The 72,089-nt window shown below is 39.7% G+C and overlaps 1 protein-coding gene and 2 pseudogenes across 1 annotated transcript; all 3 read left to right on the forward strand.

Moving 5' to 3' along the window:
- The first annotated feature begins 25,108 nt into the window (after nt 1-25,108).
- C5H12orf54 (chromosome 5 C12orf54 homolog) lies at nt 25,109-49,512 on the forward strand. Its single transcript, XM_027543624.1, has 9 exons — nt 25,109-25,182; nt 25,819-25,938; nt 33,345-33,375; nt 34,463-34,501; nt 40,066-40,098; nt 44,044-44,068; nt 46,486-46,528; nt 47,995-48,164; nt 49,305-49,512. The coding sequence occupies exons 2-8, from the start codon at nt 25,874-25,876 to the stop codon at nt 48,131-48,133; spliced, it is 375 nt and encodes a 124-aa protein (XP_027399425.1). The 5' UTR covers nt 25,109-25,182; nt 25,819-25,873; the 3' UTR covers nt 48,134-48,164; nt 49,305-49,512.
- On the forward strand, nt 49,381-53,490 carry LOC113893557 (annotated as a pseudogene).
- A 13,425-nt stretch (nt 53,491-66,915) lies between these two features.
- On the forward strand, nt 66,916-67,841 carry LOC113893558 (annotated as a pseudogene).
- Nucleotides 67,842-72,089: the final 4,248 nt, after the last annotated feature.

Here is a 72,089-nt window from a genome sequence, read left to right on the forward strand (position 1 = left end):
CAGAGAAGATCTTAAAATTATGCTGTTCAGCTTTGTAAACATTTTAAAAATGTGTACTGGTCCAAGTTACTTAGTAGTGACCAAAAGTGGAAGTCTCTGATAATTTTAGTCCATTCCTACTCTACTATTACTATTTGCTATTGCTAATTTCATACTTTATTCTTCTGCCTGCCTTTTCCCTTAATCTCATGTTTTTGTCATTTTTCTTTGATCCCTACATTTTTTTAAAGAAATTTTGGTTCTTATTACATACTTCTATCAAAAGAGGCATATGCAAAGAATTTGAATTTTTTTTAGTTTATTTTTTCCAAGATTGGTTTCTTCCTCTATCTCTGCATTGCACAGCAGTTAGGATGCATGGGATGAAAATAAGCAAAAACTTAAAAGTTTCTTATCATTCAAGAAGTCTGGGAATGGAGGGGGTAATGAAATTTGGGTTTTATTCAGTATTTCAACAAGTAGTTATTGCTTCAACGTGACTATGATATTTTCCCCTACCCCTCATAGTCTCACTGCAGCTTCTGTAGCTCCTAGCATCACATTTTATACATACTGGCCAAACTAGAGAGGAGGACAAAGAATATTCTGCCAGAGGGTGCCCCTTAGACTCACTGGTTAATACCATATCACAGGAATACCCTTAGCTGCCAGGAAGACTGAGAAGCTGATTATCTAGGAAATGCGAGTGGAATTTCATGAATGGTTTAGATAATAGCAAAGTATCCCCTACTGTTGGGTATCTATTAATAAATAAAATGAGAATTTTAAGTGAAAATGCAAAATAATAAAATAGGCAAGCAATGGTCTCCACTCCCATATGGCATGTTTCATTTCTTCTTAATCTTGAATATCTTTACTTTAGTATGCTAGAATTCTCACTAATACACTTACCTTTGTTCATCTTTTCTTTTTGCTATAGATTAAGAACTTGAGTACTTCATTGTATTTTGGGGTACCTAATATATAAGAACATATTCACTTCTTTTCCTACTTGTGACTAGATGCCTCTATATACAACTATTTTCACTCCTTGCTTAAATTTATAGATGCTATGGACTGAATGGTATCTCCACAAAATTCATACATGCAGCCCTAAACCCCAATGTGATGCTATTTGGAGATGTCACCTTTGGGAGATAACTAAGTTTAGGTGAGGCCATGAGGATGGAAACCTCACTCATGGGATTAGGGCCCTTACAAGAAAAGACACAGAAGAGCTTGCTCTCTCTGAATCTCTACCACTCAGACTATGGCATTTTGCTATGAAACTTGAGCTAACAGTCCTTCTCAATCCAAGACAAATCCCTCTACTTATGCTTTAGTTATTATTTCATTTGGTTTCCTCTGGGACTAAGCTCCCTCAAACTTGCTATTTTTTTCTAGTTGGCATTAAATTCTTCCTCCCCATTTGTCTTTACATTTAACACTCAGCACATTCAAACTATTTCCTTTATTTGCATGTGTGTTTCTATAACATGGGCTTCCCTGGTGGCTCAGATGGTAAAGAATCTGCCTGCAATGTGGAAGACCTGGGTTTGACCCCTGGATTGGGAAGATCCTCTGGAGGAGGGCATGGCCACCCACTCCAGCATTCTTGCCTGGAGAATCCCCATGGACAGAGGAGACTGGCAGGCTACAGTCCATGGGGTCACAAACAGTTGGAGATGACTAAGTGACTAAGCACAGCACATACAGTGTCTATATGTTAGATTTCAGATTTCCATAACATACATTATTTTGTAAAACTACTCTCCCTGTTCCATACACCCTACAGCTTCTGACTTAATTCTTGCATTTCTTAATATCCAAGTACACTGATGTAAACTATATTATCTGGCAACCATTTCTACACCAACCATTCTTCTGAAGCTTTTCTGTGTGTGTGTGTTTTTTTTTTTTTATAATCTCTGAAGCCATTATGAACTTGTTCTAAAACACCAAGATGCATAAAACACCATTTTCTATATTTTTAAATGTTTTTGTTTTTCATTTATTTAAAAATTTTTTTGTTTTTATTATGTACTATTTCAAACATACATAAAGACTTGAAAAATATAAATAATATCCATGATACACCATACATATTTAACAAATCTTAACTTTTACCAGATTTACTTCAGATTATTTTTTTTAAATAGAACATTACAGATTTGAAGTCTTTTTTTAATACCATTTCCCAATGCCTTCCTTCCAATGCATAGATAATCACCATCCTAAAGTCAGAGTGTAGCCTCCTGTGGTAGGAAGAATGGCTCCCAAAGATATTCACTCTCTAACTTCTGGAAACTGTGAATACCTTACATGGCAAAAGGTATGCTTTGTACAGACTTTAAAATAAGGAGTTATCATGGATTATCCAGGTGAGCCCAATCTAATAACATAAGCTTTTAAAAGCAGAAAACTTTCTCCCACTGGCATGAGAATGCTGAGGTAGAAATGGAAATCAAAGAGATTGGAACCATGAAAAGACTCAGTTCATCTTCTCTTGAGGAGGAATATGAAGAAAGGATGAGAAGTAATGTGACCAGCCTCTAGAAGCAGAGCCTAGCCCCAAGCTGAGAGACAGCATAGAAACAGGGGCCTTAGTCCTACAATGTCAAGAAACTGAACTCAGCCATCAGTGTGAGCCTGGATATGGATTCATCCCTGGAACTTCTAGAAAGGAAAGTAGCCCTGCTGACATTGTGATTTCTACCTGCTGAGAATCCATCCAGAGGACCCAGTTGAGAGCGCTGTAAATGAACTTCTGAGCTATAGGACCTTGAGATAATAAACAGGCATTACTTTAAGCTGTGAATGTGTGGTAATTTGTCATAGCAGCAACAGAAAACTAATACAACTTCTTTATGCATGCTTTTCTATTTTTTATTAAATATATGTCTGTGTATTTAAATTCTATATAAATGTCTCCCACTATATGAAACTTCCTGAAATTAGCTTTTATTCTGTAAGTCTGTTGTAGAAATTCATATAGGTTAATATGTAGAAATAATTTATCCATTTAATTGATAGATATTACTCTGTTGTAAAGATGTACCACATTCTAGGTACTTTCCCAAAGATTAGAGCAATGTGATAACTTTGGGTATGTTCTGGTTTATCTGTAGACTCTATAGGATTTTCTATGAAGAAAAGCACATCCTCTTCAAATAACCTTTTTCCTTTCCAATTCTTAAATTTTAATTTCTTTCATTTTCTTATTGTATCAATTGGGAATTTCAATATAGTATTAAATTGCAGAAGTGAAAGTAGCTGTCCTTTTCTCAACTGAACACAAATTTCCAAAATGTATTATTTAAGCAAAAGTTTATTGTACGCTTTGTAATTACTCTATTATATTAAGAAAGATCTCTACGATTCCCAGTTTGCAAAGACCTTTATAATGAATAAGTGCTGAATTTTATCGAATTCCTTTTTGCACTATTGAGAGAACATACAAAGCCAGAATAAGAGAAAAATACTGCCTTTTAATCATTTACATTATTCCTTTTTAACATTAATTCCAAATATCACATTTTTAAAACAGTGTTTGAGTAACCATTGTAAAAGAGATTTACACTTTTTTTTTCTTTGTAACTGAATTATATGAAGCTCAAGGTTATAAACCTGGGGAGGAATAGAGTAAATGGAATTCTCAGGTGGCACAGTGGTGAAGAATCTGCCAGCCAATGCAGGAGATGCAAGAGACATAGGTTTGATTCCTGGCTGGGGAAGGTCCTCTGGAGCAGGAATGGCAACCCACTTCAGTATTCTTGCCTGGAAAATTCCATGGACAGAGGAGCCTAGCAGGCTGCAGTCCATGGGGTCACAAAGAGTGAGCTATGATTGAGCACACAGGCACATAACAGTAAATATGCCAGCTGGTTTGGATCTAATGCCAAGACACCACTTCCTCTTCATGGTAAAATTCCAGAATGGCAAGTTTTGACTGAACTTCCCTGCTGGCTCAGATAGTAAAGAATCAGACTGCAGTGTAGGAGACCTGGGTTCTGATTACTGGGGGTTTAGTTTTCAAACCATGGTTTTGACAACAAATGTAACAGAAGCAATTACTGGGGTAAAGAGAATGCTGTTACAGATCTCAGAGAGACATGAGAAAAATAGAAATTTTGGACAGAGAGTTATCCAGGTTTTTCTTTAAGGAGTTCCAGGTATGGGGACAGAGAAACTGAAGAAAATATTTGAGTTGGCAGAGGATCAAGATGGTGGAGTAGAAGGACTGGGCTCACCTCCTCTCATGAGCAAATCAAAACAACTACATATAGAGCAACTTTAGCTAAAATCAACTTGGGAACTAGCAAAACAGCTCTTCTACAGCCAAGTTGTAAAGAAATGTCCACATGTAGTCTGGCAAGAAGAAAAGAAAGTGACCTGATCAAGACACACAAGTACAATGGGGGACAAAAAGAAGAGAGGGATATCACATGCTAGGGGATCCTCCCTGGGAAACGAGAGGTTCGAGCTTACATATTAGGAACCTCAGCCCTGGTGTCCAACACCAGGAAGACAAGCCCCTTGGCTGGATTGAAAACCAGTGGGGTTTACCAGAAGGGTGTAAAAAACCAAGGCTCTGCTCTTGAAGAATGAATACAAAGATTTGCCTACTTCTGGTCACATCATAAAGGCAACAGACTGAAATCTGCCTGGGATCTAGCCAAGACCATCCCAGCATGCACCCAGCCCACACTGGGATACTGCTTCAGCCACTCTTGCTCGGGCACTGCTCCCCACTAAAGGGGAGCCCTCTACTGTCAACAAGAGTGTGCACACTTGGAGGGAACAGAGCCAGTGCAGACCACGACCCTGCCTCTGACCAAGGCAGAGGCAGCCATCACCAGCTCATGCATCCCTGCACACAATCTGAAGGGAGTAAATCTAGCTTCCCTGTGGAGACCACCATCACTGGAACACATGTCCTTATGTACACCTGGGGGCAGGGCTAGCTTGTAGTGCCCCATCTTCCCCTCCAGCCTCTACCCATCCTCTAACCAAGGTGTGCACACCAGAGTGGGGGAGAAAGTGAAACCAGCAGAGAAATAACTCAGTCCCAAGCCCTCAGGTACTGACCATGTCCCAAACATAAGTGACTGCCATTCCACCCAGGAGAAACCCAGTGACCTCAGGGTGCCTGCTCCAGAACAAATCTAATGAAGCAGATAAATAATTAACCTGGTAAAAGTTCAGAGCAATATAGTAAAAAAGAATTCTAACTGAATTGGCTAAAAGAATAGATGAACACAGTGAGAATTTTAACATAAGAAATGAAAAATATAAAAGGAACCAATGAGAGCTAAAGAATTAAATACTTGAAATTAGAAAAAAAAAAAAACTAAAAGGAATTAATATCAGATTAGGTAATATAGAAGAACACATAACAATCTGGAAAACAGAATAACGAAAATCACTGGATCAGAACAGGAAAAAGAAAAACAAACTTTTAAAAAATGAGGACAGTTGAAGGAAACTCTGGGACAACATCAAGTGTACTAACATTCACATTACATGGGTCCCAAAGGAAAAGAGATAAAGAGGTAGAAAATGTATTTGATGAAATTATGACTGAGTATTCACTGAACCTAAAGAAGGAAATAAATATCCAGGTATAGGAATCACAGAGAGTCTGAAACAAGGTAAACCAGAACAGACCCACAACAAGACATATCATAATTAAAATGGTAAAAAGTTAAAAGATGAAGAGAAGATTCTATAGGGAACAAGAGAAAAAGAAAAAGTCACATACCAGGGAATCTCCATAATGTTAAATTTTTCTGCAGAAACTTTGCAGGACAGAAGAGAGTGATGTGATATATTTAAAGTGTTGAAGGAAAAAATCTGCAACCTAGGCTACTCTACCCACAAGGTCAAGATCCAAAATTGAAGGAAGAGCTTTTTAGACAAGAAAAATCTAAGAGTTTGTCAATACTAAATGGACCTTACAAGAAGAGTTAAAGGGAAGGTCTTCTTTAAGTGAAAACCAAAAGGCTACAACAAGAAATAAGAAATTATAGGAAGGGACAAATTTCACAGGTAAAGGCAAATATATACTAAAGGTTATGATCACTTAAATAAGTTGATACAAAGGTTCAAAGATAAAAATTGTAAAATTAACTATATCTACAACATACAACTGAGGGATAGGAAGATGTAAAAAATAACATCAAAAACACAAAATGTGGTAAGAGGAGTAAAAAAAAAAGAGCCATTAGAATGTGTCTGAACTTAAATAACTATCAGTTTAAAACAAGTATATATAGATAGATAAACATATATGAACCCTATGGTAACCACAACTAAAAAACCTGTTAATACAATAGGTACACAAACACTAAATATAGAGGAGGATACGCATTTCATTAAAAAAAATCATCAAATCATAAGGGAAGAAATTAAAAGAAGAAAAAAGGAATAGTTAGGAATTACAAAAACAAGCAGAAAACAAGCAAAATGGCAAGAAGCACATACCAACTAACAATCACTTTAAGTATCAATGAACTAAATACTCCAACTGAAAGACACAGGGTGGCTAACTGGATTTAAGAAAATACCCATCTATGTACTTCTTACAAGAGAGTCACTTTAGAGCTAAAGACACAGATGGAAAGTGAGGGGATGGAAAAAGATACTCCAGGCAAATGGAAACAACAAGAAAATTGGGGTAGCAATACTCATCAGACAAAGTAGACTTTAACACAAAGTCTATAACATGATACAAAGGAAGACATATAATAATAAACAGATGAATACAAAAAGAGGATACATTAACAATATTCATAAACATATATGCACCTAATATTAGAGCACCTAAATACATAAAGTAAGTATTAATAGATATAAAAGGGGAAATTGACAATAATGTACTAATACTGAGAGACTTTAACATCCCACTTACATCAATGGACAGATCATTCAGACAGAAAAGCAATATGGAAACACTGAAATTAAATGATTCATTAGGCCAGGTGCACTTAACAGATATTTATATGACATTATAATCAAAAATAACAAACACACATTCTTTTCAATTACACATTGAATGTTCTCCAGGATAGAGCACATACTAGACCATAAAACAAGTCCCATCAAATTTAAGAGGATATAAAATATATCAAGCATCCTTTCCTATCACAATGTATGCTACTATAAGTCAAATGCATGAAGAATAACGGGAAACAAACACAAACATGTGAAGACCAAACAACATATTAGTAAAAAACTGATTGGTCAATGAATACATCAAAGAAAATATCAGAAAATACTTTAAGGCAAATGAAAATAAAAAGCACAACTTTCCCAAATTTATGGGATGCAGCAAAAGAAGTTCTAAGAGGGAAGTTTATAGTGATACAGGTGTACCTCAAGAAAACAAGAAAAATTTCAAATAAACAACCTACCTGACCATCTAAAGGAAGTAGAAAAAGAATAACAAAGCCCAAAATCATAAGAAGGAAAGATATATTAAAGATCAGAGAGGCAAAAAATAAAATAGAGACCCCAAAATAACAGAAAAGATCAGTGAAACCAAGAGCTGGTTTTTTGAAAAGATAAAATTAGTAAGGCTTTATCTAGGCTCATTAAGAAATAAAGACAGAGGACCAAAATAAACAAAATAAGATATAAAAGAGGAGATATAACAACTGATATCACAGAGATATAATCATAAGAGAATCTATGAACAGCTATATGTCAGCAAATTGGACAATCTCAAAAAATGGATAAATTACTAGAAACACACAATCTTCCAAGACTGAATCAGGAATAAATAATGTGAACAGAACAATCACTGGTACTGAAATTGAATCATTAATCGAAAAACTTCTGACAAACAAAAAACCAGGACCAGACGCCTTCACAGGAGAACTGTACCTAAATATGAAGAAGTTAATACCTAAAATATGAAGAAGTTAATACCTATTTTTCTCAAACTATTCCAAAAAACTGAAGAGGAGGAACACTTCCAAATTCATTTTATTAGGCCACCATAACACTGATACCAAAAGCACATAAAGACTACATAAAAAGAATACTACAGGCCAATACACCTAATGACTATAGAAGCAACAATCCTCAATAAAATACTACCAAACCCAATTCAACAATATGTAAAAAGGATTATATCATGGTCAAGTGGGTTTCATTCCAAGGATGGAAGGATGAAACACCACATTAACAAAACAAAGATAGAAATCAGATGATCATGTCAATAGATACAAAAAAGGCATTTGACAAAATCCAACACTCATTCATGATAAAAACTCTCAACAAAGAGTATATTGGGAACATATTTCAGCAAAATAAAAACCATTTATGACAAACCCACAACTAACAGACTACTCAATGGTGAAAAACTCAATGGTGAAAGATTTTCCTCTAAAGGAAGGATCAAGGATGCTCACTCTGTTTCTATTTAACATAGTATTAGAAGTTCTAGCTACAGCAACCAGATAAGAAGAAACAAAAGGCATTCATATTTGAAGGGAAGAAGCAAAAGTGTCACAATTTATACCCCAAAATACTATCATATACATATAAAACTCTTAAAGTCTTCTTCACCCCAAAACTATTAGAACTGACAAATGAATTCTGTAAAGTTGCAGGATGTAAGACTAATATACAGAAGCCTGTTACTTTTCTATACAGTAATAATGAACTATCAGAAACAAAAAGAAACAAGAAAACAATCCCATTTACAACTTCATCCCAAAGAATGAAATAGGGAACTTCCTGGTGGTACAGTGGTTAGAATTCACCTGTTAATGCAGGGGACACAGGTTCAGTCCCACACACAAAAGGGCAACCATGGCCATGCACCACAACTACCAAGCCTGCACTCAAGCCTCTGAGCCACACTACTGAGTCTGCATGCCACCACTGCTGAAGACCAGAGGCCCTAGGGCACATCCTCCACGACAAGGGAAGCCACTGAAATGAGAAGCCCATATACTACAGCTAGAGAGTAGCCCCTGCACTCTACAACTAGAGAAAGCCCACCTTCAGCAACAAAGAGTGTTCATTTCCACAAAAAACAAGCACAGCCAATAAATAAATATGTAAAATCTAATTTTTAAAAACAGAATTAAACTTAACCAAGGAATACACTAAATCAAGGAAGGAAAAGACCTATACTCTGAAAGCTAGAAGATACTGATGAAGGAAACTGAACATGATACAAATAAATGGAAGGATACTCCACATTCATGAACTGAAAGAATTAGTGTTGTTCAACTGTCCACAGTACTCAAAGCAATCTGCAGAATTCATGCAAGCCCTATCAAAACACTCATGACAATTTTCACAGAACTAGAACAAATAATCCTGAAATTTGTATGGAATCACAACAGACCTTGATAGCAATTCCTGGAGAAAAATGAACAAAGCTTAAGGTACCAGGTTTCCTGAATACAGACTATATTACAAAGCTATATTAATTAAAAAAACAGTATAGTCTTGGCAAAGAGACATATGGATCAATGGAACAGAATATAGGGCCCAGAAATAAACACATATATGTATGGTCAGTTAATTTACAACAAATGAGGCCAAAATATACAATAGGGAAAAGACAAGCTTCTTCAGTAAGTGGTGTTAGGAAAACTGGACAGCTACATGCAAGAATATGAAATTAGAACATTTTCTCATACCACATAAAAAATAAACACCTATATACCTATGATTGACTCATGTTGATGTATGGCAGTTGTTCAGTCACTCAGTCATGTCCAACTCTTTGAGACCCCATGAACTGCAGCATGCCAGGCTTCCCTGTCCTTCACTATCTCCTGGAGTTTGCTCAAACTCATGTCCTTTGAGTCAATGATGCCATCCAACCATCTCATCCTCTGTCATTCCCTTCTTCTCCTGCCCTCAATCTTTCCCAAATATCAGGGTCTTTTCCAGTGAGTCGGATCTTCACATCAGGTGGCCAAACTATTGGAGCCTTAGCATCAGTCCTTCCAATATGTATTCAGACTTTATTTCCTTTAGGACTCATTGTCCAAGGGACTCTCAAGAGTCTTCTCCAGCACCACAGTTTGAAAGCATCAATTCTTAAGCACTCAGCCTTCTTTATGGTCCAACTCTCACATCCATACATGAAGTAGAAAAACCATAGTTCTGACTATACAGACCTTTCTATAGAACTTCCAAGGTGGCTCAGTAGTAAAGAATCCACCTGCCAATACAGGAGATGCAAAAGACATGAGTTCGATCCCTGGGTTGGGAAGATCTCCTGGAGAAGGAAATGGCAACCCACTCCAATATTCTTTCCTGGAAAATCCCATGAACAGATGAGCCTGGCAGGCTATAGTCCATGGGGTCACAAAGAGTTGGACACGACTGAGTGACTAACACACACATATGGACCTTTATAGGCAAACCAATGTCTCTGCTTTTGAATACACTGCTTGGTTTATCATGGGTTTCCCAGGCAGTGCAAGTAGTAAACAACTTGCCTGACAATGCAGGAGATGAAAGAGACACTGGTTCGATCCCTGGGTCAGGAGGACCCCAGGAGAAGGGCCTTGCAATCCACTCCAGTATTCTTGCCTGGAGAATTCCACAGACAGAGAAGCCCTGGGTGGGCTACAGTCCATAGGGTCTTAAAGAGTTGACTGAAGGGACTTTTTCCAGTGGTCATGTATGGATGTGAGAGCTGGACTGTGAAGAAAGATGAGCGCCAAAGAATTGATGCTTTTGAACAGTGGTATTGGAGAAGACTCTTGAGAGTCCCTTGGACTGCAAGGAGACCCAACCAGTCCATTCTGAAGGAGATCAGCCCTGGGATTTCTTTGGAAGGAATGATGCTAAAGCTGAAATTCCAGTACTTTGGCCACCTCATGCGAAGAGTTGACTCATTGGAAAAGACTCTGATGCTGGGAAGGATTGGGGGCAGGAGGAGAAGGGGACAACAGAGGATGAGATGGCTGGATGGCATCACCGACTCGATGGAAGTGAGTCTAGGTGAACTCCGGGAGTTGGTGATGGACAGGGAGGCCTGGCGTGCTGCGATTCATGGGGTCGCAAAGAGTCGGACACGACTGAGCGACTGAACTGAACTGAACTGAGGGGACTTAACACACACACACGCACACGCACACTAGGTTTGTCATAGTTTTTCTTCCAAGCAGAAAGCATCTTTTAATTTCATGGCTGCAGTCACCATCTACAATGATTTTGGAGCCCAAGAAAATAAAGTCTGTCACTGTTTCCATTTTTGCCCATCTATTTACCATAAAATGATGGGACAAGATGCCATGATCTTAATATTTTGAATGTTGAGCTTGAAGCCAGCTTTTTCACTCTCCTCTTTCACTTTCATCAAGAGGCTCTTTAGTTCTTCTTCCCTTTCTGCCATTAGGGTGATGTCATCTGCATATCTGAGGTTACTGATATTTCTCCCAGCAATCTTGATTCCAGCGAGTGCTTCATCCAGCCCAACATTTAGCAAGTTGTACTCTGCATAGAAATTAAATAAGCAGGGTGACAATATACAGCCTTGACGTACTTCTTTACCAATTTGGAACCAGTCCATTGTTCCATGTCCTGTTCTAACTGTTGTTTCTTGACCTGCATATAGGTTTCTCAGGAGGCAGGTAAGGCAGTCTGGTATTCCCATCACTTTAAGAATTTTCCACAGTTTGCTGTGATCCACACAAAGGTTTTAGCACAGTCAGTGAGTCTGACTTTGAAAGTCAGCAGGATTTAACTACAGAATTTCCACAGAACTGGGGAAATAGAGACTCTTGGCAGGCATAAAGAAAACCTTGTGCACATCAGGACCCAGGAGAAATGAGCAACCCCACAAGAGACTGAATCAGACTTGCCTGTGAGTGTTTGAGAGTCTCTAGTGTAGGCATGGGTTAACAGTGGCCTGCTGTGGGGTCAAGGGCACTGACAGCAACCCTGGGAGGTGCAGCATGCTGGCATAAGTTCTTTTGGAGGAGGTCACCATTACTGCCATTACCCCCTATCATTTTGCCTGAGGCCAAAGGGAACACATCCCCACCCATCAACAGAAAACTGGATTAAAGACTGACAGAAAAGTGGATTAAAGATTGACTGACCTTGGTCCTGCCCACCAGAGCAAGACCCAGTTCTCCCCACAGCCAGTCCTTCCCATCAGGAAGCTTGCAAAAACCTCTTATCCTCATCCATCAGAGGGCAGACAGAATGAAAACCACAATCACAGAAAATTAACCAAAATGATTACACGGATCACACCTTTGTGTAACTTAATGAAACCATGAGCCATGCCATGTAGGGCCACCCAAGACATATGGGTCACGGTGGAGAGTTCTGACAAAATGTGGCCCACTGGAGAAGGGAATGGCAAACCACTTCAGCATCCATGCATTGATGTATGGCAGAGGCCAACACAATATTGTGAAGTGATTTTCCTTCAATTAAAAATAAGTAAGTTTGGAAAAAAAAAATAAACTAAAAATGGATTAAAGACCTAAATGTAAGACCAAAGATCATAAAAATTCTAGAAGAAAATACATGCAGTAAGCTCGTTTACATAAAAACTAGCAGCAGATTCTAATAAAGAGTCTGTCTCCTCAGGGAGGCTAAACAAAAGCAAGTACAAACAAATGGAATAAATAGGCCTAATTAAATCAAAAGCTTTTGCACATCAAAGGAAACCATCAACAAAATGAGAAAACAACCTACTGAATGGGAGAAAATATTTGCAAATGATATGTTTGATAAGAGGTTAATATCTGAAATAAAGAGCTCATACAAATCAAAATCAAAAAAGAAAACCCAATTAAAAATAGGCAGAAGATCTGAATAGACATTTTTTCAAAGAAGATATACATGAAACAATGAAACAATGCTCAATGTGCTATCCTTCAGGGAAATGCAAATCAAAACAAAATGAGGTATCACCTCACAACTGTCAGAATGGCTATCATCAAAAAGACAACAAAAAATAAATTCTGGCAAGGATGTGGAGAATAGGGAATCCTCATTTACTGCTGGTGGGGATGGAAATTGATAGAGCTACTATGGAAAAAAAGCATGAAGGTTCCTAATAACATCTAAACTAAACTAAAAACTATCACATGATCCACCAATTCTACTCCTGGGTATACACCCAAAGAAAATGAAAACACTAATTTGAAAAGATACTTACACCCCAATGTTCACAGCAGCATTATTTACAATAGCAAAATACGAAAGCAATCAAAGTGTTCATCAACCAATGAATGGATAAAGAAAATGTGGTAGTGAGATACACCCACACACACACACACACTAGAATACTACTCAGTCATAAAAAGGCATGAAATTTGCCATTTGACACATGAATAAACCTGGAGGGTACTAAGCTTAGTGAAGCAAATTAGAGAGACAGACAAACACTGTATGCTTTTACTTATATGTGAAATCTAAAAAAAAAAAAAAAGACAGAAACAGACTCATAGATACAAAGAACAGGTTAGTTATCAGTGGGGAGAGGAGTGAGGGGAGGGGCAATATGGAAGGGGATTAAGAAGCACAAACAGTTCAGTTCAGTTGCTCAGTTGTGTCCAACACTTTTCAACCCCATGGAATGCAGCATGCCAGGCTTCCCTGTCCATCACCAACTTCCGGAGCTTGCTCAAACTCATGTCCATCGAGTCGGTGATATCATACAACCATCATATCCTCTGTCGTCCCCTTCTCCTCCTGCCTTCAATCTTTCCCAGCATCAGGGTCTTTTCAAATGAGTCATTTCTTCACATCCAGTAGCCAAAGTATGGGAGCTTCAGCTTCAGCATCAGTTCTTCCAATGAATATTCAGGACTGATTTCCTTTAGGAATAACTGCTTTGATCTCCTTGCAGTCCAAGAGACTCTCAAGAGTCTTCTCCAACACCACAGTTCAAAAGCATCAATTCAGTATCAAAATCATCAAGAAGCACAAACTGCTGCCGTTGCTGCTGCTAAGTCGCTTCAGTCTTGTCCGACTCTGTGCGACCCCATAGATGGCCTCCTACCAGGCTCCTCTGTCCCTGGGACTCTCCAGGCAAGAACACTGGAGTGGGTTTCCATTTCCTTCTCCAATGCATGAAAGTGAAAAGCGAAAGTGAAGTCGCTCAGTCGTGTCCAACTCCTAGCGACCCCCATGGACTGCAGCCTTCCAGGCTCCTCCGTCCATGGGATTTTCCAGGCAAGAGTACTGGAGTGGGGTGCCATTGCCTTCTCTGGAAGCACAAACTACTACCTATTAAATAAATAAGATACAAGGGTGTAATGTACAGCACATGGAATATAGCCAATTTTTTATAGTAACTTTAGATGGCATATAATTTATAAAACTATCAAATTACTACATTGTACACCTGAAACTTCCTTCAGACTTCCCTGGTGGCTCAGATGGTAAAGTGTCTGTCTACAATGTGGGAGACCTGGGTTCAATCCCTGGGTTGGGAAGATCCCCTGGAGAAGGAAATGGCAATCCACTCCAGTACTATTGCCTGTAAAATCCCATGGTCAGAGGAGCCTGGTAGGCTACAGTCCATGGGGTTGCCAAGAGTTGGACACAACTGAGCTACTTCACTTCACACCTGAAACTAACATTGTAAATCAACTATACTTTAGTTAAAAATAAAGAAGAAAATCTGGAGTTGAGCAGCAGCAGAAGCACATGAACATCCAGAGCACAATTATACAGAAAGAAAATGAACAGCCATGAAATTGTGTGTAGATTATAGACAATACTCTTTCATAAAAAGTATGAAAAAATACACACACACACACACACACACACATGCATGCATGCACACAAAAGAAGCCTGGTTCTTTTTCTCAGGTTTAAAATATTTTATTTCTGGTCTATTTGAATAAGTTGCTTGCCTTTCTACTACTCAATTTTCCTATATATAGAATACTTAACAATGCTCAAACTACCGCACAACTGCACTCATCTCATACGCTAGTAAAGTAATGCTCAAAATTCTCCAAGCCAGGCTTCAGCAATATGTGAACTGTGAACTTCCAGATGTTCAATCTGGTTTTCTAAAAGGCAGAGGAACCAGAGACCAAATTGCCAACATCTTCTGGATCATCGAAAAAGCAAGAGAGTTCCAGAAAAACATCTATTTCTGCTTTATTGACTATGCCAAAGCCTTTGACTGTGTGGATCACAATCAACTGTGGAAAATTCTGAAAGAGATGGGAATACCAGACCACCTGACCTACCTCTTGAGAAACCTATATGCAGGTCAGGAAGCAACAGTTAGAACTGGACATGGAACAATAGACTGGTTCCAAACAGGAAAAGGAGTACGTCAAGGCTATCTATTGTCACCCTGCTTATTTAACTTATATGCAGAATACATCATGAGAAACGCTGGACTGGAAGAAGCACAAGCTGGAACCAAGATTGCTGGGAGAAATATCAATAGCCTCAGATATGCAGATAACACCATCCTTATGGCAGAAAGTGAAGAGGAACTAAAACTAAAAAGCCTCTTGATGAAGGTGAAAGAGGAGAGTAAAAAAGTTGGCTTAAAACTCAACATTCAGAAAACGAAGATCATGGCATCTGGACCCATCACTTCATGGGAAATAGATGGGGAAATAGTGAAACAGTGTCAGACTTTATTTTCTTGGGCTCCAAAATCACTGCAGATGGTGACTGCAGCCATGAAATTAAAAGACGCTTACTCCTTGGAAGAAAAGTTATGACCAACCTAGATAGCATATTCAAAAGCAGAGACATTACTTTGCCAACAAAGGTCCGTCTAGTCAAGGCTATGGTTTTTCCAGCGGTCATGTATGGATGTGAGAGTTGGACTGTGAAGAAGGCTGAGCGCCAAAGAATTGATGCTTTTGAACTGTGGTGTTGGAGAAGACTCTTGAGAGTCCCTTGGACTGCAAGGAGACCCAACCAGTCCATTCTGAAGGAGATCAGCCCTGGGATTTCTTTGGAAGGAATGATGCTAAAGCTGAAACTCCAGTACTTTGGCCACCTCATGCGAAGAGTTGACTCATTGGAAAAGACTCTGATGCTGGGAGGAATTGGGGGCAGGAGGAGAAGGGGATGACAGAGGATGAGATGGCTGGATGGCATCACTGACTCGATGGACATAAGTCTGAGTGAACTCCGGGAGTTGGTGATGGACAGGGAGGCCTGGCATGCTGGGATTCATGGGGTCACAAAGAGTCAGACACGACTGAGCAACTCAACTGAACTAACAATCATAGTAACTACTTAGTGCATTTTTGCAACTCAGTTTAGTAATTTTTCACATAATGATAATAACAAAAATAACTAATATTTTTGCATCTTTTGGAGAAGGCAATGGCAACCCACTCCAGTACTCTTGCCTGGAAAATCCCATGATCGGAGAGCCTGGAAGGCTGCAATCCATGGGGTCGCTGAGGGTTGGACACGACTGAGCGACTTCACTTTCACTTTTCACTTTCATGCACTGGAGAAGGAAATGGCAACCGACTCCAGTGTTCTTTCCTGGAGAATCCCAGGGATGGGGGAGCCTAGTGGGCTGCCGTCTACGGGGTCATACAGAGTCAGACATGACTGAAGTGACTTAGCAGCAGCATTGCATCTTTACAATGTGTCACATGCTATTTTAAGTCTGTTTACGTTATCTTACTTCTTCTCAAGACATTTATAAAGCATGTAAAGCTCTGAGTTTGAACTGAGGTGTTGAAGAAGACTCTTGAGAGTCCTTTGGACTGCAAGAAGATCTAACCAGTCAATCCTAAAGGAAATCAGTCCTGAATATTCACTGGAAGAACTGATGCTGAAGCTGAAGCTCCAATACTTTGGCCACCTGATGTGAAGAACTGATTCATTGGAAAAGACCCTGATGGTGGGAAGGGTTGAAGGAAGGAGGAGAAGGGGATGACAGAGGATGAGATGGTTGGATGGCATTAATGACTTGATGTGCATGAGTTTGAGCAAGCTCCAGGAGTTGGTGATTGACAGGGAAGCCTGGTGCACTGCAGTCCATGGAGTCGCAAAGAGTCGACATGACTGAGCAACTGAACTGAACTGAAAGTTCTTAGTTAATACTATGTCAGGAGTTATACTCAATAAGGTCTGGAAAGTTTTCTGCTTATCTCAACCAAGTAGGAGAAATACATTTACCTAAGCAGTTCAGTCAACAAAGACTGTTGTCCAGAAACACTGTAACAAGGTATAAACTTATGTTAGCAGCTATAATAGAATACAAAAGTTTATATTCTAACAGTGTGGCAAGACTGTGGGAGTTATAAGGAGGGAAAAATATCAGTTCTATCAGAATCACTAAGGAAAGATACTATTTGACTCTGCTTTATCTAAATAAGCAAGTCTTAGGAAAAGTAAAAGAAAAAAATCATCCAGGCAAAAGGTAAACAGAGAGAACATATAATGTTTAGATGAAGACGATGGACTTTGAAGTTAAACACAGTTGAACTCCTCACCTGCCTTGTGACCTTGGGCATGCTGTCTCTTTCTGCTGTTTTCTTGCCTAGAAAATGGATTTGGTGATTACAACCTATCATAGATTGGTTGTGAGGATTAAATGAGTTGTGCATCGAGCACATCGTAGCCCATAGTGTTAACATATATCCCTTTAAATTGCCATTCACTGTAAACAGTAAGGGATTCCCAGGTGGCACTAGTGGCAAAGAACCCGCCTGGCAATACAGGAGACATAAGAGACGGGGGTTCAATCAGTGGGTCAGGAAGAACCCCTGGAAAAGGGCATGGCAACCCACTACAGTATTCTGGCCTGGAGAATCCCATGGACAGAGGAGTCTGGCAGGCTAAAGTCCACAGGGTCGCAAAGAGTCAGACACAACTAAAGCAAATTAAAATGCACGCATGCAAACAGTAAAGTGAAAGTAGTTCAGTCCCATCCGACTCTTTGTGACCCCATGGACTATACAGTCTGCAGGCCAGAATACTGGGGTGGGTAGCCTTTCCCTTCTCCAGGGGATCTTCTCAACCCAGGGATGGAACCGGGGTCCTCCTGCATTGCAGGCAGATTCTTTACCAACTGAGCGATTAATTGCTAGATTAAAAAAATATATATTATCAAGCAGAACTAACCACATTAAACACATATATTAATTATAAGATGTGTCTTAATTTCAGAAATACTAAAATATGAAAAATGTGCATCTCAAAATCAAGGAAAGTATATTATCATCATTATGAGGACCATCATGCAATAAATCTTTAATGTAATTCTGTGTATTTAGATATGATCCTATTGCTAAAATCATTCCATTCTTAGTGGTTTCGGGACATTTTATAGTTCTTAAATCACAAATTATGGTTAATGTTTAGTTTTCTCATTCACGTGGTCTCTCTGTAAATGTTCTCAGCACACAGTGGACACTCCAAAGATCATGGAGTTAGTATCTGACCAACTTGGGGGTGGTTGAGGGTGAGAGGTGCTCATTACAGTCCCATCCTAGAGCTCAAAGGAATAAGCATTTGGCTCAATGCCAAATGAATGCCAAAAAAGCATTTTTGCCTGAACTTTATAGCTGATAGCTCACTTCCTCTGTGTATCTGGCAGTCCTATAGAAGTAACCAGTACAGCAGTGGTTACTAAACTTTTGTGAGCATCTGAGTCACGTTAAAACCAATTGCTGAATCCCACCCCCAGAGTTTCTAATTCAGTAGGTCCAGGGGCAGAGCCCAAGAACTTGACTTTCTAACAACTTCCTCGGCAGTACCAACGCATCTGGTCTGAAGACTACTCTTTGAAAACTACTGATGTGGAGAAAGTTGAGCCTCCAGAGCCTCAGCCAGGGGCAATCTTTCTTTTGGGGGCCCTTGGCTCACTCTAGTGGGATGGATAAGTCGGCCTCAAGGCCCAGAAGACTTGTGAGTCTCTCCAGCCCACTGCTTGCTCTGATTTTACCTCCGTTTTGTTTGGCATTCTCTGCATCCAAAATGACACTGATATATTGTCCTGGGAAGAAGTGACTGTGATCCCACTGAGCATTATTAACCAGGGAAGAGATGGCTGGGGAGGGAGACTGCCACGTGTCCCAGCTGTTGTCACTACAAACTGCCCTTATTGTCCCTGCAGGCTCCGGCAGCTTCTGCTGAGGAAAGCTGTTGAGCGAAGTCTGTGGAAACAGCTTATATCCCACATATGACAGGAAGCTGCTGAGGGAAGTCTATGGAAACAGCTCCCCAGCATCTGAACCCAGGAATTACAGCTTGAGGGTGAGAATGTAGTCTCCCTCATCGAGAGACTTCTGAAGAATTTGGCCAGATGCCCACTTTGTCTTCAGCTTCCTCTCAGCAAAAGTACCAAAATCAAAAAAAAAAAAAAAAGAGGGAATGCTCCTGAGGCTTTCCTAAGGAGCTTCAGCCTGACCTGCCATAGCCAATTACATGCACAAATTGCCTTCAGCCACACTCGCTGCAATTGTTCAGAAGCTAGCTGGGAGAATATTCTGGATTTAGAAAATATCTGTTGACTGATACACAGAGGAATTAGAACTGTCAAGACCCTGAACCATAAACATGTAAAACATATAACTTAAATAATTAAACGTATATGGCATTTTATTGGGGGGTGTTTGGTCAGAATAGACTTCTCTTTCTCATAATTGTTCACATACACCTTCTCCTGCTTTGCTGTTGTAACAGTCACTGCTTTGATGACCTTCATCCCTGATTAACTTTGTCATTTACTGCATGGTTCATCCAAGCATTACTGCTTCACTGCAGAACAGCAAGGGGCTTCCCAGGGGGCTCAGTGGTGAAAAATCTGCCTGCCAAAGCAGGAGATGCAGGTTCAATCCCTGGGACAGGAAGATCCCCTAGAGACAGAAATGGCAACCCACTCCAGTATTCTTGCCTGGGAAATCCCATGGACAGAGGAGTCTGGTTCATGAGGTTGAAAAGAGTCAGACACAACTTAGTGACTAATAACAACAGAACAGCTACTCAAGGACTGGGACCATTCTCATCCAGTTATTCACTCCCAGTTTCCAACCTAGTGCTCAAAACACATGAGGTACTTAATGAACATTTAAAAAATAATGAACTAATAATGTTAACATCAACTTCCTGATCTCTAGTCATTATCGTTTTATCCCTGATACCCTTTCCACAAGTTTACCTCAGTTGCTTTCTAAATTTTATGCCACATGTAAAATAGATAGCCAAAGGGAATTTGCTGTATGACTCAGGGACTCAAACCGGGACTCTGTAACAACCTAGATGGGTGGGATGGGGAGCGAGGTTCAAGAGGGAGGGGATATATGTAAACCTATGGTTGATTCATGTGAGCGTTGGCAGAAACCAACACAAATTCTGTAAAGCATTTATCCTTCAATTAAAAAATACATACTTTAGAAAGCTTAAAAAAGGTCTCTATCCTGGTGATAACTGCTCTTTGTATTTCAGAAAGCAGACTGAGATGGCTCAGCATGGACGAACATACTCATATACTTCTAGTGTTCACCAAAACATGTAAATCTCTAATTAGGTTTAATTAGGTTTTTAAACAGATTCTAAGCACTTATTAGAGTCTTTCATATCTTTTGTCTTATTTCTACTGCTGTGCTTTTCAAAGCATGTCCAAGTATACTGACATTTCCTACCCAGCAATTCTTTTCTTAAACCCTAATTCCTCTGTAAGCTGGCTTTCATCTACCCTTTTCTTCAAGAACTGCATACTGTTCATTCACCAAAATCTTATTCTTAGCAAATTTTAACTACCTCTTTGTTAAAAGAGGGGTTGAATGGTGCCCGCCCCCCACCAAGAGATAAGTCCACTCAAAACGTGTAAATGTGAAAAAGGCTCTTTGCAAACATGATTATGTTAAGTATCTCAAAATTAGCTCACACTAGATTAGGGTGGGTTTTAAATGCAATGACAATTGTCCTTAGGAAAGAAGGGGAGAGCCAGACATATCAGAGGAGAGAGTCATGTGAAGATGAAGGCAGAGATTGGAGTGATGCATCTACAAGCCAAGGAACTCCAGTGGTTGCTGGCAGCTGCTAAAAACTAAGAGAAAAGCATGGAACTGATTCTCCCATTAAGCCTCCGGAAGGAAGGAACTTTGCCAACACCTTGACTTCAGACTTCTGGGCTCCAGAACTTTGAGAAAATATCTGTTGTTTTATGCCATCAAGTTTGTGACAATTTATTACAGTAGCCCTAAGAAACTAATACATCATACAATGGAATACTAATTAGCAATTAAAATAAATGAAATATTTTTCCAGCTCGAAATAAAATTCACATATAACACTGTGTACATATAACACTGTGTAAGGTGTATAAAATGAGGATTATATATATATATATATATATATACACACACATGCACATTTTTATATATACACATACATACACACATATAAAATGAAGGGCTTGCCAAAATAAACCTAGGTAACATGTCTTTCACCTTACATAGTCACCTTTTTTGTGTGTCTGGTGACAACATGCAAGATTCTTTTAGCAATTTTTAAGTATACAATACAGTACTATTGACTATAGCCATCATGCTATACATTAGATCTCCAGAATTTATTCATCTTGTAACTAGAAGTTTGTATCTTTTGACCAGTATGACTGCAGCCCCTCACCCCCAGCCCCTGACAACCACCATTCTTCTCTGTAACTTTGATTTTCGAATTTTAGATTCCACATATAAGTGAAACCATACAGTGTCTTTCTCTGTTTGACTTAATTTCCTTTAGCATAATGCTCTTAAGGGTTATCCATGTGACCACAAAAGGTAAGATTCCTTTCTTTTTTATGGCTGAATAAGAAAGAATGAACTACTGAAATAATAATATTGAATGAAGTTCAAAATAAAATACTGAATAAGAGTTCATGCAAAAAAAGTGTATGTTGTATAATTTTATTTACATAAAATTCTAGAAAATCCATACTATAATGAGAGAAAGCATATCAATGGTTGCTTGAGGATGGAAAAGGTGAAGATGACAGACAGGAGCATGAATAAGCATTACAAAGGGGCATAAGGAAACTTTTTGAGTCATGGACATGTTCACTACCTGGATTTTTTTTAAATTTATTTTTAATTGGAGGATAATTGCTTTACAGTGTTGCACTGGTTTCTGGAGTACAACAATGTGAATCAGTCATAAGTGTACATATATCCCCTCCCTCTGAAGCCTCCCTCCCACCTTCCCACAATCCATCCCTATCCAACCCCTCTAGGTCATCACAGGTGGCTTTTAATAATGATTTCATGGGTGTACAAATACGCCCAAATTTGCCAAATATGTGCTTTTATTGTGTGTCAATTATAATTCAATAAATTTATTTGAGAACTAAACTTTTTAATTTAATCTGAATTTAATCTTTGTGTGTGTGTATGGGAAAGATCACATGTATTAAGTACTGCCAACTTACTTTTCTCCTTCTCACTCTTGGTGATCTCAGTTTGTAGGAGAAGGCAATATCATGGCAGAAGAAGGGTTCCTCTCCTCTGTGGGGTACCCCTTGTATCCTTACCAATGGTTTCTATCCATTTCTTTGGGAGAAGTCTCTGTATTGTTGATTGGCTAATCATTCAACACACATTTGAGTTGTTTCTATATTCCAGACATGGTTCTTGGCATGGTAGATATAATCAATATTGAATAAGACAAAAGCTTTCGTGGCGCTTATGTTCTATGAGATGAAACATGCAGACAAACAAAACTAATAAGAATTTATATTAATATGGCAAGTGATGATTAAAATAAATGTAAATCAAAATAAAGGGCTAGTCAGTGGCAGCAACTGCTGCCTTAGACAGGAGACACAGAAAGACCTCTCTGAGAAAACATCATTTGCACATAGACCCGAAGTAACCAAGGTCACCGAACCCACGTTTAGGAGAAGAATGTTCCGGGAAGAAGGGACAGCAAGAATGGAAACCATTAGCCAGATGCTCATGTGTGCTGGGCACACTTGAGGAAAAGCAAGGAAGCCAGTGTGACTGGAGCAGAATGAGCAAGATGGCAGCGTGCAGGAAATGATGTCTAAGGGGTAGGCCTGACTTGGAAGCTCTGTGTACTTTGTTCAAAGCGTGATGCAAAGGGAATACGGGGTTTTGAGAAGAAAGTTATGTGATTTGTATGCCTTTAAAGATGATCATTTTGGCTGCTGCAGGAAAATAATGGACAGATTAAAAGGTTTCAGCAATAGTCTGAAAGAGAAATGATATGGCTTGACCTGGATGAGAAGTGACCAGATTCAAGATACAGCCAATGAGATTTTCTGAACTGAGACAGAAAAAGAGGCAACTTGATGATTCCAGGGTTTTTTAATTAAGCAACTGGATGAATGGTGGCACCATATAATGTGGCGGAGAGGAACAAGTTTTCAAGGTGGGAAGAATCAAGAATTCAGTTTTAAATGGTAAAAGATTTGGAGTGGTTAGAGAGAACTAGGAACTTGAGCTAGGCTATGGCATGTATCTGGCCATAAAAGACTAAAAGTTCCTGTATGTGGAGTCATGGAGGGAGGAGCTTAGACTTTTTGTGAAAACTGACGCAAACAAGGAGTCAGGTCATGATGGGAATGGCCCCAGTGGCCTCTGAGAGGGAGGAAGAGAGTAATCTCTAATCAGAGCTTCTTCTGGTGACCAATCTTTTAAGTAGTTCATAATAGTAAGAAGGTGATATTCAGGGAGAGCCTATGGTGGTCTTGGTGTGTCTCATTAGTAGCACTTAAAGCTCTAAAATCTCTCTTCAAAGCTAGGGGTGGGCAGTATAATAGATCTTCCCTAAATACTGCTGAAGACAAGTAGGGGCAAGCAATGTCCATGCTTTTATCCATGAACCTACAATGGTCTTTTGCTACAGGGCTCACACACTGTGAGTCCTCGTCATATGTCAGACCTCTCCTCCTTCACTCTGTAATTTCTGCCTGAGGGATAGTCTGGATCTTTTCTGCCTGATGGATAGCCTGGGCAGGCTGTGGGGAACTGGAAGGTACCATGTTAGTCCCTGTCTGCCTAAGTACACACCACACCACAAGTCCCATTTTATCACAATCTCCTCCTGTTGGTGCAGCACACTCTCTGAGTCTGTTCTTCCAGGGTTCCAGTTGCAGGGAAGAAGTAGGTCCTTGGTCCGTTCTCTTCTAAGATTTCTATACATATTGGGAGATTTCACATGTGTCTGTATGTATGCTCAGTTGTATCTGCCTCTTTGTGACCCCATGGACTGTAACCCACCAGGTTCCTCTGTCCATGGAATTTTCCAGGCAAAAATACTAGAGTGGATTGCCATTTCCTATTTCAGGGGATCTTCCCAACCCACAGATCGAACCCATGTCTCTTGCATCTCCTGCACTGACAGGCAGATTCTCTACCACTGTGCCACCTGGGAAGCCCCAATTTACATACACGATCACCAAATAGTAACAGGTTCCTCTCAGAGCTGCACATCTACATCTAACTTTTCTCTGATACTCATTTCCTGCCTTCTTTTTAGCACTATTACACCTATTTTTAATATCTATAGATAAAAACTATCTTTTTTTCTGCAGAGAACTGTTTTCATCCCTTCTAAAACTTTACAGCCACAACAATTCACCAATCTTTGCTGCTCTTTCAAATCAAAGACTTTTGGAATTCAAAACAAAACCATTTTTCTCAAGGTGCTGTGCTATGCTCAGTTGTATCCAACTCTTTGCGACCCTATGGACTGAAGCCCACCAGGTTTCTCTGTCCATGGGATTCTCCAGGGAAGAATACTGGAATAGATTGCCTTGTCCTACTTCACAGGATCTCTTTGACCCAGGGATCAAAGCCAGGTCTCCTGCATTGCAGGCGTGTGAGTCACCAGGACCTAACTTCTGAAATCAAAAGACCTAACTCTTTAAACCCTATTTTGAAATTCAAAATAAAACACGGATTCTTCTGGGCTCATTCCTATCATCTCTCAGAAGTACAGAATGTCTAAGGCAATGGGTGGAGGTCAATGATGTAACAAAAATTCCCAGAAATTAAAATTTCACAGTATTATCTCACTATTGTATCATTTGTATGAAATGAAGCCTGGGTTGAGGGTGGGAGGGGACAGTCAGTTGTCTCAGATCTATGAGGTCACAGCTGAGGTCACAGAAGAGTTGAAAAGGGCTAGGTTGATAGGCGAGATGATAGGAAGCTGTTGTGAGATGCGGCTCAAGGAGGAGAAATTCTAGGAGGTTAGGGGTAGGGAGAAGAGCTATTTGGGGTGCCCAGTTGGGTAAGTTTCTGGACATAATTTTCTTATTAGTTTCTGACTCAGGTTTGGAGATGGGAAGGATGGGAGGAGGGGTTCTGGGAAGCAACTTCTCAGAGGAGGATTTAACTCTGAGTCACTGATTTGACCTGTCAGCCCCACATGTTTTTGACAGTATCAGCTTTGGGGTTTCCCTCATGCCTCCAAGACACTTGAAGGCTGGAGCTCACAGACCTACAGCCTGTGGTGCTACCCTTAGGTGCCTGACGAGGATGGAGGATGGGATGGGAAATTGTCCATTCTTGAATTTATTATATTACTACTTCCTAACTTTGTCTTAGAGCCACCGTTACCTCAAGCAGCCACTGGCCACTCCCTACCCCAATCCCAGCCAGCTATTATTTTTTCACTGAGTTTCTCTTTTCTCTATCTACCTTCTCACTGGAATTTCTTTATCTGGTGCAAACACTTCTTCCCTCACACCCTTATCTTTACACATATGTGTACACGCACATACACACACATTCACACAAACACACTGACCCATTCAAAATACAAGTGCTTCCTGAACTACTGAGACATCTGTTCTGGTAGTTCTCCAACAGGGAAGTCTCTCATCATTTACCTGCCTTCTTCCCCTATTCATTTACTCCTCTCCAGGACGTGGAGCTATCTCCATCTTCAGCTCCAGAGCATCTAGTTTCCGTTCAGACTAATGGCACAGCATGCCTTCCAAGATCAAGAACAAGAGGAAGGAAGGAACTCCAGGCAGCAGAAAAGGTAAATGGGGTTCATGATGACCTTCAAATGTCCTTAGATTGGATATTTTCTGTGGGAGAAGAATCAAGGTCCCCTGTCTCCCATACCTGCCACAGCTGCACCTATTTCCTAGTTGGGGAAAGTTGGGACTTTCACGTATCTTTTCTCCTCTCCTTAATGGAAGGAACGAAAGCAAGTCATTCTCATTCTACTTAGAAGTTGGGCATCAATCTGAAATTCCTATAGGAGGAGTTAGTTGAGAATACCACCAAGGGGCATTTATTTATCCCAAGACCAACTTTCTCTAAGAAGTTCTTATGTCCTCTACAATGTAAATCAAGGCCAGATGCCCGAAACTTTGCTTTCCTTGTCCTAGGGTACAGAGAATGGCCAGAATCTGCTGCTTTAGGCTGAATATGAGACCCAGGCAATATTATCCATAAAATCTGAAGAAAAAAAAACAACAACTAGGTTTTCTGTGCACTTATAGGTCAAGAAAGATTCAGAAAGGAACTGGAGCCTTGGTTTGAGCTTTTAAAGTATGCAGGAGATGTTATAAGAATTTATAGGAAGCAAAAACTGACAATATTGTAAAGAAGTTATACTCCAATTTTAAAAAAGCTACCTAATGTATGATTATATTTATAGGACATTCTGAAAATGGTACAACTACACTGAGAAGAAATAGATCAGTGCTTAGTTAACAAAGTCTGGGAGTAATGGAAAGAGACTGATTCCAAAGAGATAAGAGAGAATTTTGGAGAGTGAAGGGGGTATTCTATACCTTTACTGTGATGGTGATTACATGATGTTTGCATATGTCAATGAGCAAAATTGTACATGATAAAGAATAATATTTACTGTATATAAACTATTCCTCATAAACCCGGCTTTATAAATTGTGATTCTAATTACTCAATGTCTTCAGCACCATTTTAGCCAACTTCCATGAAATGCACAGTACCACTATTTCCAAATGTATTGAGATGTCTCTCATCATCAAAACTAAGAATGCAGGAATAAAAAAAAAATCACAGGATTTTGTGTAGTAAAGACTTTAAAGACCAAAAAAGAAAAAGAAATGAGTTTAAAGAAATTCAGGAAGAAAAAGAGTTAAAAGTGTCTTCTAAGGTTTCTAGGTGGCATATCTGATTAAGGTGCTCATAATGATTAACTGAGCCTCAAGTCTGAGAGCCATTGAGAAATTGCAAAGCCTGACACTTGGAGGAAGATAGAAGCAAGTTCTAAGAATATGAGGAATAGTTATGTAGTTCCACTACAGAACTATGAGAAGAAAATAGTCGGTAGGTATGGAGTCAGAGAGTTCTGTTTGGGAAAGTGCATTCTTGTTGTTCCTGTTCAGTTGCTAAGTCGTATCCACTCTTCGCCACCCCACGAACTGCAGCACGCCAGGCTTCTCTGTCCATCACTATCTCCGTGAGTTTCCTCAAACTCATGGATGCCTTTTAATCCTTATTGTTGCCTAATTGCTCTGGTTAGGATTCCCAATATCCTGTTGAATAGGAAGGTGAGAGTGAGGTTCCCTGTCTTTCCCTAACCTTGTAGGAAAAGCATTTAGCTTTTTACCATTAAGTCTGACATTGGTTATGGGTTTGTCATATACAGCCTTTATTATAGTGAGGTGAATTTCTTCTATAACTAGTTGTTGAGAGTTTTACCTTGAATGGATATTGAATTTTATCAAATTATTTTTATGCATCTATTTAGAACATTATATGATTTTTATCCTTCATTCTGTTGATTTTGGGCTTCCCTGGTGGCTCAGCTGGTAAAGAATCTGCCTGCAATGTGGGAGACCTGGGTTAGATCCCTGGGTTGGGAAGATCCCCTGGAGAAGGGAATGGCTACCCACTCCAGTATTCTGGTCTGGAGAATTTTGTGGACTGTATACTCCATGGGGTTGCAAAGAGTTAGACATGACAGTGACTTTCACATTCTGTTGATGTGGTGGTGTATCACAATTGATATCCATTTGTAGAATCATTCTTATAGCCCAGGGTACATCTCATCTGATCATAGTGTATGAGCCTTTTAATGCATTGCTGAATTCAGTTTGTTAGTATGAAGTTGAGGATTTTTGCATCTACATTCATCAGGAATATTGGTGTGTAGTTTCCTTCTTGTTGTATCCTTATCTGGATTTTGTATGAGAGAAATGTGGGCCTCATAGAGTGAGTCTGAGCATGTGCCTTCCTCTTCAATTTTTTGGAAGAGTTTGAGGAGGACTAGTGTCAATTCTTTGGTAGAAATCACCTGCAAAGCCATCTGGTTCTCAGCTTTTCTTCATAGGGAGGAGTTCGATTGCTAACTTAATCTTCTTACTCATTATTGGTTTGTTCAGATTTTTGTATTTCATCATGATTTGGTCTTAGTAGGTTGTATGTGTGCGTGCTAAGATGCTTCAGTTGTGTCTGACTCTTTGCGACCCAATGGACAGTAGCCTGACAGGCTCCTCTGCCTATGGGATTCTCCAGATAAGAATACTGGAGTGGTGCCGGGAGCCGGCATATTGCATATTGAGTGCATATTGCATATTGCATATTGAGTGCAGCACTTTCCACAGCATCATCTTTCAGGATCTGGAATAGCTCAACTGGAATTCTACCACTGCCAGGAGCCAGTGTGAGGAACTCTGCCCGTGGCAAAGGTCATGAGGAAGGAGGCTCGGCATACGCAAAGGCGGGATCGAGCCTCAGGAGTCCCCCTGGAAATTCTCGAGCATCTACCCCCCAAACCAGAGTCTGCCTACTTTCTGCTTTGTGCTTTCACCTACACCCTGACTTTAAGGAGGGGCTGTCCCCCACTACCTCTCTCTGAAAAAAGAGTTAGCTTACAGCTCCAGTTAAATAATTCCTAGGTGTGACAGTGTTTCAACCTACAAACTCCTTTGGAAATCCTCTAGCCTGCCTGAATAGGTTTTTCGGGCCACATGTGATTGTTCAGAGCCTCCCACCTGTGAGAGGCAGGAGATGTTCTAAACTGTCTAAACACAGATTCCTTTGAGTAGTTAAAAGATTGATTAGAAATTGTATTGGTGAAGGGTTTTTCACTTATTGGGCCAATGTTTGCTGCTAAGTCTCCATATCCCTTACCTACTGTGTCCTTGGCAGTGTATTGATTAATATAATTGATGTTAGTAGTAGCTTTAATGTTTGTAACCTTGGACCCTTGAGTTAATTCTTTTTCTTGTTGTAGCCCACCACACCTTTGCCCTATAGGAATGCAACTTTAATGCTTTTGGAGGGTGGCGCCTGACTAATCACCTTTAGAGAACAGTAAGTTTTCTGAAGAAAGGGTCTTAAAATGTTAACAGGCCTCCGGGCCAGAAGATGATGCAAATCACCTAAATTTTTGCATATGATAAGTTTGCAGGAAGAAAGCCTGGCTTACTGCATGGCTCTACCCCTTCCCCTATTATCCTCTATGCATAACTTAAGGTATAAAAACTACTTCGGAAAATAAAGTGCGGGCCTTGTTCACCGAAACTTGGTCTCCCCACGTCGTTCTTTCTCTCACCTTCTGGCTGAATTATTCAGCCTCTTTTCTCCACTGAATTTCCTCACTGAGCTATCCTCATTCTATTACTCTTTATATCTTTGATGAATATTTAACTAAATAGGTCGCTGATGCCATCTCTCCTTCGAATACCCTGGATCAGCCGGGGCTGGACCCCGGCAGAGTGGGTTGCCATGCCCTTCTCCAGGGGAACTTCCTGATCCAGGAATCGAACCTGTGTCTCCTGCAACTCCTGCACTGCAAACAGATTCTTTTACTGCTGAGCCACCAGAGAAGCCTGAGTAGGTTGTATATTTCTAGGAATTTATCCATTTCTTCTAAGATATCTACTTTTTTTGGTATATAGTTTTTCATAATAGTCTCTTTGGTATTAGCTGTGATATCTTTTTATATTTTTATTTAAGTCTTTCTTTTTCTTCAACATATTTGTTGTTTGAGTGCTCTTTAATTTCCACATGTTGTTAAATTTTAAGAATGTCCTTTTGTTATTGATTTCCAGTTTAATATCATTGTGGTAGGAAAAAATACATGAGATGTTATCAATATTAAGTTTGTTAAGCTTGCTTTGTGGCCCAGCATATGACCTTGCCTGGAGAATGTTCTGTGTGTGCTTGAGAAGAATGTGTATTTTGTTGTTATTGGATGCAGTGTTTTGTATAGATCCATTTTGTCTATAATGCCATATGTTTGTTATTTCCTTCATAACTCTGCCTGTATGATCTATTCACTATTGAAAATGGGGTATTGAGTTCTGCTCTTATTATTTTTGTCAGTTTTTCCCTTTGGTTCTGCTTATATTTGCTATATATATATTTAGGTGCTTCAAAATTGGGTATATATATATTTACAACTGTCATATCATCTTGATGAGCTAACTCTTTATTATATAATGACCTTCTTTGTCTCATATGACAAAGTGTACAGTTTTTGACTAAAAATCTGTTTTGTCTGATCTAAATATAGCCAGTCCTGCTCTCATTTGTGTACCATTTGCCTGAAATATCTTTTCTCATTCCTTTACTTTCAGCCTATGTGTGTGTGTGATAGCATATAGCTGGATAGTTTTAATCCATTTAACTCATCTGTTTGGAGAATTTAATCCATTTATGTTTAAATAATTATTAATATGTAACTATCAGTAATTACCATTATTACCATGTTGTTGTATTCTATTCTGTAGTTCCTTTGTTTCTTCCTTCCCTTCTTGCTATCTTGTTTTGTGATTTATTGAAATTCTGCAACAGTTTGCTCTGATTCCTTTTTTTAAATATAAATTAATTTATTTTAATTGGAGGCTAATTACTTTACAATGTTGTATTGGTTTTGCCATACATCAACATGAATCCACCACGGGTGTACATGTGTTCCGCATCTTTCGTGTATCTTCTAGAGGTTTACATTACCATGAGACATATCCTACAGTATGTCTTTTTAAGCTGGTAACAGCAACTGAATACAAAAACTCTACATTTTTTCATTTCCCTTCACATTTTATGTCATTGATATCACTATTTAGACCTCTTTATAATATGTATCCATTAAAAAATTATTGTATTGATAGCTATAGCTACTTTTAATACTTTTAACTTTCACATTAGCATTACAAGTGATTTAATAAGCACCACCCTTACAGTATTTAAGTCTTCAAATTTGACTATATATATCCCATTTCCAGTGAGATTCATACTTATGTTTTCCTCCTGCTGTTTAATATCCTTTCAACTTGAAGAACTCCCTTTAGCGTTTGCTGTATGCCAAGTCTGGTCATGATCAAGCTTTTGTTTGTCTGGGAAAGTCTTTATCTCCACTTTATTTCTGAAGAGTAGCTTTGCCAGGTAAAGTATTCTTGGTTAGCAAGTTTGTTTGTTTGTTTTTGACACTTAGATTGTATCATCTTACTCCCTCGTGGCATACAAGGCATCTGCCGAAAAGTACTCTTTTGGGACTTCCCTTGTATGTGGTAATTCACTTTTCCTTTCTGCTTTCCAAATTCTATTTGTCTTTGACCTTAGACAATTTGATTATAATGTCTCAATGAAGATTTCCTAATGTTCAGCCTCCTTGGAATTTTTAAGCATTGTGGATCTAGATGTTAACTTCCCTACCAGATTTGGGAATTTTTTCTGTCATTATTTCATTAAATAAGCTTTCTACAATTTTCACTTTCCCTGTTCCTTCTGTGGCTTTCAAAGAGCCCATATTATATCATTTGATGGTGTCCCATAGTCATATAGGCATTCTTTACTCTTCTCAGTTCTTTTCTTTTTATTCTTCTGAATTTCAAATTATTTGTCTTCAAGTTCAATCATTCTCTTTTCTTCTTGATCAAGTCTGCTGTTGAAGACCTCTATTGAATTTTTCATCACAGCCATTGTATTCTTCAGTCCCAAGAGTTTGTCTGGTTCTTTTTTATAGTTTTCATTTCCTTGTTGAACTTCTCATTTTGCTGTTTTCTTGATTTCCATTCACTGGTCATCTTCTCTTCTGGCTTAAAGATTCTTTAATATAACTGTTTAGAATTGCAATTGATCTCCATTCCTTTGAGATCCATCACTGGATCTTTTTGTCCTTTTGGTGGTGTTATGTTTCCTTGATTCTTCATGTTCCTTGAATTCTTGCATTTGTCTCTTTATTTGAAGAAGCAGTCCTCTTCCAGTCTTTACTGACTGGCTTCAAAAGTGAAAGATCTTCACCAGTCAGCCCAGCCAAAGATTTTGGGAGTCTTTCAGGTCTTTCCTATGGGTGCACTCTTCTCTGTTTTCTTGTTACCTATTTAGGAGAGGCCTTCTCTTAATCCCCAAAAGTCAGTCTGGGTACTGAGAGCCTCCTGTTTATTTTCCCCAGAGTATTCAAGATTCTTTCAAATGTTCCTTCTCTCATTCTCACATAGTTTTGCCAGCTGCTGATATCTTCATACCATCTGAAGAGGCTTTTACTTGCCATCTGCAGAGGCTAACATGTTACCATCTCAAGGTTATGTGAAATACTAGGAGCATTTGTGGAGAAGGCAATGGCAACCCACTCCAGTACTCTTGCCTGGAAAATCCCATGGATGGAGGAACCTGGTAGGCTGCAGTCCATGGGGTTGCTAAGAGTCGGACACGACTGAGCGACTTCACTTTCACTTTTCACTTTCATGCATTGGAGGAGGAAATGGCAACCCACTCCAGTGTTCTTGCCTGGAGAATCCCAGGGACAGCGGGGCCTGGTGGGCTGCTGTCTATGGGGTCACACAGAGTTGGACACGACTGACGCAACTTAGCAGCAGGAGCATTTGTCAGTCAGTTGAGGGATGTTACTGACAGGTGAGAAGTCAAAAGGTGTTCTGGATAACCCTCTTGGTGGAGTTCACCTAGATCTAATAGGTGATCTGCAGCTGGTTCTGGAGATCCATGTAGTGAATGCCATGAGTGCCCGCCCCTTTCTTCTGTTCCCAACTCCCCCAATACTATTCAGCTGTGCCAATCACCTTAGCCATCTGGGTGGGATGAGACAGAAGTGGGCCTTCTAGTCAATGTCTTATAAGCCTGGGAAATCAGAGAGCTAATTCCACTCTCACTTCCCTCATAGGAGAAATCACAGGTTGAGAGGGTCCCTACTGGCACTAAGCTATACTGCCTTTGGGGAGGAGTGTCTTGGGTGAGGAGGGGGAGTGAAACTGTCTTTCTTATCCTCTTCAATGCATCTATTCATGGATTTCTTTTGCTTAAATGAGGTTTTGGAAGCTCTCCCCTGGACTCCTGATTTCCCAAAAGGTATTTCCATCCATGGATGGTTGTCAAAATTAATGTTTATCCTGAAGATATGAGGGCTGTAACCTCCTATTCTGACACTGTTTTTATGTCACCTATCTAGTGACTCATCAGATTTTTATCACCCTTTCTTTCCAGAAAATCCTTTGAAGACACAATGAAACCAAAGGTGGGTAAGACTTCCAAATATACTAGTTCCTTTGGGTTTCCCTGGTAGCTCAGACAGTAAAGTGTCTGACTGCAATGAGGGAGACCTGGGTTTGATCCCCAGGTCAGGAAGATCCCCTGGAGAAGGAAATGGGAACCCACTCCAGTACTCTTGCCTGGAAAATTCCATGGATGGAGGAGCCTGGTAGGCTACAGTCCATGGGGATTGCAGAGAGTCAGATATGACTAAGCAGCTTCACTGGTTGGGAGTCAAGGTTCCTGGGGAAAGCAGAGGTGAACAGGATGTGTCCAGGAGGCAGGAAAACTGTCTAACAAGAACCATATCTTGGAAGACTTGGGCACTATAGCTCAGAATGCTCTTGATCAAGTGGTGGGTCATTGTGCACCAAGACTAAGTAACATCTTCAATGCCACAACTACACTCAGTTCAGTTCAGTTCATTCGCTCAGTCATGTCCGACTCTTTGCGACCCCATGAATTGCAGCATGCCAGGCCTCCCTGTCTACCACCAACTCCTGGAGTTCACTCAAACCCACGTCCATCGAGTCAGTGATGCCATCCAGCCATCACATCCTCTGTCGTCCCCTTTTCCTCCTGCCCACAATCCTTCCCAGCATCGGAGTCTTTTCCAATGAGTCAATTCTTCACATGAGGTGGCCAAAGTACTAGAGTTTCAGCTTTAGCATCATTCCTTCCAAAGAACACCCAGGGCTGATCTCCTTTAGAATGGACTCCTTTAGAATGGAGAGTCCAAGGGACTCTCAAGAGTCTTCTCCAATACCACAACTACACTAGATGACTTCAAAAGCAGGCAGGCTATATATATGGGTATTAATAAGGTGAGTCATCATAGGAGTCTGCTTATATCTGTTACCGACTAGTTATATTAAGAGATGACAAGGCATATGGGCTGAAAAATGACTCAGTAGGGCTGAAGAAGACTTAGGGCTGCCTGACAAATGGCATGCCTTTGAGTGTCCATCTCAACTCCAAAAAATGCGTCATATTCTATCTGTTTCATGATGTGTCAGTTCAGATTCTGGGAGAGTTAAGGTAATGTTCCCAATATGTGTATCTTATTTCAACAGGCAGTAGAATTAACGATCACTGAAACCCTGTGGGATCAGGTGAGTACAGAGGGGTCCTCTTTGACAGCATGGTGAGAGATGAGAGAAGGGAGAGAAGCTTAAAAAAGGAGCACATTTCCTTCTCCATTAGTAATTTACTGATTGATGGTAAGGAATTCCCATGCTCCCTCCCATCTTGTTCTACTACTCATCTAGTCCCAAATCCTCAGACACTCCTTGTGTCTGTGCATCTCAGTGACCATTCTCAACATCCACTCTCTGTTAGATAAGCCCTTTCAAGTATATTTTCTCTACCAGCATTGTATAAGCACTGTAAAATTAATTTAAATCTTATCCACTAGCAAGTACCTTAGGGCAAGTACTGAAAAACCCATATATTTTAACTCTCATATGAGAGGAAGACAATTTACCATTTTGATACAAAAATTAAAGATCCTAACTCCATTTCTTATTAGAAAGAAATATTTTACCTCCAGAGCCACTCAGATATGACAAATTGTCTGCCAATAGCCCTTGATTCCTATGTCATAAAAAATAAAGATTTGGCCCTTCCAGAATAAGGTACCTTCAAAATTAACCTCTCAAAAATAAATACGTCAACCTAAAGAGTAGACACATTTAATTGCATTCATTTGAATGAAAAGTTAACCATAAAATGACTAATTTCTGCATAATAACTAGTGAGCTGTTGTTTCTGAGGGAAACATGCCAATTGTTTCTGCAGTTCCTGTTTGTAACATGATTATGATCGTGTCATTAGCACAGAAGAGGATTCTTTTGTTCCATCGACTATGGCAAAAAAGGTCTATATAAAGGCATTAAAAGACATAGAATTTGCTTAAGTCACTCATATATAATTTAAACATAATTTCAATAGGTGGGACATCATTCCATTTTGATTATTTACAGTGATAAACTGCTTTGTAACTGAATTTCTTTAGAGTATTTTAATAAGGATTCTGAAGAAGAATAAATGCCAGATTCACTCTGCAGCATCAGAGATTACCAACATGATTTTTTTAATGCTTCAAAATGTTCTACAGACCACCAAATTTATTGACAATAATTTAAATCAGAATAATGGCCAGCAGCAGAAACATTCATGGAGCTTTCCTGTCCTTTAACTTAATATATTTGAGAGATTCATACCTGTTATTGGAGAGGTCTGAGGTGTTGAAAAGAAAAGAATATGAGTTTATACTTGGATGTGAAGAACTGCCCTTTGTGTGGTTAGGAAAAACATAGTGTTTTAACATCATTTCAAGGAAATTAGATCAAATCATTAGAATTGTTTTAAAGAGAACAAGTCGAAAAAAAAATCTTCTTTTATAGAAGACAGATTAATCATATGTTTGGTAATGAATGAAACTGTTGAATCTATCAAGAGAGTGTTTCGGGTTCTGAAAACTTTTTGAGTTGAAAGAGAAATACGGGTTCATTAGGTCACCAATGGGAATTTGTTGCTTTCAGTCTTCTAACTGAGGCAATTTCATGAGCAGTTACTCTCAGAATCCACATGATTAAGCCCTGCATTTTGAAAATGCTTTAAAATAGACTTGTATTTAGAGAATGGGAGAGAAAATTATTTTAATTCTATAAAAAGGGATGTCTTTTTCACTTTGATGAAATTTCCTTGTTTTCCCAGAAATAGAAAAATGACAACCAAGGTGGCAATTCTCAAATATAAAAACACAAGATTTCACTTTATATTTAAATGATCTATTAGTGCAGAAGCTAACTATACTCATTAGTAGCCAAAGAAAACTGCTATAAACTTTCACAGAACACAGATATTCAGTCGGAGTTTCTGAGACCTTTCCAAAATTATCAGCTATTTCAGCTTCCCAATCTTGACATTCTAGTTGCATACACATTTAAACTGTGATATAGAGATGAGAATTAGAGGAAAAGTAATCACTTCTGAACCTATAATAGGGATTATCCACATGAAGCAAAGCAGAAAAAGACTTTAAATCAAAGACTATTAATTCTTTAAATTAAAAGAAAAAAGTAAGTGAAAGTCTCCATAGCCTCTCTCCTGCAAGGCCCCACTGAACAACACTATGTAATGTAATCAAATTATGTTGTACAAAAATAACTAATGTTCTTATAATTACTGTATTACTAAAGAGTTGATTATATAACAGTCAGAAAACCATCCTGTGGGGAACCAGTACATAATTGGATACTTACCACTTAATAAAAGATGAATATAAAACAAATATAAATATATGAGATTTATATAAATATATAAGAGATGAATATAAAACTGCAGATGGTGAATGCAGCCATGAAATTAAAAGATGCTTGCTCCTTGGAAGAAAACTTATGACCAACCTAGACAGCATATTAAAAAGCAGAGACATTATTTTGCCAACAAAGGTCTGTCTAGTCAAAGCCATGGTTTTTCCAGTAGTCATGTATGGATGTGAAAGTTGGACTATAAAGAAAGCTGAGTGCCAAAGAATAGATGCGTTTGAACTGTGGTGTTGGAGAAGACTCTTGAGAGTCCCTTGGACTGCAAGGAGATCCAACCAGTCCATCCTAAAAGAAATCAGTCCTGAATATTCATTGAAAGGACTGATGCTAAAGCTGAAACTCCAATACTTTGGCCACCTGATGTGAAGAACTGACTCTTTTGAAAAGACCCTGATGCTGGGAAAGACTGAAGGCAGGAGGAAAAGGGGATGACAGAAGATGATATGGTTGGATGGCATCATCAACTCAATGGACATGAGTTTGAGTAAACTCTGGGAGTTGGTGATAGACAGGGAAGCCTGGCGTGCTGCAGTCCATGGGGTCGCAAAGAGTCGGACACAACTGAGCGACTGAACTGATAAAGAATGAACACAGGGTTGATGAGAAGCAATAAGCTGATAATTGGCACAGCCCATCCCACTGACTATTCAGATTCTATATGCTCCCTTATAAGCATGTGAAAGTAGGAAAGTCCACTAGACCATTCAGGTATGACCTATATCAAATTCCTTATGACTACACAGTGGAGATTACAAATAGATTCAAGGGATTAGATCTGGTAGACGGAGTGCCAGAAGAACTATGGACAGAGGTTTGTAACATTGTACAGGACACAGTGACCAAAACCATTTCAAAGAAAAAGAAATGCAAGAAGGCAAAGTGGTTGTTTATGGAGGCTTTACTAATATCTGAGGAAAGAAAAGAAGCAAAAAGCAGGGGAGAAAGGGAAAGATATACACAACTGAATGCACAGTTCCAGAGAAAAGCAAGGAGAGATAAGAAAGCCTTCTTAAACTAACAATGCAAAGAAATAGAGGAAAACAAAAGATTGGAAATGACTAGAGGTCTCTTTAGGAAAACTGGAGATATCGAGGGAATACTTCAAGCAAGGATGGCATGATAAAGGACCTAACAGAGGTATAGATTAAGAAGAGGTAGCAAGAATACACAGAAGAATTGCACAAAAAAGGTCTTTATGACCCAGATAACCATAATGGTGTGGTCACTCACCTAGAGCCAGACATCCTGGCATGTGAAGTCAAGTGGGCCTTAGGAAGTATTACTACCAACAAGGCTAGTGGAGGTGATTGAATACCACCTGAGCTATTTAAAATACTAAAAGATGATGCTGTTAAAGTGCTGCACTCAAAATGTCAGCAAATTTGGAAAACTCAGCAGTGGCCACAAGACCGGAAAAGATCAGTTTTTATTCCAATCCCAAAGAAGGGCAATGCCAAAGAATGTTCAAGCTACCATACAATTGCGCTCATTTCACAAGTTAGCAAAGTAATGCTCAACATCCTTCAAGCTAGGTTTAGCAGTACATGAACTGAGAACTTCCAGACGTACAAGCTGGATTTCGAAGAGGCAGAGGAACCAAAGGTCAAATTGCCAACATTTGCTGGATCATAGAAAAAGCAAGCGAGTTACAGAAAAACATCTACATTTGCTTTATTGACTATGTTAAAGCCTTTGATGTGTGGATCACAACAAACTATGCAGATAAAGAGACGGGAGTGCCAGACCACCTCACCTGTCTCCTAAAAAACCTGTATGCAGGTCAAGAAGCAATGGTTAGAACCGGACATGGAACAACAACTGGTTCAAAACTGGGAAAGGCTCTATATTGTCACTCTGCTTATTTAATTTTCTATGCAGAGTGTATCATGCAAATGTCAGGCTGGTTGAATCACAACTTGGAATCAAGATTGCCAGGAGAAATATCAATAACCTCAGATACGCAGATGATATCAATTTAACACCAGAAAGTGAAGAGCCTCTTTATGAGAGGGTAAAAGAGGAGAGTGAAAAAGCTGACTCAAAACTCAACATTCAAAAAACTAGTAAGATCATGGCACCCGGTCGCATCACTTCATGGCAAATAGATGATGATAAAGTGGAAATAGTGACAGATTATATTTTCCCGGGCTCCAAAATCACTGTGGACAGTGACTGAAGCCATGAAACTAAAAGACACTTGCTCTTTGGAAGGAAAACTATGACAAACCTAGACAGCATATTAAAAACCAAGGACATCACTTTGCCAACAAAGGTCCATATAGTCAAAACTATGGTTTTTTCAGTAGTCATATACAGATGTGAGAGTTGGACCATAAAGAAAACTTGAATGCCAAAGAATTGATGCTTTCAAATTGTGGTGCTGGAGAAGACTCCTGAGAGTCCCCTGGACTGCAAGATCAAACTAGTCAATCCTAAAGAAAATCAACCCTGAATATTCACTGGAAGGACTGACGCTGAAGCTTTAATACTTTGGCAACCTAATACGAAGAGCTGACTCACCTGAAAGCCTGTGATGCTGGGAAAGATTGACGACAAAAGGATATGGGGATGTTAGAGGATGAGATGGTTAGATAGCATCACTGACTTAAAGCACATGAATCCGAGCAAACTCCAGAGGACAGAGGAGCCTGGGGTGCTGCAGTCCAAGGAATTGCAAAGAGTCGGACACAACTTAGTGAATGAACAACAAAGCATGTTAAAATTCCTGAATATCAACAAAAACAATTCTATATTTCAACTGAATAAGATATACCTGTCTGTCTTAAAGTCCTCATCCTTTACCCACAAAGAAGAAACTCAGACTACCAATAGTCACTGTATCCATCTATGTCTGGATGAAGAATATAGGTACATGTTTAGTTTTAGAAGAATCTGCCAGAGCTTTTCCCACAGTAATCATACACTTCTGTTCTTCTTCCAACAATATATGAGAGTTTGAGCTTCTCTATGTTCTCATCAACACATGGTCTTGGTCTACTGGTGTGTTATAATCTAAATGCAAATGTGTTGATTTCCACAGCTATGTTTAGCTTCACAACAAACACCAATGAAATGAAGTACAATAGTGGGTTTCATTGACATTCCTTTCACAACTTGGCCTTCTTTAAATAACTTCCTGTATTTCACCCACCTACCATAAATGGTGGCCCAGAAATATGTATGAGAGTGGAATTCAATGGGATTTATTTCTTTGAGCTAGGAAGCCATAGTCTGTTGGCATTCATACCCTACAGCCTAATAATGACTGAGAGATTATATATATAAAATCCCTTTGTAATAAAGTCTGTAACATTAATTTTTCCATACTTTTTTTCCTCTGTCAGGTGCTAATGGCCTTTAAGGATATACAAAATGAGGTGAGATTAAATTTCCATTCTCCAAATTCCCTGGCCATATCACTTCTCTTGCTTCTGATTTTCCTAAAGCCTTCTGTGCTGTTGACTTTGATCAAGCTTTTAATTTCATTTCTTTATCTAGGGATTTCTCCATTAAGAGACTAGCACTCATTTGTCAGTCTAGTAAGTAAAACCAGAAGATGCCTAACAATTCCCTTATGAAAATATGATACTACAGAGAGAAAATCATATCTATCAGAACTACTCTCAGCAAGAATACTATGCAGTTATGTGAAACAGATAGGTGACTGAGTTGGGAGGATCCAAATGACATGGTAAATTATTAGGATCGTATGTTTATTAATTATAGGGTAGTACAAATTAGAGTCCAGAGCGAAACTTCGCTCTACAACAATCCTCCTCTTCTGCTCTTTCATGCAGGTTCTAGTATTTTTTATATACAAACACTAATTAAATATCTAAAAATATAGTCAAAAATGGAGTATATTATTGGCCTACCCCAGACATTGAGTTACTACATTTGCTTGCTCAAGGTGTTGATATGTCTCAGTCCTATCAAGGTTGGACCAAAAGGACCTGAAAGAAATTTCCTCTACTTCACTAACTGGATAACTCTTAGCCTTTGAACTAAGCCTTTTTCTATAGTCCAAGAAGCCATGCCATTGTATTCTGCTGCTGTGTCTGGGACTTGCCCTAGGAAAAAACTACAGCAGCCTCTGCCTCTGGCTGGAGGTAAAAAGGAGAAGAGATCAAAAGCTTGGTATTTTCATAAAGTATTCCTCGGCCTCAGGGCACCTCATATTACCCAGAATTTTAGTCCCCTGAGTCCTTCCTAAGTGTCCTCCAAGCAGGACTTGAGCTAGTGAGAGAAGGAGGTTTGTCCATAAGTGGGACTCACATGTGTTGATTTCATCCTCACAAGGCCCATAAGCAAAGTTAAATGTCCCATCTGACATCTTCTGTGCTGAAGCTCTATTCTAGGTCTAGTGGTTCTTCTGGAGTTCATCAGACACAGTCCCTGCCCTCATGGAACACCTGGGCTGGAGCAGACTGTTATGTCAGTCTGACAAACACTTTCAAACATATAGACACACTGAGAGAAGAAAATCAAGCAAAAGATATCTGGGAGAGACTGAACTAGAAAGCACTTCCTTGCCCCAGAGCACTGTTACGTAGAAACACCATCTAGCCAGCTCCTAGGAGCTCAGGGGCCCCAAACTACATAGCATCAGCAGCTATTTACTCTGGGGTGAGTAAGAGGGAATTTTTTAAAAAACAGATACTTAAAGGCTCATCTCAGAGAACCAATGCATAGAGGGTCTTTTCAAATGAGTCAGTTCTTCACATCATGTGGCCAAAGTATTGGAGTTTCAGCTTTAGCATCGGTCCTTCCAATGAATATTCAGGACTGACTTCCTTTAGGATGGACTGGTTGAATCTTCTTGCTGTCCAAGGGACTTGCAAGAGTCTTCTCCAAACCACAGTTCAAAAGCATCAATTCTTCGGTGCTCAGCTTTCTTCAGAGTACAACTCTCACATCCATACATGACTAATAGAAAAACCATAGCTTTGACTAGATGGACCTTTGTTGGCAAAGTAATGCCTCTGCTTTTTAATATGCTGTCTAGGTTGATCATAGCTTTTCTTCCAAGGAGCAAGGGTCTCTTAATTTCATGGCTGCAGTCACCATCTGCAGTAATTTTGGAGCCCCCCAAAATAAAGTTTCCCACTATTTCCATTGTTTCCCCATCTATTTGCTATGAAGTGATGAGACTGAATGCCATGATCTCTGTTTTCTGAACGTTGACTTTTAAGACAACTTTTTCACTCTCCTCTTTCACTTTCATCAAGAGGCTCTTGTTCTTCACTTTCTGCCATGAGGGTGGTGCCATCTGCATATCTGAGGTTACTGATATTTCTCCTGGTAATCTTGATTCCAGCTTGTGCTTCATCCAGCCCATCATTTCTCATGATATACTCTGCATATAAGTTAAATAAGTAGGGTGACAATACACAGCCTTGATGTAATCCTTTACCAATTTGGAACAAGTCTGTTGTTCCATGTCCAGTTCTAACCATTGCTTCCTGACCTGCATAAAGATTTCTCAGGAGTCAGGTCAGGTAGTCTGGTATTCCCATCTCTTGAAGAATTTCCACAGTTTGTTGTGATCCACACAGTCAAAGGCTTTGGTGTAGTCAATAAAGCAGAAATAGATGTTTTTTTGCAACTATCTTGGTTTTTTGATGATGCAACGGATGTTGGCAATTTGACCTCTGGTTCCTCTACCTTTTCTAAATCCAACTTGAACATCTGGAAGTTCATGGTTCACGTACTGTTGAAGCCTGGCTTGGAAAATTTTGAGCATTACTTTGCTAGTGTGTGAGATGAGTGCAATTGTGCTGTAGTTTGAACATTCTTTGGCATTGCCTTTCTTTGGGATTGGAATGAAAACTGACCTTTTCCAGTCCTGTGGCCACTGCTGAGTTTTCCAAATTTGCTGGCATATTGAGTGCAGCACTTTCACAGTATCATCTTTCAGGATTTGGAATAGCTCAACTGCAATTCCATCACCTCCACTAGCTTTGTTCGTAGTGATGCTTCCTAAATCCCACTTGACTTCACATTCCAGGATGTCTGGCTCTAGGTCAGTGATCACACCATCGTGGTTATCTGTGCCACGAAGATCGTTTTTGTATAGTTCTTCTGTGTATTCTTGCCACCTCTTTGTAATATCTTCTGCTTCCCTTAGGTCCATACCATTTCTGTCCCTTATTGTGCCCATCTTTGCATGAAATATTCCTTTGGTATCTCTAATTTTCTTGAAGAAATCTACAGTCTTTCTCGCTCTATTGTTTTCCTCTATTTCTTTGCGTTGATCATTAAGGAAGGCTTTCTTTCTCTCTCTTCTTGCTATTCTTTGGAACTCTGCAATCAAATGGTTATATCTTTCCTTTTCTCCTTTGCCTTTAGCTTCTCTTCTTTTCTCAGCTATTTGTAAGGCCTCCTCAGACAACCATTTTGCCTTTTTGTATTTCTTTTTCTTGGGGGTGGTCTTGATCATTGCCTCCTGTACAATGCCATGAACCTCTATCCATAGTTCTTCAGGGACTCTATCAGATCTAATCCCTTGAATCTATTTGTCACTTCCACTGTATAATCGTAAGGGATTTGATTCAGGTCATACCTGAATGATCTAGTGGTTTTTCCTACTTTCTTCAATTTAAGCCTGAATTTGGCAATAAGGAGTTCATGATCTGAGCCACAGTCAGCTCCTGTTCTTGTGTTTGCTGATTGTATAGAGCTTTCCCATCTTCAGCTGCAAAGAATATAATCAATCTGACTTTGTTATTGACCATCTGGTGATGTCCAGGTGTAGAGTCTTTTCTTGAATGAGGAGAGTGAAAGTGAAAAGAAAAGTGAATGTCACTCAGTCGTGCCCTGCTCTTTGTGATCCCATGGACTGTAGCCTGCCAGGCTCCTCTGTCCATGGGATTCTCCAGGCAAGAACACTGAAGTGGGTTGCCATTCTATTCCCCGGGGGATCATCCCAACCCAGGGATCAAACCTAGGTCTCCTGCCCGAAGAGAATGAAAGAGGCCAGAAAACAGCACAGAAAGGCCAGAAAAAATAAAAGAGGACAAGTCATTGCATGAATCATTATGACTGTAGGTAATGAACTGTGTATCTCCTACCCCTAATAAGGCCAGAGTTTGTCCTATTTATTATTCAGCAAACATTTATTGAATATGCTATATGCAGTGCATTGTGTTTGATGTGAGGCATAAAAAAACCACACACGCTCTTTCAGGAAACTTGGAATTTCATTACATTCCCAAGAAGCCCACATGTCTCACACAGACACCCCTATAATTTTACCAAGTCTAGCTGGTACACTGAAGAGGAGAGTGGCCCCTGACTCTCTGACTTTCTCTCATTTTTTTCAGCTGCAAGAAGATGCTCGGACTCGAGGTAAAAAGCAATATTTCAAGGTTTGGGTAAACCAAGGGTGAGGGGAGGGAATAAGAACGAGTTTATATCAAAGTCTCAACGTGGGAGCTTCATTTGGCTGAAAGCTGGAGTCTGGGTCCCGCTAGTCTCTCCTCTTTCTGGTCCAGTTATCTGGACAGAGACAGCAGGGTCCCTTTCTCCCTTGGAATGGCTGTTGAGGGCCAGAGGACACTCTCAGCCCTGTCAGACATGGCACTTGTCAGGAGAGGAGAGACAACAATCGGAGGGAAGCTTCCCAGCTCTGTGTTTAGGGTTTAGGAGGCACAGAAGAGTGGGGAAGCCAAAATGGAATGATTATTTAGGGTAGTCAAATTATAGTACTCAAATGATCATATGCAGATTTTAAGTTTCAAATTAAAACATGTAGGTGCTGTGCTTAGTTGGCTCAGTCATGTCCAACACTTTGCAACGCCATGGACTGTAGCATACCAGGCTCCTCTATCCATGGGGATTTTCCAGGCAAGAATACTGGAGTGGATTGCCATGCCCTCCTCCAGGAGCCTAGAATTATAGCATAAATTTAGCCATAGTTGGAGTTCCTTCTTTTCAAAAAGAAACTTATAAATAAGGGCTTTTCAAACATTTGAATGTATACAAATTACCTTGGTACTTAATTCAATAGGCCTGAGACTCATGTGATGCTGGAACCTGTGGTTCATGAATCAGACTTTGAATACTAAGGATATAAATGAATTCACTGAAATATCCTCTAATGTCACAAACACACACTACTATATATAAAACAGATAACCAACAAGGACTTACTGTATAGCACAGGGAACTCCACTCAACATTCTGTAACAACCCATATGGGGAAAGAATCTGAAAAAGAATGAATATACGTATACATATAATTGAATCACTTTGCTGTACACCTGAAACTGACATAACATTGGAAATCAACTACTTTTTTATTTTTAATTCAATGTATATTATTTTAATATTTGTCCATAAGAACATTTATAACTGATCATCTAATTTGGGTTAAATGTGTCGCTGTGCTTAGTTGTTCAGTTGTGTCTGACTCTTTGTGATCCCATGGACTATAGCCCGCCAGGATTCTCCAGGCAGGAATACTTGAGTTGGGTGCCATTGCCTACTCCAAGAAATCTTCCTGGTCCAGGGATCAGACCCATGTCTCTTCTGTCTCCTGCACTGGCTGGTGGATTATTTACCACTAGTGACTCCTGGGAAGCCCAAAAGTATCACTACTCAGTTTTGTCTTTTGAAGTGTTCTCCAAACAGGACTTGCTCAGTGATGTAAGCTATTTTGTTTTCATTCTGTAGCATATGCTATCTCTGTACGGTTGGAGGTGGTCTTAGCTTTGGAGGTGCACATAAGATTAATAGCATTCAGTGAGTGGTGTACTGAAAGTATCCGTAAGTTACCACCCAGGTATACACGTGTTCCCCTTGTTGATGTATGGCAAAACCAATACGATATTGTAAAGTCATTAACCTCCAATTAAAATAAATAAATTTATATTAAAAAAAAAGTTACCACCCAGGAATCTCTGCTGAATTCTGAATATCAGTTTCCATTCCTTGGGCCCATGCAGGGCAGCAGACAGGACCAAAAATATGGAAATATGGCCAAGCAGAATCCATCTTGAGGTACAGGGAAAACTTCTCTTGGCGGCCAAGGCCTAAGGGTCTTCAGGTCAAAAGGGTTAAGTTTATCTAAGCTTGAAAGATGTTCTCGTATATTCAAGGAAGGCTGTTTTCCAAATAGGTCACTACAGGCCCTGGAATACCTGCTTGATGACCCAATGTCAAAAACATGGATTTAGGATCTTGATTGTTGTTGTTTTCTGCTTCCTAAAAGGTGGGTGGGTGGGGGAATTCAGAATAAGACAAGAAGAATTCTTCTCATTGTATTTTCCATACTAGAAAAGGAGACAAGGTGGATTAGAAGACAGAGCTAGCAAGGAGACAGAGATAGCATATGCTGCAGAATGAAAACAAAATAGCTCACATCACTGAGCAAGTCCTGTTTGGAGAACACTTCAAAAGACAAAACTGAGTAGTGATACTTCTGGGCTTCCCAGGTGTCACTAGTGGTAAAGAATCCACTAATGACACTAATCTAGTGTCAGTGCCCTGGGACTGAGGAATTGGACTAACTCCAAATGCCCAGAGCTGGTTAAATCTGGTGGCCATGATTCGATATATACTTTGTAAGTGACCAGATGTCCAGTGTCACGTTCTGCAACTGCCTCTCTGACAGGCCTATAGTTCTTTAGCTTCTCCGCAAGTTCTGGTCTCTCCCACTTTGACTGGCCATACTCCAAACTAAGGATGTGAGCAGGGCTCAAGGCTTCTAAGGAGATACTTTCAGACCCCTGCAATGGAATGACTCCTTCCTGTGTCCCATTCAGGGATGAGCTCCGTGACACCCACATCATCTGCATCCAAGATTGGGTAAGTGACCCTCTTTTGAGAGTCCCTAAGGGAGATAGCATCCACCTGGATATGGTGTAGTGACTAGGAATACTGCAGTCTCTGAGCCTTGAGTCTTCAGAACACTGTACTTCCAACGTATCTCTCTGGAGATGGTCCCCTACCACTCTCAATTAATGGTGAACAACAGAGCCAGGGCTTCTTCCTTCATCCTCAGCCCCACCAGAAATCTCTGGAATTTCAGGATCAGTCTGCACCTCACCATACAGATTTGGGGAAATTCTATTCACTCAATTTCGGAGAAGGCAATGGCACCCCACTCCAGTACTCTTGCCTGGAAAATCCCATGGACAGAGGAGCCTGGTAGGCTACAGTCCATGGGGTCGCTAAGAGTCGGACACGACTGAGCGACTTCCCTTTAACTTTTCACTTTCATGCATTGGAGAAGGAAATGGCAACCCACTCCAGTGTTCTTGCTTGGAGAATCCCAGGGACGGGGAGCCTGATGGGCTGCTGTCTATGGGGTCGCACAGAGTCGGACACGACTGAAGCAACTTAGCAGCAGCAGCAGCATTCACTCAATTTAAGGGGAAAAAGGAGATGCAGAAAGAATGACAAATAAGAAAGGAAAGCCACACAAAGGAAAAAAAAAAGTAAAATGAGGAACTTAGAAAGAGGACTTAGAAAAAGAAAATTTTAAAAACTTGAAAGTCCAATGCCTCAACATTGGGAGATGTCCATTTATTTTCCATCCAAAAGAAAGACTAGGAGGAAAAAAATCAGGCTATACCACCAGAGATTTAATTTAGATACTAGGAAAAACTTAGTGAAAATGGAAAAACCGTGTACTGGGTAGTAAGAGAGCAGCAGCATATTCAGCAGAGGACTTCGGAAATACTTTTAAAAATCACTTTGACCTGTTTCAGATACGGTTCCACCTGAACCAGAAAATGGATAAGGTGAACTTCCTAGATCCCTGTTTCAACCCAATCCTATTCTAGAGAGTTGACCCTAGTGAAGTAAAAAAGCATTCCTCTTAAAAAAATATATCCCTATAGTTTAAATTGATCATTGCTGAAACCATGAAAGGAATAATGGACTGGAGATCTCATATTTACATAAATCTTAAATGTAATTATTATAAACCTTTACATATGAAGAGCACTTTTGATTGGTCAAAACCATATTGGATCAATGATTTTACTTTATTTCAGTATCCCTCTCTGAGGCAAACATGAGGAATTTACCTGAATTTCCTGATGAAAACATGGGCTCTGATAAGACACATCTCCTAATCCCATTAAGGGCACTCTCTTATAGGTCACAAGATCATCAGGGAATTGCAATTCCCAGAGCTAGTGATGCCTGTTACTGGTGAAGTCTGACAACAAAATAAATCCTTAAGGACAGTGGAGGCCAGGGAGGGGGCCCCAGGGATGGGATCTCTCTCCCTCATACATTCACAGCCTCTCTTATTTGGTACAAAGCACCAAGACTTCAGATGCTGCAACGACCCCAAAGTTGGGAAGACTGCTGTCAGGCACTGGAGAGCAGCCATCAGGGATCCAGGCCCAAAACCTAAGAGGACAGTCCTCTGATCAATCAGCTTGCTACCCTCAACCCTAATCCAACAATCAATGAAGAAGACCACCTTCAGGTATTTCACCGAGGTCTTTCCCCTGAACTCCACCCTTCATATCCTCAGGAACCCAGGCCTCATCAAGTCCTCACTCTACTATGGCAGAGTAGCAAACTCCATTCCCTCTCCAAAGCTGGGGTTACCTGAGGAACAATCAGTTGAGAAGGTAGAAGCCTGAGGGCAGGGCCAACCTGAGATCTTTCAGTTTCTTGATTGAGGAAGAGCCAGACAGAGTGAGTCAGGTACAGATTTGTATAGGGAGGAGTGTTCAGAAATTGAGAGAGATAATTATGGGATAGAGAAATGGAAAGATAGAAAGTTTAAAAACACAGTAAGAAACATGAGGTCCATTATCCCCTTCGGGAAAGTACTCTGGAAACCTATGTTATTTTGAGGACTTAATTCAGAAACAAGAGTCAAATACTGTAGGTCCACAATAGACTTCATTGTCAAGATTTTCATTAATAAAGCAGTTAAATAAACTGCCCTCAAAGGAGCTGCTTAAGTGATAGCCCATTTCCTCAACCTTTCAAACTCCCTGACTCTAGTTTCATCTGACACCTAATCTCATTTGGAGAAAAAGACCATTCTCAGATATTTATTTGTGTCACAGGCTAAGCTAGTGATACCCTCTCTATGGCCCTATATAAAACTTACTGGGAACTGCTGAAAACAGAATCTGAGTGATGAATGGTAGAGAAAATCAGGTTCATCTGCATGTGTCTAAGTACAATGACTCTGTGTATTTTCCTGAATAGTCCCATTTCAAATATTTTATCTCATCTCCCCCATATAGCATCAAAATACAAAATGTCCCAATATTTTGGCAACAAGATCACACCTTTCTGAAAGAATATATACACCCACAAAACCTCTGTCATCATTTCAAACTCACTTGTGACTCAGAAATTAAGGCAGAAAATGTCCTTTCTCCTCAGTACAGCATAGGCAGCAAGTGTAGGACAGCAAAGCGTGGGCACTTACAGAGAAAGACAATGGTGTACAACCAGTGGGTCTCCTCCCTCAGTGTGTGTTTGATATCCTGGGAAACAGTCATGAGGGCAGAAGTATCATCTGTAGGACTGATTTTAATTTCGGTGCCATCTTCCTGGTAAACTAAATTTCTTTTATTCTCATCCATATGACTATGAAATCTAGGGCACAGCTTTGGTTGCCTGAAAAACAAAGTTATTGGGAAGGCATCACCACTGATCTGGAAGAGGGAGTGATACTCATGGGCAGAGATGCCAAGGTCTATGTCTACAACCGGGAACCTGGAAATCAAGTGAGACCTACATACATCACAACTGCCAAGCAAAGAAACCAGCAAACAACTGATAAAAATAAATGTGGTGTAAAAGACGTCTATCCGATTGGCTCTTAGTGGGTAGTGGAATGTAGTGCTTGAATGTCCAAGTATGGTCTTGCATTTGGTTCAGAGAACAGCATAGGTTAGAAGAAGATCTGGATTAGAAAGTCACAAACCCATTTTAATTTTACCCAACTTATGGATTCATAGGTCTCAGTTTCCTCCCCTATAAATAAGGAAACATAACTAGAAAATGCTGGAGGCTCCTTTCATTTCTAATATCTTGTGATCTGACGAGCCTCACAGTCTATGACTCCAACATGGCTATATCCCCCAAAACTACAGAAAAAGCCAACTAGTCCAAAAATACTTCCTGCAAGAAAAAAACTACTTAGGATATTTATCAAAGATGTTGCAAACACATATAAAGCATATATCATGACATAAAAGGTGGAGTTTTTAATCATTACTTGTTCTTTTCCCAATAAAATTTAGACAAAAAGAAAATAACATATTAAAAATGATACAACATAGAATTTAAAACCAGTGGTGAGAATTTGTCACAATACCAGTAAAATAATAAATAAAAATCCATTCTAACAATAAAATAAGTTTTAAAAAGTATCACCTCATTAGATACTGACTTGGCATTTGTTGAGAGACAAATCTTGAGTTTTTAAATTGAGACTACAAAAGTAATGGAATTTTTTTCACATGATAGAGAGACCCCATAATTTCAGGGTTGTACTGAAAACAGAAACAACACAAGAATCCCTTATATTTTCATGCCAATTCAGAAGTATTTAAAACGCTTTCAGTGCTTTTCCCAGTTCCCAGAGCAGATAAATATAAATCCCTGTAAGACATTTTATAGAAGTTGACAGACAGTAAAATTCATCAAGAAAAATAGGCAAAAAAAAAAACTTTTAAGGACTATTGATGAAGTTACCTTCAAAATTTTACTTCTAAAAGTCAAGAGAATGAGAAGACAAGTCACATATTGGCAGAAAATATTTGCAAAAGACACATCAGATAAACAAAAATATACCAAAAAATGTTTAAAACTCAACAATAAGAAAATGAACAACTAAGTTTAAAAATTGAGAACAGACTGCTCACTAAAGAAGATATACAAAGAGTTCAGTCGCTCAGTCGTGTCCGACTCTTTGCGACCCCATGAATTGCAGCACGCCAGGCCTCCCAGTCCATCACCAACTCCCAGAGTTCACACAGACTCACGTCCATCGAGTCAGTGATGCCATCCAGCCATCTCATCCTCTGTCGTCCCCTTCTCCTCCTGCCTCCAATCCCTCCCAGCATCAGAGTCTTTTCCAATGAGTCAACTCTTCGCATGAGGTGGCCAAAGTACTGGAGTTTCAGCTTAAGCATCATTCCTTCCAAAGAAATCCCAGGGCTGATCTCCTTCAGAATGGCCTGGTTGGATCTCCTTGCAGTCCAAGAGACTCTCAAGAATCTTCTCCAACACCACAGTTCAAAAGCATCACTTCTTTGGTGCTCAGCTTTCTTCACAGTCCAACTCTCACATCCATACATGACTACTGGAAAAACCATAGCCTTAACTAGATGGACCTTGTTGGCAAAGTAATGTCTCTGCTTTTGAATATGCTATCTAGGTTGGTCATAACTTTCTTTCCAAGGAGTAAGTGTCTTTTCATTTCATGGGTTAATATTCCGGAAAGCATGAAAGAAAATAAGTGCAAACGTGCTCTATAATCAAAATGTACCTCAAAGGGAAAGAAAAGAAGAGGGAGAGGGTGGGATGATTTGGGAGAATTGCGTTGAAACATGTATAATATCATATAAGAAACGAATCGCCAGTCCAGGTTCGATACAGGATACAGGATGCTTGGGGCTGGTGCACTGGGATGACCCAGAGGGATGATACGGAGAGGAAGGTGGGAGGGGGGTTAAGGATGGGGAACATGTGTATACCCGTGGTGGATTCATGTTGATGTATGGCAAAACCAATACAATATTGTAATTAGCCTCCAATTAAAATAAATACATTTAAATTTAAAAAAAAAAGTTACTCTAAAAACAAAAAACAAAAAACATAGCTCATAAAGCCCTGGAGAGGCGAGGCGAGAGAAGGCCCCGTGCGCTGGATGCCTGGTTCCACACCACTGTTTACCGTGTGGTTTGGCACCAACAGGTGGATTCGGCTCCTGCAGATCAGGTGGCTGGTGGCAAGAAGGGAGAGGACTGTGAAGAAGGTTCGAGCTTAGAAGGCAGCCTGCCCCAGGGCCAACGCAAGCACACCTCTCCTCGTGGCCCCTCCGCAGCACTCACAGGTGCTTTGGCCCTTGGCCTCAGTCTAACTACACAGGCCGGCTCCACCCACCTGGCAGCACCATGGTAATCGTGATGAAGCTTAAAGCTGGTTTCTTCAAGCTGGCTCCTTCGGCCATGGTGCTAGCATAATGGAGGACAAGCTGACGGAAGTCGTCGAGACCTGAGAGAGTGAGGAGCAGAAGCAGTGTGTGGCATCCTGAGAATCATCAAACCCCGCAACCAAGTACTCAGTCCATCCCCATCCTGCGCCAGTACGGCTCCTGGGAGGTCAGTGAGGGCTACTGGGTCCAGCAGAGCTTAGCATTGCACACCCTGCAAAGTAAGTATTGGTTAGTGAGAAGATGTGAGTGCAGATAAAGTAAAAGCTTTGGTTTGCCTGCTGACGTATAAATGTGCTATGTTGATGTGCCATTTGGCAGTGCTAAAGCTGATGTTAAGATCAATCCCAGGAACCAGACTGATAATTAAGTGGAAAAGATCACAAGGAAGTTCACCATGGAGCTGGAAAAACAGAGCTTTATTGATCCCGGCATTGATGTGCCTTCCCCAGTCAGGGCCACAGGTGAGTGAGAAAATGTCCTGGATTGCTGATACCTGTGACAGCACCGTTGGGCACTGAGATATTAATGCACATCCCTGCTATTACTGGTAAATCCATCAGTCAGAGTGGCATCCACAGAGGTATCTCTGCCACTGGTAATGGTGTTTGCCATGGGATTGAAAATTTCCTCAGTGAAGTTTCTTACACAAGCATTTTACGAATACACCGGGATTTGGAGATAAAACATTTCTTTCCAGAGATTTGGTAATGTGGGCCTATACTGTATGGCATATTTACATCATATTGGTGCTAAATGTGTTGATGGTGGTGAAGTTGATGGTAGCACATGAAATTCAGATGGCACTGACCCAAAGGAACTAGAAGACTACAAATTGCAACATGAATCAATTCTGGACTTCCCCAAGGCAAAACCCTTGGAAGGAAGCATCTTGGAAGCAGACTGTGACATACCAGTCCCTGCAGCCAATGAGAAGCAGTTGACCAAATCCAGTGCATTGAAAGCAAGATCATTGCTGAAGCTGCCAGTGGGTCAACAACTCCAGAACCTTAGTTTTTTCTGGGGAAGAACAGTATGGTTATTTCTGATCTCTACATGAATGCTAAGGGCTTCCCTGGTAACTCAGACAGTAAAGAATCGGCCCACAATGCGGGAGACCAGGGTTTGATCCCTGGGTCGGGAAGATCCCCTGGAGAAGGGAATGGCAACCCACTCCAGTATTCTTGCCTGGAGAATCCCATGGACAGAGGACCTGGCAGGCTACAGTTCATGGGGTCTCAAGAGTTGGACACAACTGAGTGACTAACACACATATACACACTTGAATGCTAAGGGAGTGGCTGAGGAATATAATCATGTCAGCTGTGGCCATTTGACCTTCAAATATGACAGATTCTAACCATCACTTGCTCATGTTTTTTCAAGAGAATTTAGAAAGAAAATTTGGAGGGTGTGGTGGAAATATTCCCATTGTACCCACAGCAGATTCTAAAACAGAGTACCAGGTACATCCAAGAAAGATATTGTGTAATTTGGTTTAGCTTACACTATGGAATTTTCTGCCAGGCAAATCATGCCCACAGCCACAAAGTATAACCTAGGATTGGCTGCCTATGTCAGTGCCACTGAGAAAGTCTTTGGGGTATACAATGAAGCTGGTTAACTTCTTCACTACCCTATTTATCTATAACTTCTGCTAAACTATCATAAGTTCTATAACCACAGATATCTTTTTCTGTTACAGACATTATTCTCAACAAGTCAACCCAAATCAGCCCTTTAAGAAAGAAATTAAGGTTTAGAATATCATAGACAGGTTGAAGAGTGTGAAAGTATTACAGAAATTAACTGTGCCAGAGGGCTGTTTGGAATATCATACCTTTAAATAAAAAGACTCTTTTCATCTAGTCATGCTCCCTTGCTCCATAGCTTGTTCTCAATATGTTAGTTACCTGTTGTTTGACCTCAGTAATCAGTTGCTTGCAATATTTTGCTCTTGCCAACTCTGAGATGGGACGGTAACTTCGCATTTAAGAAGTGAGTGTGTAGCATTTTCGGAAAGTGGTATGGTCCTTAAGTGAGTTTTATTACTTCACATCAGCAAAATAACTCAATTTCACAGGTTGCAAGCAAAAATAACAGTTGTTTCTCTTTATGAAATCCATTATTTTAGAATGAAGTAAGGACACGATGCTGTAATAAAATTGCCTTTAATCACTTAAGCCTATACTGGAAGCAATGAATGCTTATAAACATGAGTTTAGAAAGCTAGCATTTTTATGATATCAGCGGTATCATTTGTAGCTCATCAGTTCTGTATTGTTATCCTGCAAACATAAAAAGCTAGATGGATAATTGCTACAGTTTTGAATATAACAACTATCCATCTATAGAGGATAGATGGTGGAAGCTGTTTTTGTTATGGCTCTTTGAATTTGCTAAATGCAAATATGACATGCAGTCCAAAAAATGCAGTAATCTCCTTATCATGTTAATTAGTTTTTCATTTCTCTAATTATCTATTGAATTCAAGTAGAGTAACCCAGAAAAATACTACTTAGTCTCCTTGTCTGGAGTCTGCCTGGCAGCTCTAAGCACTGCCGATGTCCCCAGCCCTGCCTGATTTTGTATCCCTTTTCTTTTAGAGGCCGCACATATACACACAAGCTTAATTAACACAGTGGAGCTTAAAACATTGAGTTGAGTGTTTTGTTTGGCATTTTTTAGTTAAGGCCTTTTGAACAGCAGAATATCAGTGAAACACTAGACATTATTTATGTAATGAGTGAGTCATTTTTTTAAAAACAGACATTCTCTTTCAGAAATTTCTAATTACTGTGTAATTTTATGACTTAACCTGGTAATAAAATTTACTGTTTAAAATTTACCTTTCAAAACAAAACAAAACAAAAAAATGAAAGGGAAATATTTTCAGACAAGAAATAGCTGAAGACATTTGGCACCAGTATACTTTCCCAACAGAAATAACTGAAAATATTTTTTATACAGAAGGAATAAGTTCCTAAATGGAAACATTTTGAAATAGAGGAATGAATTTAGAGCAGCTGAAAGTTTGAACATGTAGGTAAATTTAAATGGCTATTGATCTCATAATAATAATAATGTCTTGAGGAACATTATACACACATGTACATATGCATACATACATACACACATAATCAAAATACATGATAATAACTTTACAAAAGGCTGGAGAGGGGCAAAAGTTTAAAACTATGCTGAGATCTTTATATTGTCCCAAAAATACTATAAAGTACTCATTTACGGGATGCATATGCCAAAATGGGACTTCCTAGGTGGCTCAGTAGTAAAGAATATGCCTGCCAAGCAGGAGACACAGGTTTTATCCTTGGGTCAGAAATATCCCCTGGAGAAGGAAATGGAAACCCACTCCAATATTCTTGCCTGGGAAATCCCTTGGACAGAGGAGCCTGGTGGGCTACAGTCCACGGGGTCACAAAGGCTCGGACATGATTTAGTGAAACAACATCAACATGTGCTAATATCCAGGGTAACAACTAAAACAGGGGTAAAATTTTGTCTCTTAACAGAAAGAAAAGGTTTTTTCTTTTTAAAGATTTTTTTTTTTTAAAGTTGATCCAAAAGAAAGTAATAGAGAAAAAGGATATCAAACAGGTATGACAGTAGTAAGATGGGAAGTTAAATCCAACACATCACTAAGTATATTAAGTGTGATGGACTAAATACTGACTAAAAGAGATTATCAACCAAATTCTGCTTTATCTTAAATATCAGACACAGAAAGTTTGACAACAAAAGCACAAAAAAATTCTACATCTTCTAAATAAAAAAAAAAGCTTGTAAGGCAATAATAGGGGCTACCCCTGTGGTTCAGCTGGTAAAGAACGTACCTGCCAATGCAGAAGACGCAAGAGATACAGGTTCATCCTCTAGGTCAGGAAGATTCCTTGGAGAAAGGAATGGCAACCCACTTCAGTATTCTTGCCTGGAAAATTCCACAAACAAAGGAATCCTTGGGGTTGAAGAGTCAGACATGATTGAGCACACACACACCACCACCACCAAGGCAGCAATGAGAACTTGGTCAAAGGCTCTCCTTTGTCTTTTTCCAGGGAGAGATGCTAGAGTTGGAGAGGTAAATCTAAGATTGTTGAAGTGGGATGGCACTTACAGTCAATTCTAGTTTGTACACATGAGGCAATATCAATAATCAATAATCCAGAGGTGCTTTTGGAAAATAAGCAGTCTAATTCAAAAGAATGGCTGTTGTTCAGTCGGTAAGTCATGTCCAACTCTTTGCAACCCCATAAACCGCAGCATGTCAGGCTTCCCTGTCCCTCACTATTTCCCCAAGTTTGCTCAAATCATGTCCATTGAGTTGGTGATACCATCCAACCATTTCATCTCCTGTCGCCCCCTTCTCCTCCTGCCCTCAATCTTTTCCAAAATCAGGGTCTCTTCCAAAGAGTCACCTCTTTACATCAGGTGGCCAAAGTATTGGATCTTCAGTTTCAGCATCAGTCTTTCCAATGAATATTTTGTGTTGATATCCTTTAGAATTGGCTGGTTTGATCTCCTTGCTGTCCAAGGGACTCTCAAGGGTCTTCTTCAGCACCGCAGTTCGAAAGCATCAATTCTTTGGTGCTCGGCCTTCCTTATGGTCCAAAAAAATAAAGATAGTAGCATTTGAGAAGCAATATTCTCTTTAGCTCAAACACACAGGTATAGTCCTGGGCCTGGGATCACTGGAGCTGCTAAAAATAAAATTAAATGTTTTTTAAAGCCCAGTGTCCAGAAATCTCTTTTAAAAGGCTCCACATTTACCATTCCTCATTTTCAGGTCAGACACACAATGACTGAATTGAGTTAGGAAGCCTTTTATGATCCTATCATGTCTTTAATTAAAATGTCTGAATTTCATATTCTAATTGCTCAATTAGAATTGTTCAATTCATATTCAATTGTTCAATTGTTCAATTAAGTCACTGCTTTACGGATTTTTAAAGGTCCTTAAAATACCTGTTTCCAGGATCTTGATAGTATTTCAGCTGCTGTTTCAGTTAAAGAGTAAGCAAAGTACCAAGGAGAAATAAGTATCTATTTTTACAGAAATCTTTTTTGAATCTTCCATAAACATTGGGAGTGGCCCTATGTCAACCACCTTTTAGCATTATATCACTCTTTGTTCTTGGGAGATTCTCTCCTAGGCCAATTTTGAATAGTCTTTCTCCTGTTAACATCCAGGATATTGCATTAGTAACTTCCACAGCAGAGACTTTGCTGAGTGACAGGAGACTATGTTTTTGTAACAGGCATTGTTGCATGGCTTGGACACTTCCATTCCTATTTATAGCATGTATCCAACTGGCTGCCTTCAGAAAGTAGACCAATGCATCACCTTGGTATGCCAGTTCTCTGAGTCAGTAATTGGGTTATTTTGCTGAGTATCTATGTGATCTACTCTAATTTTCTTTCTAAAATTCCATAGGTCTTCCACAACTGTTCTTTACACACATTCTTTAATTGTTCATCCATCAAACATTTACTAGCTAGACCATTGGGCCACTGGCTATGGCCTAAGTCTGTGATAACCTGACTTTTTATGTACCATTTTACCAATTAGGACTTTGTTCTAGAGCAAAATTATTTTTGTACTGCTAGTGAACTGCTTTCAGTTCAGTACATTGTGCAGAATACTTTTGCCTTTTCAACAAGGGATTTACTGTCCACTGGGCACATCGCTGGAGAAGGAAATGGCAACCCACTCTAGTATTCTTGCCTGGAAAATCCCATGGACAGAGGAGCCTGGCAGGCTACAGTCCTTGGGGTTGCAAGGAGTCAGACAAAATAGCCACTGAGTAGGCATGCATGGCTACATAGCAGCAGGCTGCTACAAGAAATGTCATTTTTCAATATAGGAGCTCCCACTGGTGGAGCAAGCAGACCATTACACTTCAATGAGAAGGGGTCATAAAAGTCAAAGCATTTAGATCCTACCAATAGAGAGGCTACCTACTCATGAATATGAAACCATGTACAAGCACTGTGTCCTTGTCTTTTGAAGTAAAATGCTGATTCAAGAATTAATGATTGGGAAATGTGAAGATACAGAAACAAAGAATAGTTGTTGGACTAGGGAACTGATAACAATTTAGACTATAATTCTGCCACATAATTAGTATTACCATACAACCAGTTCCCTGGAAGATAGAAAGGCCTGACACACATTCCTAAGTTGTTTTACAGAAAGCAGACTCCCCTCCAGACGAAAACTGCTGACCACAAGAACATACACCCTCGATTGGTTGAAACCAGAAGGCTGATGATGCTTGAAACTTCACCTTGATGCCAACCAATCCCAGAACTGTCCACGAGCTGATCACGCTTTGCTCCCTGGACATTATAAAACTATTCACTACCTCCTCCAGGGTGGGTCAGACGGTCTTCAGGGAATTAGCCCACTGCAGCCCTTTTCCCGGGCAAAGCAATAAAAGCTACTCTTTTCTACTTCACCCAGAACTCTGTCTCCATTTCTATTTGCCACCAGTGAACAGAGGCTGAGTTTCAGCAACAAATAAGGTACACTCACTCTATCTCAGCATATTCCTAAGTATAGCATTTACATTTTTTCAAGGAATTTTGTTGTACAGTGCTCTCCTTATATGAATGTCTTCCTTAAATAACTCATATCTTGGTAACTGGTTGTCCTTCAGCCAAATGGGTTGTTTCCACCAGAGCTTAAAAGCATGCTAGGAGCTGTGTGTGAAGTGGGTTGTACTTAGTCACAGCATAATTTTCTAATTCAAAACACCACTAACTGCCGTTGGGTGGCAGAATCAGACTTTTGCTAATAACTTCAGTCTACCTGAATGTTAATAGTAGACATGTATAAAATCATTGGTCCATTAGTATTATATAGTAACAGAGGTGCAGCTTGTATTATTACCCTTTGAATATCCTCAAAGATACCCTTTGTTCCAGTTTATTCATATATAGTCTTTTTCTCTAGTTAACTCTATGAGAGATGACAGGATACACAAATGTGGTATGTGTCCACTAGAACCTATAGCTCCACAAGACCTTGTCCCTGTTCTTGTTACTAGGACCCACTACAGATAGTAATTCATTCCTTACTATTTATGAAATGTAACTAGAGGCCTCAACTTAGGATATCCCCAAATATTTGATTTGTTTCAGCCCTAAATCAGTCATCCTTGGCTATTCTTTCACATGGTAATTTCCAAATTCTCTTGGCTTCCTTTCCCAAAGAGGAAATTTTATTAGCAATAATATTGATAATAATATTATTATTATATTGATAATAATATTGAGAATATTATCAATGTCATGAATCAACTTACTTTTGGAAGTGGTCATATTTAAATCTCATCAGGTTTTGACAGTGAGTACGATGCATAATTCAGGTACCCTTATAGAAGGGCAGTGATTGAATAATGGAGTCCATCTTGCAGGAAGAGGAACTGTATCTGACCTGCTTTCCAGAATGAGGTATAAAAAAACCAAGTCACTTTAAGCAAAGCATTGACCTTTAAACTGCTGAACTATCCCCATATCTGGCATAGCCAAGGTTGTGGATAGAAGCACTTAAAAATTCAAGTCAATAGTCAGCTGTCCAATGTTTTCCATAAGCCATATATGAATATTACAGGTAGACTTAGAGGAGACTTGCACTCCTATTCCAACGCTTCTTAATAAGGGCTGAGGTTCACTGTTCTCTTGTACTCTGGTACTGACTAATAATTACTATAAAACAGGGTGCGGGCAGTGCTAATGGATCCCACTTAACTTAATTGGAACCAAGCAAAGGGTGAACTTTCCCAACTTTGGCTACAAGCTGATAAAAGCAAGGCCCTCTACTCAAGTACCTCCTCTCTTCAACACATTTGGCCCAATGTGATGTCACCTCGAGATGTACATCTCTCACTTCTCATTTCCTGTCTACACTTTTACTCGACCTTGGTACCTTCTGCCACAAAATCAGCATAACACCTCAAGGTTTATTTTGGGTTCCTGATCATTGCTTTCTGATTTCCCTGCAAAATACAACAGACATCATGTAGCAGAATTCCTAGAGGAGTTAGTATGTTTTCAGTGTTAAAAAGCATAGAGGTTATCATAATACTAATTTGGGGATGATCATGGACAAATTTAAGAGATGAGATCAAAAAGATTAGAAATGATGTTTTTCATGCCTATACACAGAATTGCCAGAGCCAAGTATCTTCAACAGCTGTATGGTTTTCAATTAAATATTTTTTTTTTTGCTTAATAAGCTGAGACATTTGGAGAATTGATGTCCTTTTTCACACTGTAGCAGCTAATGGTGCAATGTGCTGTGTTCAGTCACATGTGTCTGACTCTGAAACCCCATGGACTGCAGCCTGCCAGGCTCCTCTGTCCATGGGATTTTCCAGGCAAGAATACTGGGTGGAATAGGTTGCCATTTCCTTCTCAAGGGGATCTTCCTGACCCACAGATAGAACCTGCATCTCCTGCATTGCAGGCAGATTCTTTACAACTGAGTCACCTGGGAAGCCGTCTATTTCTTAAGCTTATATACAAAACTGACAGAGGGAGAGTGAAAATCACTAGGAAACACTGCAGTCTGAATGATAACATTACAACACATCATAGTCTATTATGACTCAATGCATGATCCATTCAACAAGTAAATACTTCTTTAAATAAAATCTTAATCACTAAGCCTTGAAATTGTCCTACAGCTATTGCAAGGCCTGAGGATATATAGATTCATCATACTACAAAAAGTTTACTGGGTAGTTTAAGCAAATGACTGGTTACTGAGTTTTTCTCCTTTAAGTTTGTCATAATTTTCTACTCATTTTATCTTCAACTCACATGTACTTTGGAGTAGGAAATGGCAACCTACTCCAGTATTCTTTCTTTTTTTTAACCATTTATCATTTATTTATTATTATTATTTTACTTTACAATATTGTATTGGTTTTGCCATACATCAACATGAATCTGCCACAGGAGTACACGTGTTCCCCATCTTGAACCCCGCTCCCGCCTCCCTCCCCGTACCATCCCTTTGGGTCATCCCAGTGCACCAGCCCCAAGCATCCTGTATCCAGTATTCTTGTCTGAAAAATCCCATGAACAGATGAGCCTGGTGGGCTACGGTGCATGGGGTTGCAAAGAGTTAGATATGACTGAGCATGTGCGCGCGCGCGCACATACACACACACACACACACACACACACACACATGCACCTGTGCTAAGTCACTTCAGCCGTGTCTGACTCTTTGCAACCCTATGGGCCATAGCCCACCAGGCTCCTCTGTCCTTGGGCTTCTCCAGGCAAGAATACTGGAGTGAGTTGCCAAGCCCTCCTTTAGGGGATCTCCCTGACCCAGGAATTGAACCATGTCTGTTCCATCGCCTTCATTGGCAGTCTGGTTCTTTACCACTAGTGCCTCTTGGGAGGCCCACATACATGTATACATAGTGTCAACTGAAAAATATTTTTATAAGGAAAATAGTTAAATACCCTCTGCCTCCTCTTTTCCTATGAAATTCCTTAGCAAGAGTTCACATTTTATAGTTCTGGTCATTGCTTCAACTTAGAAATTCCAAATGCCACATTTAAGGGAGTCCCATTGGCACTACTGACTACAAAGTCTTACCTCAAGTTCTCACCACAGGGAATAACTGGCTCTGCTTCAGCCATCCTCTGGGCAACTGATGCCTGGGAGTCAAACTCCGACTACCTAAGCACAGCTGAGGATCAATTAGACCGTGTATTCTATAAATGGTTGAGACTAACCATTTAGAAAAACAGGTACAAATGAAGAGGTGGCAGGATGATGGTGTCTTGGACAATCTGAGAGAATTGCCCTATATTATTTCACTTTAATGATGAAGAATACAAGAAAACAGTATCAGTAGAATTTTATACCGTCAGTCATAAAGCCAGATGTAAAGCAAATATTTTCTCCAGATTATTTTCATTCTTAGCAGGTGAATCAAACATAAGCCCTGCAGCCACACTGGGGAACAGACTGTCTTCTGAAGCAGATGTACAGGTAACATACATTTGGGTACTGGGAAAGGACTTGGGATGTGTTCATGACTGAACAGCTGAAAAGTAAGGACTCAAAGTCCCCCTTAGATGGGTTATGAGTTTATTGGGCAGAGGGCAGTAAAGGAATGGCCAGGGACAGAAAAATAGACTTAGCCACTATGACAAGTCCTACAAGTGACCCAAAGATCCAATTCTAGCACATCAGACCAAAGCTGGAACTCACGGGTAACATCCAGTGTTCAGAGTATTTCTGTATATCAGACCTGAGTGAGTAAAAACCAGGTCAAGGGACACAGAAAGGTCTTGGTACTGGAATATTGAGAAAAGTGTATTAGGATGAAAGTCAAAGGATAAATCCAAATATCTGCACAATTGAGATATATAGGACTGAATGCTTGCTCTATTTCCCTCCTTAGGAAGCCTTCTTAGGGGAATTAACATATACACACTATCATATATAAAATAAGCAACAAGACCTACAGTATAATACTCCAGTACATGCATGCTCAATCATGTCCGACCCTTTGCGACCCTACAGACTGACATCCGCCAGGGTCCTCTGCCATGGAATTTTCCAGACAAGAATACTGGAGTGGGTTGCCATTTCCTCTTCCAGGGGATCTTTCCAACCCAGGAATTGAACCCAAGTCTCCTGCACTGCAGATGAATTCTTTACTGGATGTATTGTATAGTACAGGGAACCATATTCAATTTCTTATAATAACCTATAATAGAAAAGAATCTGAATATATATATACATATATATATATATATATCACTGAATATCATTGAATCACTATATACCCAAAACCAACACACTAAATTAACTGTACTTCAATAAAAAAAATGGTAAAAAAATAAATAAAATTTTTAAAAAGAAGCCTTAGAATGAGCGCAGAAATATTATTTAGTAAGGATTTCTTCTTGTGGCACAGGAAACATTCCAAAAGAATTTAGGTGTCCTGGCAAGCTCTCAAAGTTCTAGGAACATGGGACCCTGCCCTGGGTGCCTGCTCAGTCATGTCCAACTCTTTGTGATCCCATGGACTGTAGCCTGCCAGGCTCCTCTGTCCATGGGATTTCCCAGGCAAGAATACTAGAAAGCATAGCCATTTCCTTCTCTAGGGGATCTTCCCGACCCAGGGCTCAAACCAACATTTCCTACTTTTCAGGCAAATGCTTTACCACTGAACCACCAGGGAAGCCCACTTGGGTCCCTACTTTACTACTGTGCCCAAGTGAGTTGTCTACGCCATGGACCCTGGCACAGTACTCCTTTAAATCACCTCTTCCTCATTCAAATGGAGGCCTGATGCTTCATGGAAAACACATCCACTCCACAAAGTAATTTTAGGACAGGAGCCAAGGGTCCATGTTCTCTTTTCCCTGTCATTTCTTGAGTCTGGCTGCCCTTTCCTCCTGAACAATGCTATCCTCAGTAACTTCAAGTTATCTGATACTTGGACACATCAGTGTGATTCCAAATGCCAGACTGTCTTCCAGCTGGGAGATGGGAAAAGGAGAACAGCTACGTTTAATGATTTTAAAATGGCTTTATTACACCCCCTTCGATAAGGAAGAGGATCAAAAGTGGAAAGAACAGCTTTAACTCTGATAAGGGGATCATCCTACCTGAGGATATTATTTTTGTTGGCTAAATTATAATTACAAATAATAATGATGATTATTACATTGAGTAATACTATATAGAGTTTTTAACGCACTTCATGTGTTATCACATTTAACTCTCATAACAACTCTAACAGAGTAATCTATTGTTACCCCAATTTTCAGCAAGGAAACAGAAGTCTAGGAAAATTACATGACATGCACAGGGCGAAGCTGGGATTTGATCCTAGTCTAATGCAAGAGCCTATATCTTTAGTCATTGTACTAGGTTTTTTTACCCATATTCTGAGCTCTAGCTATTAAGAAATGTCCATGTTTTACCAAACATATCTTGCTGCTTCTCAATGCTAAACCTCCTGGTACACAGCTTTATTGTTGCTGTTCAGTTGGTCAGTGGTGTCTGACTCTTTGCAACCCCATGGACTGCAGCATGTCAGGCTTCCCTGTCATTTACCATCTCCCAGAGCTTGCTCAAACTCATGTCCATTGAATCAGTGAGGCCATCCAACCATCTCATCCTTGTCGTCCCCTTCTCCTCCTGCCTTCAATCTTTCCCAGCATCAGGGTCTTTCCTAATTAGTCTGCTTTTCACGTCAGGTAGTTAAAGTATTGAAACTTCAGCTTCAGCATCAGTCCTTCCAATGACTATTCAGTACTTATTTCTTTTAGGATTGACTGACTAGATCTCTCTGCAGTCAAAGGGACTCTCAAGAATCTTCTCCAACACCACACTTCAAAGCATCAATTCTTCAGCACTCAGCCTTCTTTATGGTCCATCATCCATACATGACTATTGGAAAAACCATAGCTTTGACTAGACAGACTTTTGTTGGCAAAGTAATGTCTCTGCTTTTTAATATGCTAAGTTTCTCATAGCTTTTCTTCCAAGGAGCAAGCATCTTTAATTTCATGGCTGCCATCACCATCTGCAGTGATTTTGGAGCCCAAGAAAATAAAGTCTCTCACTATTTCCATTGTTTCCCCATCTATTTGTCATGAAGTGATGGGACCAGATGCCACATTCTTAGTGGTTTTTTTTTTTTAATTTAAATTTATTTATTTTAATTAGAGGCTATTTATTTTACAATATTGTATTGGTTTTCCCATACATCAACATGAATCCACCATGGGTGTACATGTGTTCCCAATCCTGAACCCCCTCCCTAGTTTTTTGAATGTTGAGTTACTGCAAGCATCTAGAATGCAGTCGTTTTAAGCCAGGTTTTTCACTCTCCTCTTTCACCTTCATCAAGAGGCTCTTTAGGTCCTCTTCACTTTCTGCCTTAAGAGTGGTGTCATCTGCATACCTGAGGTTGCTGATATTTCTCCTGGAAATCTTGATTCCAGTATCTGCTTCATCCAGCCCAGTCTTTTGCATGATGTACTCTGCATTTAAGTTAAATAAGCAGGTGACAATATATATCCTTGATGTACTCCTTTCCCAATTTGGAACCAGTCCATTTTTCCATATGTGGTTCTAACTTGCTTCTTGACCTGCATATAGGTTTCTCAGGAGGCATGTCAGGTGGTCTGGTATTCCCATCTCTTTAAAAATTTTCCAGTTTGTTGTGACCCACAGAGTCAAAGGCTTTAGCCAAGTCAATGAAGCAGAAGTAGATGTTTTTCTGGAATTCCCTTGCTTTTTCTATGATCCAACAGATGTTGGCAAATTTATCTCTGGTTCCTCTGCCTTTTCTAAATCCAGCTTGAACATCTGAGAGTTCTTGGTTCACATACTGTTGAAGCCTAACTTGGAGAATTTTGAGCATTATTTTGCTAGCTTGTAAAATGAGTGCAATTGTGCAATAGTTTGAACATTCTTTGGCATTGCCCTTCTTTAGGATTGGAATGAAAACTGACCTTTTCCAGTCCTGTGGCCACTGCTGAGTTTTCCAAATTTGCTGGCATACTGAGTGCAGCACTTTCACAGCATCATCGTTTAGGATTTGAAATAGCTCAGTTGGAATTCCATCACCTCCACTAGCTTTGTTCATAATGATGCTTCCTAAGACCTACTTGACTTCACATTCCAGGATGTCTGGCTCTAAGTGGGTAATCACATCATCATGTTATCTGAGTCATTAAGATCTTTTTTGGGTAGTTCTTCAATGTATTCTTGCCACCTCTTAATATCTCCTGCCTCTGTTAGGTTCATACCATTTCTGTCCTTCATTGTGCCCATCTTTGCATGAAATGTTCCCTTGGTATCTCTAATTTTCTTGAAGAGATCTCTAGTCTTTCCCATTCTATTGTTTTCCTCTATTTCTTTGCATTGTTCACATAGGAAGGTTTTCTAATCTCTCCCTGCTATTTTTTGAACTCTGCGTTCAGATGGTTATATCTTTCCTTTTCTCCTTTGCCTTTCACTTCTCGTCTTTCTCAGCTATTTGTAAGACCTCAGACAACCACTTTGCCTTTTTGCATTTCTTTTTCTTGGGAATGGTTTTGATCACTACCTCCTGTACAATGTTATGAACCTCCATTCACAGTTCTTCAGACACTATCAGATCTAATCCCTTGAATGTTTGTCACATACACTGTATAATCATTAGGGATTTGATTAAGGTCATACCTGAATGATTGAGTGGTTTTGCCTACTTTCTTCAATATAAGTCTGAATTTTACAATAAGGATTTTGTGATCTGAACCATAGTCAGCTTCCAGTGTTATTTCTGCTGATTATATAGAGCTTCTCCAACTTCAGCTGCAAAGAATATAATCAATCTGATTTTGGTATTGACCATCCAGTTATTTTCATGTGTAGAGTCATCTCTTGTATTGTTAGAAGAGGATGTTTGCTCTGACCAGTGTTTCTCTCGGCAAAACTCTGTTAGCGTATGCCCTGCTCCATTTTGTACTCCAAGGCCAAACTTGCCTGTTACTCCAGGTATCTCTTGACTTCCTACTTTTGCATTCCAGTCTCCTATCATGAAAAGAACATCTTTTTTGGGTGTCAATTCTAGGTCTTGTAGGCCTTGAAGGTCTACACAGCTACCTCAGTGTAAATGTGCTTCCATTCCATGCGTCCATAGAGAAATGATACTTATCCTTAACAATTGTGTTCCATTACCTTAAATTAGATGATATCACCAACTTTTCTCTAAATCACAGAGTTCCCATTGCAGTTAATCACACTGTGTTTCAATTATTTACCTTTATTTTTATATTCTTTTTTGAACTACTGCCTTTTAAAAAATTAGCAATGAATCTTATTCTCTATGTTCCATGAGACTGACACAAAACTTGACCCAAGTTGAAGTCATATTTCCTGAATGCTTGTGATATTAAAAGACAATCAGTGCAGTATGAAAATTGCTTGGAGGAGGATAGTAGAAAGTTCACTATCATGCTTTTCTTTATCACATTTAGGGACAAGTCTCTGTAAATGGCCTTGGGAAACCACAGCACCATGATGGCATTTATCCTCCTTGGGCTGTCTAGTGATCCCCATATCCAGGCTCTGCTCTTTGTGCTGTTCCTGCTGGTTTACCTCCTGACCTCGACAGGAAACATGACAATGATGCCGGTAATCAGGGCTGATTCTCACCTTCACACCCCCATGTACTACTTCCTGAGTCACCTCTCCTTAGACCTCTGTTTTTCTTCTGTTACTGTGCCAAAGATGTTGGAAAACCTCCTTTCTAAAAAGAAAACCATCTCAGTAGAGAGCTATCTGGCTCGGGTTTTCTTGTGTTTATCACTGCAGGGACTGAAGCCTATCTACTCTCAGTCATGGCCTATGACCGCTATGTTGCCATCTGCCAACCACTACTCTATGGCCAGGTGGTGAGTAAACAGCGGTATGTACTGCTTGTGTGGGGTTCATGGAGCCTGGGCATTCTGAACACACTCATCAATGTCCCTCTGGCAGCGAAAATGGGCTTCTGTGATACCCATATCATTCCACACTATAGTTGTGAACTGCCCTCGCTCTTCCTTCTCTCTTGCTCAGATGTTTCCACCAACCTCATTGTAATGTTCTGGTCCCTCATCCCACATGGCCTTGTAACGTCCCTCTCAATCTTCTTCTCTTACGCCTGCATAGTCTCCAGCATCTTGAGCATCACCTCTACCTCTGGCAGAAGCAAAGCTTTTTCTACGTGCTCCTCCCACCTCACCACAGTAATCTTGTTCTATGCTTCAGGTTTTCTCCGTTATTTCACGCCAACCTCAGGATCCTCTCTGGAGCTGGTCTTCTCCGTGCTGTACAGTGTAGTCATTCCCAGGCAGAATCCCATCTACAGCTGGAGGAACAAGGAAGTTAAAACAGCTCTGCAAAGAACATCGGGCAAGTATTTACAATGTTTTTGAAGGCAGAATAAAGAGATAATGACAAGTAATTGTAAGAGAAATACATAAAGCAAGATATCGCACCACTGACATTGGGAATTTTCTGGCTGCTCATAATGTCAAATTTGGAAAAATTAATCAGAAAGGACTAAAGAAAAAATAACGTAGATCTATTATATAGTGGATCATTCAGTTCAATCTTCTCAGAGGCAAAACATTGATTAAATATTCATGTGATACTGTGAAAATTTGCTTAGAACATATTCATCAATATTTCCTACTTGTTCTCATATATGCATATTAAGGTGAGTTTGGTGTAAATTAGATATCAGAATTTATAGCTGAGTTTGCAAAAGGCACTGAAAGCTATAGTTTTCCTAAGCAAAAAATTTCCTGAATCTTTGAAGGACAAAGGTCATAAGTTCATAGGGCCATTGGATAATGAGTTCAGGTTAAAGTTACAGGGAAATAAATGAGTGAGTCATCATAATGGGGCTAAAGCTATCCCAGATATTTTCTCTTACAGGGAGTTTAAGTTAGGAACTAGGCCTGTGGAGAATTCCACTCCGGGGTGTGTGTGTGTGTGTGTGTGTGTGTGTGTGTGTGTGTGTGTGTGTATGTGTGCGCACGCTCAGTTGCTTCTGTCAAGTCTGACTCTTTGTAACCCCATGGACTGTAGCCCGCCAGGCTCCTCTGTCCTAGGGTGGCATAACAAACCTACCCATCATTTCCTGGATTTCAGTAGGGCCCACAGCTACAGATAGAGGCATACTGCCTGAAAAACACAAGGAAAAAACACAAGTACCGGGGCGAAGCACTCCTGTTTCCAAAATGAGCATACAGAAGGTATGCTCTGGACAGAGCAGAAGGTAGGTTCTGGACAGAACTGCAAAGATGACATGGTCAGTGGCTTCTTCCTTTCCTTTGTGGATCCTTTCCAGTCCTTGATACCTCTTCTGATCTAAGTGCTCAGGGCAACATTTTTATTCCCTGAAAGAATCTTGCATTTCCTTAGGTTAGCAGTTGAAAAATAACTCACTGAAACTGAATATTTCTAAATGTCCTTAATGGTACATTTCTATAGTAATACACTCATTTAAATTCTATCATCAAAATATTTTAAAATTTCTTATAGGAGAAAAACATTTGAGCACCTATAGTATTTTGAGATGTTTTTCACTTGGTTTTTGGAGAATGTGAAGGATTACTAGCCAACTGAGAAAAACCATTTTATGTTTAAATCATTTTAAATGCATATCAATAGGCCATCCTTGACATACAATTCATCAAGTATGCATTTTTGAATTATTTATCTGTTTTTTCTATTCATTCATATTTGCATACATATTATATCACAAGAAATTATAGATCAATTTAACTGCTGCTCAATATTCATTTCTGAATAATGAGGTATTGCTCTGTGGACAGCAAATGTGGCAGATGGTAATAGCTACAATAAAGCACTTGCTGTTAAGGTTCCATTAACTTTTCACTACATTCAAAATAAAATGTTTTGTTACTATATCAAGTAATACACATGACCATGAACCAATTTGAAAGAAATAGAATTTATCAAAAGTTTCCAAACAGAGAGATGACAGATCAGTCTCCCCTCCTTTCATGAATCCCTACGTTTTTAAGTAAATTTCTTGGTGCTTCCTTTACTTGATATCCAGGAAGGGAGTCATCCATGTCTCACCTACAAGAAGGGGAGGAAATGTTTGTCCATCAAACACACTTTGGAATTCTGCACAAGGACAAAAGCATGAAGGCTCACTCTCCTGCCTTGAAGACCTCATAATTTCTTTTATGTATTGTTCAGTGTGTGTTAGAATAATAGTATCAGATCCTTTTTATCACCTGTCAGAAAGCTGAGGCGGAAAGGATCTAATCACAGCTGCTGACAGTTTTATTTAAAATGAGGAATTCAGCATCTCCTCCACTGTGAGCACAATAAATACATTTAATCTGGTCTGGCATAACTGATTCCAACTTGTATATTTTCTTAGAATGTCTTTTAATACCATGGGCTTCTTCTTTTTGATAGAATGTTAAGTTTTATGCATTCAAATCTGCTTAACTTCTTTTACAAAGATTCTTTTTTCCCTAAGCTTATAAAATTATTTCATTAATATTTGGTAAACAATAATATCAAACATGTTTTGAACATTTAATTTGTCTTAGAACTCAAATACTTTACATTGACCCTCCCATTAATTATCGACATTATACCTTATTATGTATAAGGTAGAGTTTGATCAGCCATGTTATATGGACAAGGAAACTGAGAATCAAAGAGGTTAATAAAAATAACTCAGTCATCCATATTAAATGGTGTAACTCTGAATCAAACTAGGCAGTTCAGAATCTAGAGGCCATGTTCTTAACTAATGCAAAACAGACAAACTGAAACAAATGTGACTTGATTATTGATGTAAATAATGACTTGCTCTAGCTTTCTATATGCACACATGCAGACACACACATACACTTACAGAGAACTATTTGTTGTCCACTTGTACAAGCATGCAAATTTCAAGTCTGAAATGCTACAAAGAAGCTTTGCAATATAGAAATTTCTATTCTTCGTATAATCTTCATTGTCTGATGAGGAAAACTTTTTTCCAATTCCTTTTTATTTTCACATCCATTCTTCTTACGGTATAAGGGTGCATGCATTTGCAGAACACAGGCTACACATAGTAGCCCAGACTAGTCGTCGGGTTTTGTTATCTTTAGTGGGTCCTGAGACCGTCTTTGTGGTTCTCTGTCAAATAGGTAACTAGTGAATGTTTAGTGCATGCTGTGTTAGATGATTCTAATGCCAGTGCTTAAGTCTTATACAAGAAGTCATGTCTTTCTAAAAATTACAAATACATTTTAACATGGCTTTGCATATTTCATTTGTATTTAAAATTATCTGATTTACTGTTTTCATAAGCTCCCTTGGACTGCAAGGAGATCCAACCAGTGCATCCTAAAGGAGATCAGTCCTGGGTATTCATCGGAAGGACTGATGTTGAAGCTGAAACTCCAGTACTCTGGCCACCTGATGCGAAGAGCTGCCTCATTTGAAAAGACCATGATGCTGGGAAACATTGGAGGCGGGAGAAGAAGAGGACGACAGAAGATGAGATGGTTGGATGGCATCACCGACTCAACGGACATGAGTTTGAGTAAACTCCAGGAGTTGGTGATGGACAGGGAGGCCATGCTGCAGTCCACGGGGTCACAAAGAGTCGGACACGACTGAGGCACGACTGAGGGACTGAACTGACTGACTGTTATTACGTGAAAATGAAAGTGAAGTCTCTCAGTCGTGTCCGACTCTTTGCGACCCCATGGACTGCAGCCTACCAGGCTGCTCTGTCCATGGGATTCTCCAGGCAAGAATACTGGAGTGGGTTGCCATTTCCTTCTCCAGGGGATCTTTCCGACCAGGGATTGAACCCAGGTCTCCCACATTGCAGGCAGACGCTTTAACCTCTGAGCCACCAGGGAAGCCCTATATTATTTGAAAAGTGATGCTAAAGGAATCAGAATTTCCAGAATTATTTAATGTCAATTTATACCTTTCTCAAGCCCCATTTACAAATTCATATTTAATGATTTGACTCAAATAATGGCCTTTCTTACTCTTTTGGTATCTGACGTCCTTCAAGTGGAATCTTTTCACAATCACTACTTTTAAAAAATAAACAAGTAAACAAACAATTCTGAAAGCTTTATAACCTTCCATAGAATGTTCCTGGTGTCCACTTAGTATGGGGCAGTTTAGGGTTGCCAGATAAAACTGAACTTTAAGGCCAGTCAAAAGGGAATTATTATTTATTCTCTTGATGTTTATTTTGGTAAGCAGTTTTTAATTGCTATGGGCCTTTTTAGGTGGCTTAGTGGTAAAGAATCCACCTGCCAATGCAGGAGACATAGAAGGAAGAGTTGGATCTCTGGGACGGAAAGATCCCCTGGAGTAGGAAATGGCAACCACTCCAGTATTCTTGCCTGGAAAATCCCATGGACAGAGGAGCCTGGTGGGCTGCAGTCCATAGGGTCACAAAGAGTAGGCCAAATTCATCAATCTTTCCTTTTATGTTTAATTAGACTTTTTCTTTCTTATTTAAGAATCACTGCATATCTGAAAGTCATAAAGAAATTATCCTTTTTTCTCTACAACATTTATTGTTTTACCTTTATGTTTTTGTCTCTGCAATAAATTAATCTGATTATGAGTCAGGAGTCAAGGTTTACTTTGTCTATAATATATTTGAC

Source organism: Bos indicus x Bos taurus, chromosome 5, assembly GCF_003369695.1.
Source record: "Bos indicus x Bos taurus breed Angus x Brahman F1 hybrid chromosome 5, Bos_hybrid_MaternalHap_v2.0, whole genome shotgun sequence".
Taxonomy (NCBI): domain Eukaryota; kingdom Metazoa; phylum Chordata; class Mammalia; order Artiodactyla; family Bovidae; genus Bos; species Bos indicus x Bos taurus.

Bases quoted from the DNA above. Each gene is read 5' to 3' on its own strand.
- C5H12orf54 (XM_027543624.1), top strand. From the start codon at position 25,874: ATGGCACAGCATGCCTTCCAAGATCAAGAACAAGAGGAAGGAAGGAAC. The intron at 33,376-34,462 runs GTGGGTAAGACT...TTATTTCAACAG, and splicing joins AAGACACAATGAAACCAAAG to GCAGTAGAATTAACGATCAC. The intron at 34,502-40,065 runs GTGAGTACAGAG...TTCCTCTGTCAG, and splicing joins CTGAAACCCTGTGGGATCAG to GTGCTAATGGCCTTTAAGGA.